General features: G+C 49.9%; 2 protein-coding genes across 2 annotated transcripts; one reads left to right on the top strand and one right to left on the bottom strand.

The window, feature by feature from the left end:
- Positions 1–12,980: 12,980 nt before the first annotated feature.
- On the top strand, positions 12,981–29,114 carry OXTR (oxytocin receptor; the record flags this gene model as incomplete). The annotated part of the gene is made up of 2 exons (XM_081160844.1): positions 12,981–13,902; positions 28,870–29,114. 2 exons carry the CDS (start codon positions 12,981–12,983, stop codon positions 29,112–29,114), a joined length of 1,167 nt encoding a protein of 388 aa, XP_081016970.1.
- Positions 29,115–36,194: 7,080 nt separating this feature from the next.
- CAV3 (caveolin 3) lies at positions 36,195–48,611 on the bottom strand. Its single transcript, XM_081159820.1, has 2 exons — positions 48,352–48,611; positions 36,195–36,941 (listed from the first exon to the last, which is right to left on the bottom strand). Exons 1-2 carry the CDS (start codon positions 48,463–48,465, stop codon positions 36,600–36,602), a joined length of 456 nt encoding a protein of 151 aa, XP_081015946.1. The 5' UTR covers positions 48,466–48,611; the 3' UTR covers positions 36,195–36,599.
- Between the last annotated feature and the right edge of the window lie 20,065 nt (positions 48,612–68,676).

The following is a 68,676-nucleotide window of genomic DNA, read 5'->3' as shown; positions in this document are numbered from 1 at the left end:
TGAAATGAAGAATACATTACAAGGAATCAACAGTAGAGTAGATGAAGCAGACCGTCGAATCAGCGATTTATAATATATGGAAGCAGAAAACAATCAGAACAGCAAAAAGAAAAAAGGTAAAAATGAGAATAGTGTAAGGAGCCTCTGGGACAACTTCAAGTGTACCAACATTTACATCTTGGGGATGCCAGAAGGAGGAGAGATAGAGCAAGAAATTGAAAACCTATTTGATGGAAAACTTCCCTAACCTGGTTAAGGAAATAGACATACAAGTCCAGGAAGTGTAGAGTCCCAAATGAGATGTACCCAAAAAAGCCCACATCAAGACACATCACAGTTAAAATGCAAATGGTTAAAGACAAAGAATCTTAAAAGCAGCAAGAGAAATGCAGTTAGTTACCTTCAAGGGAGCTCCCATAAGACTGTCAGCTGATTTCTCAACAGAAACTTTGCAGGCCAGAAGGGATTGGCAAGAAATATTCAAAGTGATGAAAAGCAAGAACCTACAACCAAGATTACTGTACCCAGAAAAGCTATCATTTAGAATCTGGACAGATAAAGAGCTTCCCAGACAAGAAAAAGCTAAAGGAGTTCATCACCACCAAACCCATATTACATGGAATGTTAAAGGGTCTTATTTAAGAAAAAGAAAAGTATCAAAGATGTGAATAATAAAATGGCAATACGTACATTTCTATTAACAAACACTTTAAATGCAAATGGATTAAACGCTTCAATCAAAAGACATATGATGACTGAATGGATAACAAAACAAGACCCGTCCAGATGCTGTCTTTAAAAGACTCATTTCAGATCAAAATACACAGACTGAAAGTACAGGGATGGAAAAAGATATCTGATGAAAATGGAAACAAGACAAAACAAAAATGCTGAGGCAGCAATGCTTATCCCAGACAAGATAGACTTTAACACAAAGGCTACAACAAGAGACAAAGAAGGTCCCAGCAACTCCACTTCTAGATATTTATGCAAAGAAACGCAAACACTAAATCAAAAAGACATATGCACCCATATGTTTATTGCAGCACTATTTACAACAACAAGATATGGAAGCAACCGAAGGGTCTATCAATAGACAAATGGAAAAAGAAGTGGTGCTTATATACAATGGACTATGACTCAGCTGTAAAACACAATCAAATCTTGCCATCGGCCACAACATGGGTAGACCGAGACGGTGTTACGGTAAGTGAAATAAGTCAGACAGAGTGAGACATGGCAGGTGATTTCACTTATATGTGGACTCTAACAAACAAAACAAACAAGCAGGATAGAAACAGACTCATAGCTACAGGGAACATTTTGAGGGTTGCCAGATGGGAGAGGGGTTGGGGTGCTGGTGAAAATGGTGAAGGGATTGAGAGGTACAAATTGGTATTAACAGAATAGTCATGGGGGTGTGAAGTACAGCATAGGGGATATAAATCAATAATATTGTCATTACTACATATGGTGTCAAATTGGTACTAGATTCATTGAGGTGATTACTTCATAAGTTATATACATAAATGTCTAATCATTAGGTTGTATACCTGAAACTAATATAATATTGAATGTCAACTGTAATTTAAAAAGAAAAAAGTTTTCTGTGTTAACATGGAATTGGTTAATTATTGTTATTTTAAAAAGAATTAATAACTTTCTTAAATCACTCAAAGTTAAAAATTTTAATATAGTGTCAATGAAAATAATTGACATAAACAAAGTTCTTTGGGGTCCTCAGTAATTTTTACAAGTAGAAAGGTGTCCTGAGACTAAAATGTTTGAGAAGAGCTATATTATTACATGCCATTGAGGTTTTTATGGCCATTTGTTATGTAGCAATAGCAAACCCATATGCTGTCCTGTGTGTGTGTGTGTGTGTGTGTGTGTGTGTGTGTGTATGGAATGCTGTCCAGCCATATAAAGGAAGGAGATCTTGCCATTTGCGACAACATGGATGGACCTTGAGTGTAATATGCTAAGTGAAATAAGTCAGAGAAAGACAAATACTGTATGATCTTACTTATATGTGGAATCTAAAACAAATAAACTAAATTCATAGAAAAGAGATCAGATTTGTGGTTACCAGAGGCAGGGGCTGGGGGGCAGGGGATTATACGAAAGTAGTCAAGAGGTACAAACTTCCAGTTATAAGATAAATAGTGGAGATACTCTGTACAGCATAATGACAGTCATTAACACGACTGTATGGTGTATGTGAAAGTTGATAAGAGTAAATCCTAAATGTTCTCATCACAAGGAAAAAAACCATTTGTTTCCTCCCTCCCTCCCTCCCTCCCTCCCTCCCTCCCTCCCTCCCTCCCTCCCTCCCTCCCTCCCCCCCTCCCTCCCTCCTCCCTCCCTTCTTTCCTTATATTGACAGAGATGATGGGTGTTAACCAAATTTACTGTGGTAATAATTTCACAATATATGTAAGTCAAGTCATTATGCTGTACACCTTAAACTTACAAAGTGCTCTATGTTAATTATATCTCAATAAAACTGTAAGAAATAAAACAAACTCTGCCAATACCTTAATCTTGGATATATAGTATCCAGAACTGTGAGAGAACAAATTTCTCTTGTTTAAATTTGAAGATATGTGTGTGTGTGTATCCACCCGTTGGATTATATCATTACCCTGTTCAGACTTTCAGTGGCTTTCTCTTGCACTGAGAATGAAATCCAGACTCTTGCCCTGGCTGATGAGTCCCTAGGAGACCTGGCCTTTGTTGGCCTTCATGACCTCATCTCCCACCACTCTCCCCTCAGGTCACTCTACTCTGGCCACATTGTCCTTCATACGATACCAGATTGCCGCGCCTTTGCATTTGCGGTTATCTCTGCGTAAAAGGTCCTTCTCCCAGCTCTTTCCATACCTTAATCTTTGTTCAGTCGAGTCCTTGCTCAATGTTGCCTCCTGAGATTCGCCTTCCCTGACCACCTCACCTTAAATAGCAGCCCAAGTCTCCTTCAATCTTCTTGCCTTGTTTGTTTTTTCCTTTTCTTTAGGGTCCTTATCTCACCTCCTGCTATTATATTAATGTCCTAAGTGTATATTTCTGTATGATCTGTCTCCCCCACTACAGTGTAAGCTCCGTGAGGGCAGGGACTTCTTCGTCTACCTTACTCATAGCTGAATCTCAAGGGCCGGGAACAGTGCCTGCAACATAGTGGGAGTTGTGTTAACATGTGTTACACAGATGTGTGCTTGGAGTTTAAATCCCTGGGAGTTATCACTAGGCTATAAATCCCTTGTAGCCAGGGTTGTATTTTATTAAACACCCCCGTGTTTATGGAGGAATGGGGATAGTGAGTTCTCTGTGTGTCTCTCACTGGGTTGTTTTGAAGCTCTAACAAGCTAATAGGCCATGGAATGTGCTCTGAGGAGGAACAAAAGCAGGGTGAGTACTGGAGGTTGTTCTGATTTGGCCTTCTTTATAAAGAATATTTGGCTCCCTGCAGACTCTGAATTATGCAGGCTCAGAGGAGCCAGGCTTTGATTCCAGGTTCGATCCCCCTGCCTACAGCCTCACTTGGTTGCCAGTGGTGGCCAAACCCCTCTCTGGATACCCTGGGAATCTGTTAGTGGGGATCTCATATTGCCCGGCTACCGCCAGACAAGACCCGGGGTGCTGTAAACCCCACCTGGGAAGACGAACCAAAGGTAAGGCTGGATGAGACAGCAGCCCTCATGCTACTTCTGTCCCTGGTGGGTGGTCTGTCAGGGAGTGATAGCTCCCCTTCTGTTTGAGTTGACCAGGCCACTTGATAATCTTTTCATTGAGTCTGAACTTCAAGAAGCTTTCAGGAGCAAGAAAGCCGGACAAAGCCTGGGGCAGCTCTGTGTGTATGGGTAGGGTGGGTGTCTACCTTACTTTTCTCAACACTGAAAGCTAGATTAGAATTGGAGTTTAAGCTAAACCTAATTTAGGCTGAAGTTAGCTAATTTAGATGAAACATTCTCCCCAAAGGCAACCTGGTATAGAAGAATGTGACCTGGGTTTGGAACTAGCCCTGGCTGGATTTGAGCCACCCCTCCCCCACCCGCCTTAGGATGCCTGGCAGAAGGGTATTTTGCAACCCATCTTAAATCTCAAGGGCCTGAAACAGTGCCTGCAGCAGGGACCAGGACCCCTGAAAAGCTGTGTCTCCAGCGTGGCTGCCCAGCTCCGCTCAGCCAGAGCTGGCCGAGGGTGCTCAGGACACTTGCAGGACACGCCGACTTCTCCAGCGTGTCGGGGAAAACCCTTCCCACAGCCAAGGCAGAGCAGGAAGCGGAGGGTGGAGATATGCTGGTCTGTCACGAGGCTTTTTGGAAATAGATTCTCTCTCTACACATTGCAAAAATACTCCATATGCACCAGGAAAATCAGAAGGTACAGATAACGAAAATACTTAAGCCACCCACAACCCTACTGTTACTGAGCTCCAGGGGTTTGCCAGTTGGGGCGCTCTATTGGAAAATGAGACATGGCTGTTGCAAGGTAGTTTATTTACTTGCAGTAAGGGAAGGAGACGGGATTCACACCCAAAGCCCTGCCTCCTGTGAAGGGAGGCCTAGCCATTGCTTATGCACACTAAATTACAGGCTGATTTCTTCTTAGTCGGCTCCTTTCATTCTGTTCAGTTCTCCTCAACTCATCCTGTTTACTGCTGTATCTGCAAAATACTATGCTACATTTTAACATTTAGCAAGAGATAACATTTAGAACTGCCCAGACCTTGAGACCCTTGTCCTGTCTAACACTACCACCCAGAGATGACTGCTGATTTGTTTGTAATATCCTTTATAGGCCAGTCTCTCCTCCTTCCCCCCTCTGTCTCCTCCCCTTCCCCATTTTCCCCTCCCCCATCTTCTAATATCTCATATACCCCCCCCCCACCTTTCCATGCCAATTAACACAGATACACCCTATGATTTTTCACCTCTATGCAGCCTTTTACTGGGTGCACACAGTAACAGCCTTGTTCCACTCACCCCTTTCTACTGTTAGCAACACTGCTTGATTAACACCCGTCTACCTCTCTTTGCTTATTTTGCCCGATTGTTTCCTTAAGTTACATCACTTAGAAGGGTTAATCGCTGTGTCAAAAAGGTATCCATGTTTTGAGGCTTTTGATAGATATTATCCAGTTTTCTCTTAAGGAGGCCATTCCAAAATACATTCCCTCCAGTCAGCAATGTTTGAGAGCATCAGATCCCCCCCGAGGTGTTTTCCTTTTTCATTTTCACCAGTCTGATAGGTGAAAAATGATATTTCAACTTGCTGGACTCACTCTTCCTGCAGAGCGTGTTAGCCTTTCCCATATGGCACGTACTCAGTCTTTCTGCTAGTGTTTATTGAGTACCTACTATGTGCTGGAGCCTTGTTGGTACCGAAGATGCTTCATCAGACAGTCTGTTTCGTGCTTGCTGCTTCCCTGTGTGTGATTTGCTGCCCAGACTTAGAGAATGATAGGAAGTGAGAGCTGTGAGGACCTTAGAGAGTGTCTCATTTTAAGATGAAACGAGGCCAGGCAGGCACAGGGGCCTGCCCACGGTCATATAGGGCGTCGCGTTCCTGGTGGAACTGTAACTGAATTCAGGCAGAGACTCTGGTCTCTCTGGTTGTCTTGATTTTCTCACCCAGCTTGGGAGCACCGGTCAGTGGGGTTCAACTCTGGACTCACAGCACTGCCTTTAGGTCTGTGATTCAGGGTCACTCCACTGGGCACCCAATAGGTGCTTAGAAAATTTGTATTGAATGAATGTTTGTGCAGAGCAGAGCACAAGAAATAGTACATTTTGTTAAAGTGTGGTCAGCATCCCAGGAAGAAAAGCAGACTTCTGTTGAAATGTCTTTTTTCTTTCTTTTTTTTTTAAAATAAAAAAGAACAATGAGTGGGCTGTTGGAATTGGTGGAGGAGGAGAGATGGGGCTGCCTGAGGCTTGGGACACTTTTGTATTGAGAGCTGTCAGGTCACTGGAATTTCCCTTCCGTCCTTCTCCGTCCTCCCAGAGATGGACTGATAAAAGTGGGCAGGAGTGGCGGACTGGAGAAGAGAGCTTTGTTTTCTTTGCCTGTCCTGTGTGCCTCTAGACTGACCCCAAGTGATTCCAAGGGACTGTCTCAAGTTATCTTGCTTATCCCCTTTGCTCAGCCCACACCTCTACTTCACCAGAAAGTCTTTCCAGTTTTTACCTCCAGAACCTTTTCAATGCTGCTCAGGCCTTTCATGACACAGGGGTGGCCGGGTCCGTGGACAAACGAGAGTTGTAGTCTGGTTTTACTTCTGATGGTAGTGGGACATTGGGCAAGTCCTTGCCATGTGGACCCGGGTACCACCCTGTTCAGGCTAGCTCCAGTCTCAACAGCCTCTGAACCGATGTGCCTGCTTCCAACCCATGCCCCCCAAACCCCCCCAATGTAAACGTTTATCACTGAGCACAGCTCCCCTTCATTAAAACCCCCAAAGCTTCCTGGCACTGAGAGAGAGGGAGAGCGAGCCAAGTCCCCACCATGGCTACCTGAGTGGGCGGTCTGGTTCCCCCACCTCTCCACATCTGCCTCGTGCTTCATGCAGCCCCGCCAGCCTTCTCTAACCAGCCGCATGGCCGCGGGCAAGCCCCTCCCCATCGGAACCTCAGTTTCCCTGTCTGTGCAATAGACATGAGAATCCCTACCATTCTGCTCGTCTTGAGGGTAACATCCATATTTAAATGCCTCTCCACTCCTCTGGGCCCTACTCCTCCAAAAGAAGTCATGAATTCCAAAGATCCTGATTCTCAATAAACCCTTTCTTCTGCAGAACAGTCTGCTTTTATTCCAAGGTCTGTTAATCCTGAAAAACGCTTTTCTCTAATTATGTCTTAACCTAGGCCAAGGGTGTCAACCAGGGGAGAATGCATTATTTTATGCCAATTCCTTAATAGTTGCGTGGTGACACCCACCGTCATTGGTCATGTTTGTGGAATTAGAAGCATCATGCTTTATCTCTGTCATCAGTCCCCTCGGGAAGAAGGCACGCGGGTATGAATGACACGCATTCTCACAAAGAGCCCTCCTCCTGATTTCACAGAAATATCATTCCGGGAAGCACCGGTCAGCCCCTCGTGATTAATTTGCTGAGGGATGTTCTTGGGCAATCCATCAATCATTTTCTCAACATATTTTTATTGATAGGTATGTGCGATAGGAAAGATGGCAGTAAATGTATAAAGGACTTTGATCTAGGAGACTAATTCTAGGCATTTACAACTGAGTGGGGAGACTGAGCACCTTCATATTACAAGTGAAATCTGCACTCACGTAGCAGTTCAGAAAGTGGGGAGTTCTCAGAGGGCAGGGTGGTCAGAGAGGGCTTCCCCGAAGGGGTAAAGATTTAGAATTCCCATCACACCAGTTAGGGTACAAAGGAGTTACTGTCCTAGCCTGGCACAGTCACACACACACACACACGATTGTCTAACTGAATTGAAAAGACTGGTGAACTCCATCCAGAAAGATTAGTAAGATGGAGGTTGATTGGACAGGAAACTCTCTGCATAGGATGGTCGTGGGGTGAGGACTGTCAGCATGAGAACAGATTCTGTTGCACAGTACTTCACTGTTTGAAAAGCACTGCCCAGGTGCGTTAAGTCTTATTCACTTACACAGCCCCATGAGGTCAGCACTTGTGGAAACTGAGCCACATAGAGACTCCCGGACACACAGTTAGTTAGTATGTGGGAAGCCCCAGATGCTAGAACTTTACTGCTGCAAAGTTCAGAGCACTTTCCAGCATCAAGATACCTTTCACACCCCTCCCTCCCTCCCTCCCTCCCTCCCTCCCTCCCTCCCTCCCTCCCTCCCTCCCTCCCTCCCTCCCTCCCTCCCTCCCTCCCCCTCTCTCTCTCTCTCTCCTCCATGGAACACAGGAATGAAGCACAGGCTGAGCAGTGGCCCCAAATGATACAGGCTAGAAGGACTCAAGAGTTATAAGCTGGCGTCCTAACACAGCCTGGTGTAGCCTCATGACCACCCCAGGCCACCCCACATGCGCTGATGTTCCCACACCTGGACAGCATCTCTACATGTCAGAGGCCGGGGGACAAGTTTGCTGGCAGGAGGATTACTGCTAAAATGTGTCTCAGCCTTCAAGCCCGAGGGTGTCTCTGATGCCCTCCTGACCAGAGGCCCAGCAGAGACTGAGAGATCACATGGGGGCGGGGAGGATATCGGGGTGCTGAGGGGCGGCACAGGGAGGGAGTGAACTGGACGTGTTCACGGCTCATTTCTACTCTGCCTAAAGAGGGTGGTCATCTGGGTTTGGATCCATGTCTATCTGGACCAGAACTGGAAGATACCCAAGCTACTAAAACTCAGGACCCAGTTTCAGGAGGCGAGAGTGGGTCGTGGACAGTCATCCCCTGGGCAGGAAACCTTCCTCAGGTGGCACGGTGCTGCTCTCAAGACGATGAGACTGCCCATGGGGACTTTATTTCCCCTTTCCCTCCACTCCCCACTCCACCCTTCTGTGTTTAATAAATGTCTGCCTTCTCTGCAGTGCCCTGGGTCTTTGAAGTGCATGTGCATACAATAACGGCCCTACCTTCAGGATGCTTGGTCGCTGAGGAAGACTGGGAAATTTATAAAAACAGCAATGCTGAGATGTCCTCTGTGATGGTTAATTTTGTGTTACCTTGGCTGGGCCACAGTGCCCAGGCGTGTTGTCAAACATTATTCTGGGTATTTCTGTGAGGGTGTTCTTGGATGAGAGTAACATTTAAGTCCACGGACTCTGAGTAAAGCAGATTGCCCTCTTCAATGTGGGCCTCATCCGATCCGTGAAGCCCTAAACAGAAGCAAGACTGACCTCTGAGGAAGAAGGAATTTTGAGGCAGACAGTGGTTACCCTGCAGCACTGGCTCCTCTCTGTGTCCTTCCCCTACCAGCCCATCCTGCAAATTTTGGACTTGCCAGCTTCCATAATCATGTGAGCCAATTCCTTAAAATAAATGTCTTTGTAGATATAGAGACAGATAAACAGACCAACACACCTGTATATTATTGGTTCTTTTTCTCTGGAGAACCCTAACACACTCTCCCATGTCACCCCCCTGGTCCCTGACTATAGCATCTCTTGCCTGGACCCCTGTGAGCCTCCTAATGCCAGTGTCTCCTTTCCCGTCTTCCCTGTGGCCACCAGGGGTCTCATGCTAAAGCACACGACTGAGTATGTTCTATTTACAGCCCTTCCTCATGCCTCACCTTTCCTGCCACTGTCTCCCTAACCTCTCCCACCACCTTTGCGATTTTTGTTATATCAGATTGTCTCCTTGCTGAAATCAAAAAGGGATGAAACAACTGAAAAAGAACTCATTTCCTCACCCTGTCATTCAGCACGTATCTCTCAACGTTAAATCCACATCTCGAGTACCATCAGAGAAAGTATTCTATTCCATGTTTTTGGGGAACGTTGGTTTACAGAATAAAATCCATTCTTGGCACAGTCTACAAGGTCCTTCAGCACCAAAAAGTATTTATTAACTAATGGCATCAAATTCTTATCCCAGCTCCATGCAATAGTTGTGCCCCCAAATGCCACATACACCCTGGAACGCCTCTGAGAAGAACACCTTTTCTCTTTGCTTCCTGGAGAACTCATTCTTGGGCTTCAAAATCCAGCTGCCTTTTTTGTGACAGTGTCCCACAAGTGTTCCCGGCATTTTGCCCCAGCCTGTAACCTTTACCATCACACTGCGGATATATGAATGAGTGCCTCCCTGGACAGCGGTCCAGGGGGTGGGAGCATGCCTTATTCCTTGTGGGTGTCCTCAAGGGGACCCTGTAGTAAATAGCACCTCTCTCCCCTGTCTGGCTTTTGCACACACTGAGAAATAAAACAAGAGAGGGACAGGAGTCAAACTATTCACGTTTTTTCCCTGATGAAGGCTAAATGAGAACTTAGCTTTTGCATGAAACCAAATGTTCCCCCTAAGCGTGTCCAGAATTTGGCACAGGACTGGACAGCCTCCCCATGTGGCTGGAAGAGCCCAGCCCTGGAGAAGTGGCCCAGGAAAGCTGTTCACTGCAGGCAGCTGTCTTCCTAGAGAGTGAGGGACAGGCTGGGCTCTGCAGGCCCAGTGTTTTTTCCCCAGAATTTAGCCCTCAGGGTGTTTAGGGAAAACCCTCCTTATCTGGCCGTGGAGTGGGGCAGATGTGTTTTACCTCCTCGAATTAAGCTCTGAAGTGGCATAGGATCATAAACTTCCAGAAAACCAGAGGATGTGATCTCAGAGATTAGCTATCCTGACCAGCCCTCATTTTACTTATGTGGAAATGGAGGCTCCATGGCCACTTAACCCTCACCTGAGGATTAACATGTAATTAGTATGTAATTTGTGTGACAGATGCTATTGATATTGTTAAAAACAAGACAACAGGCCCCCAGTGGAGTGGCTTATGCTAAACCCCACATCGCCAAACTGAGATTTAACTTAATTACAGTTTCACTCTCCCAGAGATGGAATCTTAAACCGGCTAGGAATCACCTGATCAGCACTAATGAGGTAACCTGCCTGATAAACCTTGTCATCCCTTAGAGGAAAGTAACCTTGCAACAGCCAACCCGCTTTTTGCCTAGTATAGCTGCGTTGTTCCCACTCCCTTCCGCGTATAAAAGTCTTTAATTTTGTAAGAGCTCCTCTGAGCTGCTTTCTACCTGCTAGCCTGGGTGCTGCTCGATTCATGAATCATTAAATAAAACCAATACGATCTTTAAAACTTAGTTGAATTTTTTTTAAAAAAACCACTATTTTGACACAAATCCCAAGGGCTAGAAAAAGACAACGCTTGCCTGCTCCTTCACAATGCTGCAGGAATTGAATTCCCAGGCCTCAATCAGCTAGACCCCCAGGACCCCGGCTGCCTGAGGGTCTGCCCCCAGAGAGTCTTGGCACAGGACTATAATTGTAGAATCGGGAAACAGGGTCCTTGGCTAACTCAACCGTATCCACATAATTAAAAGGAGGAGAAGTGAAATGTCGGTAGGAAATACGCATTTAATAAATTTTAAAGAGCTCTGTTCATTTTCAAATCCTCGCTTTTTCCTTCTGCCTGAATTCTTGCCACTGTAAATTACTCCAAAAAACCTGATGTTGGAATAGAAAAGGAGCTAGGAGCCTGAGAAGCGATCTTTAACATTTAACCTTCCTTTGGCACCATCTAGGATTTTAATTTCCAAGCATGGCAAGGAGGCGGAAATGATTTAGGGCCTCGCCTGAGCACAATCACTTTAAAATGAAGATAAAATTTCCCCCCCTTGAGATCTCTCTCTAAAACCACCTAATGAATGATGGCCTTTCCCGGGGCTGATTAGATCAGAAGGCATTTCTAATTCCTCATGAATGGCAATATGAGCAGAAGTATTCCAAAGCAAGGGCTTCCTTTGATCCACACCAGGCTCCTGAAGGAAAGCAAAACAAAAGTGCTGCAATTAACCCCGTGTTGGGGAAAGACCAGTTACATGCTTTTGCAGTGTCCTCACCACCTTCTTAGGGGAAAACACTGCTCTTCAAGCCTCCCAATGCCTGAGAGCCTGGAGCTTCTAACCCAAGAAGGGAAGCGGCCAGCCGGGTTATTTCCGAGCTCCTGCAGTTCCCAGCCGCCCCCAAGAAAAGCTACTTTTTACTGCTCAGCGGCCACCGCCTGGCGAGCGAACCGGGCCCTGCGGGGTCGGCCTCCTGCGCCCCCTGGCGGGTTCCTACGGCGGTGCAGCCCCGGCCGCCCGCTGCAGAAAAGCGGACCCGGGCGGACCTCGCCGCGTGCTGACGCTGTCGGTGCGCACGGCCTCGGCCGCGCTCCCCGCTCGCCGTCTGTCCCCATCCAGGGACCAGGCAGGCTGCGGGAGAGGGGGTTCCAGCTGCAGCTCCCGAGTGTAAGACCTCAGCCTAGTGTCAGACGGTTCCAGCAGTGGCCACCCCAACCTGGGCGGGGAGCGGATGCGTCTTCGGAGCGGTCCGCGGTAGTGCAACTCCGGGAGCCAACTTCAGACCAGCCTGTGGACTCCGCGCAGGTAGCGGGGTCCTGCCCCTCGGTGGATGGGACCCTCTGGGTCCAAGGGGAAGTGGTGAAGTGCCTCGCCCCCCTGGTTCCTGCAGGCGCGCGCGGGGCTCCGAGAGATTGTAAACTGACGGCTCGGGATGCAGAGCCCTTGACTCTCGCGGGGCGCGTCGGAACCCTCGAGGGTGCTGGGTTGGGGAAGCTCCCTTCGGGAGGTGACTGGGCCTGGGAGGATCCCCGCGGGAGGGGTGTTGGGGACAGCAGTTGGGGGTCCTGGGGGTGGGTACTGAGGCAGGATTTCCTCTAAGAGGGACCGCTGGCCGGGGGCTCCACGGACGCAGCCGGGGTGGGCTGGGGATGGTTACGCGTCTTAGAAACGAGGTTGCAGAAGGTCCTGAGCCGGAGTTTTCCAGGCGAGGGCTGCTGGGGGTCTCCGGAGGGAATAACTAGTAAGGTTTACTAGGAAAGGTGACTGGTTTGGGGGTCTCGCGGGAGGCGGCAGTGTTGAGAGCCCTGGGGAAGGTGGGCGTCCTGTCGCGGGGCACAGGGGCTGATGAGGGCTCTCCCCTCTCCTTCGGTCGTAGAGACTGACGACCTCAAGCAGCTGGCGGTCCGCTGGATTCGCGCTCATCTCCAGGGGCTCAGAGGTACCGCAAACGGGGATTTCTGGGGTGGCGGCTGAGCAATCTCGGGGCCGGCACTTGTGCCCCGAGTCTCAGATGATTTGGGGTTCCTGGGAAGGGGACACCTGCGCTGCACGTGCGTCGGGAGAAAAACACGGCGGTCTTTTAAAGGCCCTGGGGGTTGGTTTCAGGGTCCCGCCCAGCAGACCGGTCTGCGGAGTCACCCGCACAGCACCCCGAGCCGCCCCCAGGCCCGCCCGGGCGCCGCGTCGGGCCACGCCCTAAAAGTCACCAAAAGGCCAGGGTCGCACCGTGGGGACCCCGGGCATGGAGTGCGCGCTGGAGGCCAACTGGAGCTCGGAGGCGGTGAACGGGAGCGCGGCGCCGCCAGGGGCGGAGGGCAACCGCACCCACGGGCCCCCGCAGCGCAACGAGGCCCTGGCGCGCGTGGAGGTGGCGGTGCTGTGCCTCATCCTCTTCCTGGCGCTGAGCGGCAACGCGTGCGTGCTGCTGGCGCTGCGCACCACGCGCCACAAGCACTCGCGCCTCTTCTTCTTCATGAAGCACCTGAGCATCGCCGACCTGGTGGTGGCGGTGTTCCAGGTCCTGCCGCAGCTGCTGTGGGACATCACCTTCCGCTTCTACGGGCCCGACCTGCTGTGCCGCCTGGTCAAGTACCTGCAGGTTGTGGGCATGTTCGCCTCCACCTACCTGCTGCTGCTCATGTCGCTCGACCGCTGCCTGGCCATCTGCCAGCCGCTGCGCACCCTGCGCCGGCGCGCGGACCGCCTGGCGGTGCTCGTCACCTGGCTGGGCTGCCTGGTGGCCAGCGCGCCGCAGGCGCACATATTCTCCATCCGCGAGGTGGCCGACGGCGTCTTCGACTGCTGGGCCGGCTTCATCCAGCCCTGGGGACCCAAGGCCTACGTCACGTGGATCACGCTCGCCGTCTACATCGTGCCCGTCGTGGTGCTCACCGCCTGCTACAGCCTCATCTGCTTCAAGATCTGGCAGAACTTCCGCATCAAGACGGCGGCGGAGGGGGCGGCCAAGGGGCCCGCGGGCGCGCTGGCGGGCGGCGGGGACGGCGCGGCCCTGGCTCGCGTCAGCAGCGTCAAGCTCATCTCCAGGGCCAAGATCCGCACGGTCAAGATGACCTTCATCATCGTGCTGGCCTTCATCGTGTGCTGGACGCCGTTCTTCTTCGTGCAGATGTGGAGCGTCTGGGACGCCGACGCGCCCAAGGAAGGTAGCGCGGGGCGGGAGCCGGGGCGCGGCTGGCGGGGGGGCCCTGCTCCGGCGGGGTCTGAGGGCCTGTGGGGAGAGCCCTGCGGAGCTGGGGGCGAGTCCTGCGCGGCTGCACCGCCCGCCGGCTCAGTGACCTGGGGCGTAACTTCCCTGAGCCTCGACTTGCTCTTTTGTAAAATTGCAACAATGTTGGAAGCGCCAGCTCTCGCCCGGCAGCAGGGGAAGGAAAGGAGAAGATGCGCGCGTGCAAGTCCTTAGCTCCGCCCTCGGGCTGCACGTGGGGTGTACGGTTTGTGGCTTCTCATTATCGACAAGGAAACCGAGGTTCAAGTGACCTGAGCTTATGAATTGTTAGTGAGCAGGGGAGGAAACTTTCGAACCTGGGCCCGATCTCACGACCCCTCCACTTTAAGTTCCCGTCGGCCCGAACCCAGGGGGTCTGGTTCGGACAAGGGCAGCCCTGGGAGATGGGCGACTCTGTTGGTCCATCCGAGCCCTGAGAAGGTGCTGGGCTTGTAGCTGTCCCTGGGTGGCTAGGAGCTCCAGGCAGCTGCTGCCTCATTGCCCACAAATGGTAAGAGTAGGAGGGGTAATCAGTGGTGGCAAATAACTCACACCCTCACACCTTTTTGTTTGAGGCCGAGCACATGAAACTGCACTGGGATGCCAGGGACTCCAGTGTTTGTAAGGAGACACTGAGGGGTTTGCTTTCACCCTACCTGCCTTTGAGACAGCGCGAATGTCCCATTTCCTGACATAATCGGACTGCTCCCAGCAGTCTCAAACACAGCCACCCTGTGCAAGCTGAACTCTCCCTTCATTCAGCTGGATGACTTTGCTTTGCTCTCTTCCCAAAACCACAGACCCCTGGCTTTCCCAGTCCTCCCAGGTAGTCTAGCATTTGTTCCTGGGTCATTTGGCATTCATTATTTATTGAGCACCTGCGGTATGTGAGGGTTGCTGGGAGGACTTGGTAAAGCCAGCCTGGCTTCATCCAGCAGCTGCTGGTCGCACCTTACAGTGGGCTTTCAGGGATCTAGAGAGGGGAAGGCACTTGCTCCGGGTCACACAGCAAGTCAGAGGCAGAGCAGCCACTAGAGCTGGGGTTTCCTGCCCACCCTCATTTCTTCCAGTGATAGGTTTCTTATGAGGGGCACAGGACTAGGGAGTTAGGTTGGGCAAAAGCCAGCATTGAGGGTGGGGAGTAAAAAAGATGAGACACCAGGCCATCCCTGTTTCTGGGCAGGCTCCAGCAGAGACTGGGCTCAGGTCTTGAGGAGCACAAACTCCAGCCCTTGAGTTAGTGAGACTGACACTCCCTTAGAGCGGAAACTGGGGAGACCTGGGATCTAGTCCTCCCTCCAGCCCTTACTAGCTGTGGGACTTGAGGTGAGGGGTCCCCGCTTCCCCTTGACGCTTAGTGTCTTAATTTTAGAGCAAGGACATTTCAGCATTCAGTTCGTTCATTCAGCAGATATTCTGATTCCTCTCTTTCTCTCTTTTTTAAAATTTATCTTTATTGTTGAGAGTATTACAGGTGTCCCATTCCCCCCCCCAATTGACCCCCTCCACTTTGCTCCCACCCCCTCCCCAGGCCTTCACCCCGTTATTGACTGTGTTCATGGGTTATGCATATATGCATATAACTTCTTTGGTTAATCTCTTCCCACCCTCCACCCCCTTCTCTCTTCCCTCTGAAATATGATTGTTTGTTGCCTGCTTCAATGTCTCTGGATCTATTTAGTTCGTCAGATTATTTTGTTCATTAGCTTCTTCTTAAAGAAGACCCTTCAACTTTTCCTGTAGTGCTGGTCTGGTGGTGATGAACTCCTTTAGCTTTTTCTTATCTGTGAAGCTCTTTACCTGACCTTCAATTCTAAATGATAGCTCTGCTGGGTAGAGCAGTCTTGGTTGTAGTTACATGTTTTTCATCACTTCGAATATTTCTTGCCACTCCCTTCTGGCCTGCAAGGTTTCTGTTGAGAAATCAGCTGACAGTCGTATGGGTGCTCCCTTGTAGGTAACTAACTGCTTTTCTCTTGCTGCTTTTAAGATTCTCTCTTTGTCTTTAACCTTTGGCATTTTAATTATGATGTGTCTTGCCGTGGGCCTCTTTGGGTTCCTCTTCTTTGGAACCCTCTGTGCTTCCTGGACTTGTAAGTCTATTTCTTTCCCCAGGTGGGGGAAGTTTTCTGTAATTATTTTTTCAAATAGGTTTTCAATTCCTTGGTCTCTTTCTTCCCCTTCTGGCACCCCAATAATACGAATGTTGGGCCTTTTGAAGTTGTCCCAGAGGCTCCTTATACTATCTTCATATTTCTGGATTCTTTTTTCTTTTTGCTCTTCTGGTTGGGTGTTTTTTGTTTCCTCATGTTCCAAATTGCTGATTTGATTCTCAGCATCTTCTACTCTACTGTTGATTCTCTGTAAATTATTCTTCATTTCAGTTCATGTAGCCTTCATTTCAAATTGGTACTTTATTATGTTATCAATTTTCTCAGTTATTTCCCTAATAGTCTACTTAAACATCCTTATAAACAAAATTCGGAACTCTATCTGTTAGCTTGCTTGGATCTATTTCATTTAGTTCCTCTTCTAGAGATTTCTTCTGTTCTTTCCTTTGTGTTCATGGGTTAACATGTTTCTTTGCCTCCACATTTTGGCTGCTTCCAGGTGTCTGTTTCTATGTATTAGGTAGAGCTGCTATGTTTCCTGGAGTTTGTAGAGTGGCTTTGTGTAGTAGGTGCCTTGTAGGGTCCAGTGGCTCAGCCTCCCCAGTCACCTGAGCTGGGCCTTCTAGGTGCTCCCCTGTGTGGGCTGTGTGCACTGTCCTGTTGTAGTTGAGCCTTGGTTGCTGTTGGCGTCACTGGGAGGAACTGAACCCCCAGCCAGTTGGCTGTGAGGATCCGTTGCAATGACAGCCAAAGAGTTGCTGTGCTGGAGATACCCCTATGGAGCAGGATTTACTTCAGTGGGGCTTTGGTGTTCACCAAGTACGCCCCTCGAGTGTGTCACTCGTGGATGTGGTAGGGTTGTAATCCAGCGTGGTCGAGTTTGAGCACCAGGTGCACCGTCTCTGGGGCCTTCTGGGAGGTGCAAAGTCAGCCTGTGCCAGTGCCTTGCCCAGGGCCACCCAGCATGAGCTACACAGCAAACCGTAGCTGGCTGCTACTTGTGTTGGGCTTGGCGATGTCCAGGAGAGGCCAAGCTATGAGCCAATGCAGGCTGCTGCTAGTGCCAGGCCTGGGGCCACTTATCAAGCTGTATGGGGCCCACTGCTGCTTGTTTGAGAGATTTTAGGAAAGTCCTAAGCATGAGGCTTGAGAGGCCACTGCATAGAAAAGCCCCTGGAAATGGCCTGGATGAGCTGCAGGTGGGGAGGGGCGGGGCCTCCGGGAATCACGGGGCGGGGCCAAAGGTGTGAGTCAGGTGCTGGCGATTCAAACATGGCGCCTGCCTGCCGGCTGTGTGTGGGGAGGACTCGCCAAAGGAGCAACGGCCTCTGCCAGCTCTTCTGCCTGGGAGGAAGCCGCCCCTCCACCTCTCACCCCAATTCCAGGCAGGTTAGTTCCTCCCCGAGTGTCACAGGTCCTTTCCGGCTGCTGCCCGGCGCTGGGCTCAGAGGGAGCATCCGAGTGAGTCCGTGCCGGGCCCTTTAGAGGAGCTGCTGGGGCTCCCGCAGCCTCCGCGACCCTCAGCCACAGTCCCCGCCGGTTTCACAGCCCAGAGTTGTGGGGACGTCTCTTCCCAGCCCTGGAGCCCTGGGCTGGGGGCCTGCAGTGGCGCTGGGCCCCCTCTCTCCTCCGGGAAACCCCCACCCCTGAGATGTCCTCCCGGGTTTCAACCGCGGCACCGGGTGTGGGCCCGCAGCTGGGTCTCCGCAATCCAGCCCCATCCTCCCGCGTCCGCGACCCTCCTATCGGTCTCGGTGCTTCTTCAGCTCCCTGGTTGTGGGGCTTCTGTGCAGCCGGATCTCAGGAGGCTCTGAGTGCGGGTGGTTCTGTGTTTTAGCTGTGGTTTTGATGTGGGTGTGGAGGCGGCGGGTTTAGCTGTTCCCTACGCGCCATCTTGTTTCTCCTCTCTGCCCTCGTTGACTCCTCTCTCTTTGTAGCCTCCTTGCCGCTCCCATTTACTTTTCTCCCTGGTGCTTTCTCCCCTTCCCCTCCCCCTCACAGGACTCCGTGTTGTCCATCCCCTCACCTGCTCTCCTCTTTCTCGCTTTTCTCCCGAGAGATCGAGAAGATGCCGTCAGCACGTCATGATTGCTCAGGGAAGTGCGTATCTTTTCTACACTTTAAAAGTTTACCGAGTCGCCCTGGCTGGTGTGGCTCAGGGGTTAGGGCGTCAACCCTCACACGGAAGGGTCACGGGTGGGTTCAATTCCTGATAAAGGGCACCTACCTGGGTTGCGGGTTCGATCCTGACCCGGTCCAGGTGCATGAGGGAGGCAACCAATTGGTGTCTCTCTCACATCGGTGTTTCTCGCGCTCTCTCCCCACCTCTCACCTTCCCTTCCACTCTAAAAAATCAACGGAAGAAATATCCTCAGGTGAGGATTAACCAAAAAATAAAAAATAAAAAAATAGTACACTAAGCAATTCATTTGTCTTGAAAACAAGACATTGGAAAAGAGAAGAGAGCGTGCCCCTAGGTAAAGTGAGGCCCAGAGCCCTTCCGATCCCCTGAGGATATCCTGGGGTGGGCGAGACCTTCAGTAGAGATGGGCTCCTGCTCAGGCTCCAGGAACAGGGAAAGAAGCGGACTTTAGGAACCTCAGGTCTTCTTTCCCTTTGTTCCTTTGCTTTTTCCTAGTTCAGAGGAAAGGGTGGGTCTCACATGAGAAGCCCAGGTCTTCCTGGTCCTCTGGGGCGTTCTGTCCTGGGTGCTCTGACAAGAGTACAAATACAAGGACTTTCTAAGCAGCCCTCCAACAGTAGAACTGGCTACCTGGTAAGGAAATGAGCGTCCCATCACTGGGGGCAACCAAACATCTGTCGGGTATTATACCAGAAGGAAGGTTGAAATGCACAGGAGGCCTGGTTTTAAGTGTTTTCCCATCTGAAAATGAGCTTCCCCAGCCCCTCCCTGTTTCTGTGGGACTTTGGCCCCTCCAGTGTGGCCTGCCCACCTTATAGGGACACTGTGCCCCAGGCGTGTGTGGGCTGGGCACTTGGAGAGGGACCTGTTCTTCAGGTGACCCATTGGTATGGAGAGCAGTGGGAGAGAGTGGGCAGGAGGAGAGAGTAGACAGACCGTTCTTGGCCAGGGAGAGCTCTTAGCTTGGCCCTTCTGGGTATAAATTGCAATTACAGGGATAGTTAATGACCATACTCTTGTCTGATTAAGCAATTGTGAGTTCTTGGCTAGTGCTAATGTTTTCCCTTTGGGTTTCTGCCCCAGGGTGTCTTTGCTTTTTTTTTTTTTAAGGTTTGATTAATAGCAGCAAAAAATAAAAGCCTGCTGGGTGAGGCTTTGCTACATATTTTTTTCCCATTTGATGGATGTCTGAATGGGTTGAGGAGGGAGCAGGGAGGGGGAGCAGGGGTTGTGGGAGGGCCTATGGGAAGAGATCAGCTCTCTGGAGAGACTGGGATGGGCCTGGGTTCAGGGCTGGCCTGTCAGTTGTGTGAGGCGCTGGCCCACCTGATCACCTCACCATCTTGCACTGTCCACTGTTGCAAGCAAAGGCAAGCCCATAGGGCTCACTCCTAGGGGCCGGATGAGGGCTGAACTGTGGTCTGCCAGACCCCATGTGTCAGTCCCCAAGAGCCAGAGCCACTGGATCCCTGGATAGCACTGGGAAGTGATGAGAGTCCCCACGGGGCACGTCTTTGGGTGGTCTGTGAGCTTCTGCCATTCCCATCTGAGCAACAGAGATAACATGTCCCGATGGAACACAGCACCCTCTCTGGGCATCAGTTTCAGTGAGGTGAGGAGTTGCGTTAGTTGATATCAGTACCACCCCTTGTTAAGTACCAGACCCTGTGGCTGGCCCCATCTTTCATCCTAACCCAAACACAGCAGGAAAGGGGGAATTATCTCCATTTTACAGATGAGGACACTGAGGCTCAGGGAGGTATGAGCTGCTCAAGAGCATGTTGAATAAGTGGTGGAGCTGGGATTTGAACCTAGTCACCTCATGCGAGACACTGCCATACTATACTACCCCTGTCCCCAGGCCAGCATTTTCAGGGTGTTCTATTTCCCTCAGCGTCTGGATCTGTTGGGCACTTGTTCAAAAAGCTGATTCCTGCCTGGCCAGTGTAGCTCAGTGGTTGAGCATCGACCTATAAGCCAGGAGATCATGGTTTGATTCCCAGTCAGGGCACATGCCTGGGTTGCGGGCTTGATCCCCAGTCGGGGGCGTGCAGGAGGCAGCCGATCAATGACTCTTATCATTGATGTTTCTATCTCTCTTTTCCTCTCCCTTCCTGTCTTTCTGAAATCAATTAAAAAAATATATATATTTTTAAATAAAGAAGCTGATTCCTGCTTCTGCCCCAGAGCCCTGCACCCTTTCTGTGGCCCAGACACCCCGACTCCTGGGATCTTTCCAGCAACACCCAGCTTCATGGCCCCTAGCTAATGGCTCTGCCCTCTCAGCCCTCTGGGCTCTACACCTGTATCGCTTGACTTCCTCCGCTGTCCACTGATCCCACCATCTCGGCTGCACACCTCCCATGTCAAACTTCCCTTTTCCTTTCCATGACCACTTTCTTGGTTGAGAGCAGAGGTTTTCAACTTTGGCTATTGATATTTTGGGCCAGATAATCTTTGTTTTGAGTGTGGTGTGGGGAGGGGCCGCTGTCCCATGCCCGATAGGATGTTTAGTAGCATCCCTGGCCCTACCCATTAGATGCCACTAGCACTTCCCCTCTCAGTGTGACCATCAAAACTGTCTCCAGACGTTGCCCAATGTCCCCTAAGAGGTTGAGAAGCACTGGTTTAGAGCCTTGTGTAGGCCTGGCCTGACCTAACATTCAGCCGATGAGTGCACCCTCGTCACCTCTCCCTGGCCTCTGGCCAATCGGCCTCCCTGTCCCCTGCCAGGCCTGCCGACTTACCATTTCCCACACGGCCCTTTGCTTGGCACCCATGCTGACACTGTTGTCACCACAGGAGCGCCCACCCCAGTTTCTTCTCTGGAGATCCATCCTTCAGAGCCCAGGTCCAGTGTGTGGGCTGCTTTGTGCACAACTCCAGGGGTGCCATTGACTTCATGGTCTAAGAAGGATGCTCTCAGGGGCTGTCCAGGGACAACCCCAACACAGGACCCGGCAGCCTCTTCCAGTGCCCCTTTCATGAAACTCTGTCTCCCTCAGCTGGGGGGGAGTCCCTTCCTGCTGTGAATATCAATGTGTTCTTTCTACAAACAGCTGCCATATTCATAAACGTGTGACAGTCAGGCCAAGATTGGTCACAGAATTCAGGGTGTACCACAGACCTCTGGGAGGGACAGCCCCAGTTTCTGCCAGGCTGATGTCGGGTTCTTATGTCTCAAGGGGTAGCCAGATAAAGTGGCAGCAATGACCCTGGGCAGTTGACCAAATCTGCCTAGAGCTCAGTTTTCAGGGGTTAAGAATAGAATTTAGGTTGAGGGGAAGGTGGAATGTGCCAGTGACATAGTGCCAGGCATATTGTAAGTGCTCAATAAATGTTTGCTTTTAAAGAAGAGAGAAGTTTCAAGATGGGCCAGGGTCCTGGGGGAAGTCAGTGCAATTGAGGAGGTGGAAATTGTTTTGAGCGCAAGAGCAGTGTTTTAGCAGAGGACTGCAGTGTCAGGTGAGGAATGGTGGCGAGCCCAGTGACGCTGGGAACAAGTGCCCCGAGGTAAAGAGAAACAAAGGCCTCACCTGGGGAAGACAGCTGGAGGGGAGCTGGGGAGGTTCTAGCTCTGGGTTTTGGAAATGACAGGTGGGTAGGAATGGCGTGTAACCAGGTGGCGTGTAATTCAGGGTGTACCACAGACCAGGTGGTCTTCAGTGTCCCAGCCCCTGATTCCTGTGATTCTGATTCCTGGCCACCAAGGGGCAGCCTCTGCCAGAGCCTCCCTTTGTGCTCTGCTGGAAGCTGGTGCTTTCTACCCATTTGGCAGATGCTCCGGTACCATGGGCCTCTGCCCTCCAGGGCCCACGCCTCACACTATAGTGGTCACTCCTGCACATTTAGTTTCTCTTTCTCTCCACCTGACCCTGATATCTGAGTGTGAATTTAATTTTCCTAGAGGGAATTGCATTTGAGTCTAGTCATCTTGTTAGGAGGCCGTCTCCTGTCATCAAGCTGGGAAATTGTCCTTTTGCCTTTCCAGTGTGCTAGTGGAGGTGGCTGATTTATTAGGACTTCTGCCTGCTAATTTCAGCTTCAGTTCAGTTCAGTCCCTTATTGAACTCCTCGAACTTTCCAGTCTTTGCTGGCCAGGGACAGCTACAAATGAGACATGGTCTCTAGTCACAGGTTATAAACATAATGACAGTATGAAGGGATGATGCTGTAAGAGAGATATTTATTTATCAAGTACTGTGAGTGCCCTAACAGGAATTTGTTGATTCTGTCTCTGGGAAAAAAATCAGTAGGGCTTCAGAGAGGAATCAACATTTGGAAAGGGTTTTGAAGGATGAGTAGGGGCCGGCTGTGCAAAGAAGCGGATGTCCATTCCGTGTTGAGATCATTGGATAGTTAGTTTATGTGGGGGATCTTGTTAAAATGCAAATTCTGATTCAGAAAGTCTGGGTGGGGTTTGCATTTGTAACAAGCGTCCGGGTGACGTCTATGCAGTGCCCATGCAGCTAGCCCATTGACTACACATTGAATAGTAAGTCTTTAATATCGTATCTCTTTTACCGAAATGTGCAGTTAGCCTTTACACCTGTGGCCCAGTTGACTGCAGGGCCCTATTGTCCCCACAGGGTAGAGGAGGGCTGATTGTTTGCAAAAAGGCCCCTGCCCTTCTGTTTTCAGAATGTGGTTGTTCCTTAGGTTCAGTCCAGAGAGCCCAGCATGTCCCCTAGGTTTGAGCAGTGATGTAATAGAAGCCCTTGTAACACTCTGAGGCCCCCAAATTTGGCCGTTAATCCTGACCTTATGATACATAGATGGCCACACACTTGTGATTTTTTAGAACAATTCCAATGTTGTCAAATTGTGGGCTTTTCAAAGAAGGCACTCTAATATATATTAGTATTCAGTCTTTATATACGTGTACATTAAAGAAAAAAAAAGGTCTTCCTTAGACCACGACTCCCAAATTCTACACGGCACCTATAGAAATAAGGGACTTAGACCTGACTGGTTCAGGGTAGGTGCGGAGGCCTTGGAACTAGTGATTGGTTTCTGGAGTATGAAAGTTGATGAACTTGATTTGATTCAGATGAGAGATGTCAGATGAGCCATGTGTCTGAATTGTATGTGAAATGCCTCAGGAGCAACACGGCCCAGAGAGGCCTTGGGCAGCTGCGTGTCAGCTGTTCTGGGCTAATTTGGGCCTTCAGTGACAGGAGAAGTGCTGGGAAATTTGAGTGGAGGGAGTGCCGGGATATCCTAACGGGAGTTCTTGGGGCTTGAGTAAAACCAGGCTGGTAGGCGGATTGAAGGCTTGAGCATAGCGTCCTGGAGTGGCCCTCAGCCGCCCACCCCTCCGTGAATCACTGGCCTGAGTGGAAATACAGTGTGGTTTCTGTCCCCTGGGGTATAAAGCTGCCTGGCATGGGATGTCTGCTTTTGGTGCCTGGCTATTTCTGCTCACCTTCCCAGTTTGGAGCCCCACCTTGAAGATCACCTGTGGTCCCCAGTCTTGGGCCAACCAGCCCCTTCCCCAAATGCTGCAACTCCGTGTTTATTTAATAGAGTGTCTGCCTTGTACTTCTCTTTTTCCCACTGGTGTTTGTATACCCTTGAGGGCAGGTCCCGAGGGCTGGCTCAGTGGCTGGCACCCAGTAGAGTAGCATGAAAGGATGCATGGATGTCTCATAATCTACCCCCCCTTCCCCTCTTTCTCCCAGCTTGAGTTTAGGCAGGTGTGAGGGCCAATCCCTGGACCAGTGCCTCCCACTTGCCCTCCCTTCGAGGCAGGAACCACAGAGAGAGCAGTGCGCAGGCACTCAGGGCTGGTCCTGGGGGAAAGGTGTTATTTTTATAGGGGGTCCTTTGGAGAGTTGCTGCCACCTGTCCTTTTGGGTTTCTTAGGTCACTGGCAGAGTAAGATTTTCCAAAATGGACTATCTAAAGTTCTTTTGGTGTCACATAACCCAATCCCAGAGCTCTGAGTTTTTATTTTGTTTTTTTTAATTTTTGAAGTCATGGAAAAAAGGGCAAAGGACAGTTTCTTTAATCAGCTGGGATCAGGAGTCCCCAGACCTTGGGCTTTAAAAAATTATGCAGTTAATCATGTCTCATATCCAATAATAATAATAATAATAATAATAATAATGCTAATTATTTGAATAAACACTTTGCCATTCACAAAGCCCTTTTACACTATTTCCCCCCCGGTTTTCCTTGTGAATGTCCTGTGTCCTATGTCCCACCTTAGACTGCCTCAGATTCTAAGACACAGTCCAGCCTGGGGAGCAGCCTCCCCCATTGTTTCACATGTATTGGCACTAATTCTGTTAATGATAAGAAAAGTAACATTTACTGAGCATGTGTACAGCATCGTAGTAATAATGACAATAGCTAAGGTTTATTAAATGTTTACTGGTGTTGTGTGCCAGGAATCATGGTGAGCACTTGGAATCCTGTCTGATTAAACTTGGCAGTGATTCTGTAAAGAATTTCTTATTCCCGTTTCACAGATGGAGAAACTGAGGTTAAGGGAGGTTAGGTAATTTGTCCAAGAACACACAGTTGCAAAGTGGCAGAGCCAGGACTTGTGCCAGGCCTGGGTAACTTGAAAGCAAAGTTCTCCTCCTGGCAATTTGGGGAGATGTGGGCCGAGCTTGCTCTGAGGGTCTGCCCCTCTCCTTTCTGAGCCTTTTTTTCTACTTTTTTTAAACATTTGCCCCTATCTGTGGGCCTCAAGGATTGGCTAACTTTTTATATAAAAGGCCAAACAGTAAGTATTTTAGGCTGGAGGGTGGGTATAAGGTCTCTAACAGCTACTTACCTTGCCCTTATAGTGCGAAAGCTGCCACAGACAATATGTGAATGAATGGGGGTAATTTTTGGTACAAAAATGAGCTGCAGGCAGGGTTTGACCCTTGGGCTGTAGTTTGCTGGCCCCTGGTCTAGACCCAGAGACACTTCTGCCAGGAAGGATAGTGATCTGATACGAGGCAATGTGTTTCCCCTCCCAGGTACATTTGGATTTTATAAGACCATCCTTGGGGAGTGGGCAGTGCTTGGTTTCTGAGGGATTCTACATCTGTTGCTGGAACAGGGAAGTTGCTTTCTGATTCTGTCCCTCAAATCACACCATGAGGGTTATTGCCTGCCCAGTCTGTGTCTTTGCTTTGGGGCTGAGAGGATTTGCTACCTGGCACCAACCTGACATGTGTGAATGCTAACCTAGTTTTAAGAGGAGTCGGACTTCATTATGTTCAGGTAGGAACATAGGGTGACTTGCTGTGCATCCTTGTGGAAGTCACTTCCCTTCTCTGAGCTTCACTTTCTTTATCTAGGCTGCTTTGAAAACCGCCCTCTTCTCTGTGAGCTTGACAGTAGTTCAGTGGACTCATTGCTGCATTGTCATGCACTCCCTGGAAGCGTCATTGTGAAATGCAAGGACAGGATTTTCCATGCTTTGTTCTGTTCCTCTGCAGTCTGATGAAAGGGCAAAGTTGTGGCCTAAACAAGATACAGTAAGTGCAGAGAGCAGATGAGGTGCAGCCATTCGTCTGCTGGAAACCATCCGTGGCTCCCCACTGCCTGTGGATTAAAGTTCAGGCTCAGCCTGATTCAGCCCTCTTCAGCCTGGCTCTTTCCGGGCTCCTCCCCTGAAGTTTCCCTTACCCAGCTCCGGCAGCCCCTGAATGCTCTCCGACAGTCTCTCTTACCTGTTAAAAGCTCCTGCTGCTTTTTCCCTTTGAAATGTCCTCCATAGTTCCTGTTTTTTTATTCCCAAATAGCTCTCCTTCTTGCTGACGGCTTGAAATTCCGCCAGTGGGGACTCATGTCTTGGGATTAGCATATCTGTCAAATAAAATAAGTGCACATGTGTCCTTAATATTGGCAACTTGGTGTGAGCAGGTTCAGTTTAGGGAGGATCATTGGGTCCCCAGGGGCCAGGCCAGGCACGTAATTCGTGTCTGTGGCCACCAGGTGGGGGCAGAGGTGCTGGCCTGGGCCCCAGCCCCTCTCACCAGGCTGGGCAGCCACTGTGGAATTCATGAACTGCTTACTTTGTTGTTGTTGTTTATGTAAGTTTAAAAAATATATATGGTGAGTAAATTACAAAGATCCAAATGTAAAGAGTGAGGTAAGTAGCTTAAATGAACAACTAAGATAATACCCTTAACTACCCAGCTGGGTGAGCTGGTGCCTTTCTGCCCAGCCTGGGCTTCGTTCTTCGCCGTTTAGAGTCTCATTCACTTGCACCCTTCCCCTGGCGCCTGACAGCCTACTTTCCAATGCCTTTTAAAATTTTGACTTTTATGTGTTGATTTTGCCTCTTTCATTTTATTTATTTAATTATGATGTCAAAGACTTCCTATTCTTAGTCTCGGTGATATTTCACCACAATTTCTAAACCTAAATTCATCTTCTTGCCCGTTCAAATCCAAGCAAATATATTTTTTCATTCTCTTTTATAGAAAGTGAAGAATTCAGTGTCACTGGCTTTTTCCTTTATTCACTATTTCTCTCTCTCTTTTTAAAATTATTTTAGTCTAAGGATTAGATTTCCCTCTTTTGCTTTCTAAACTTTCTCTTTTGCAACATTTATTTATTTAGGTCAGCTGTAGCTTGTTTTGGTTCCAGGTGCACCAAATAGTCAGACCAGTGGTTCTCAAATTTGGGTGTGCATCAAACTCCCCTGGAGGGCTGTTTACAACAAACTCAACCATGTCCCCAGGGGTCTGATTCCATAGGTTTAGGGTGGGGCCTGAGAACCTGCTTTTCTAACAAGTTCTCAGGCGATCTGGGGACTCCACTTTGAGAACCGCTGAATTTGTCTCACAAACAGCCACCCTCCTCCCTTTGGTGCTGGGACACTTTGCAGACCAACAACTCTGCTCTGCGTTGATGGTGGTGTCAACGTGAGACACTTCCAAACCTGTAGAGAATGTTTATGAGTTTATTTGAGTCAAGCTGACTGCAGTTGCTTGGAAGCAAAATCTCAACAGATTGAAAAAATGCTCCAGAAAATGGCAGTTTTGCACCTTATTTTGAACATTAGAATCAAAGGAGGTGGTGGCGTGAGGGGGCAGTGGTTGCATGAAATCCAACGGTGGTAGATTAAGGGAGTGAGAGAAGATAAAGCAGGGAGATCTCTGAGACCGGATTAAAAGCAAAATAGAGAGACACATACTTCTTTTACACTGGTGGGTACAGGATAGTAAGATTTACAACACACAGAGGTGGTATTTAGGGCACAAGAGGACGATGAGGGGTTCCGTGGTCCCTGGTCGGTGGGCGTGCCCGGAGGGGTCTGGAAAAGAGCATCACTCATACTTCAAAGGTGTGTTGTCTTAGATACAAAAAGACAATGCCCAGGCCCACTGGAGGTCAAGATGAACCTTTGTCAAGGATGCTACAGGCCTAGGATGTGACTACCCGCCACGACCGGCTTTTAGTTCGGCATTGCTGTGATCGGACCATCCTGTGTGATTCCTTTCTGTCTCCGAGTTTGTAAGGCCCACCATGCGGGCCGCCCCCGAGCTTGTTAGGTTTAGTATGTGGCCCCTTTCCGTCCACAGAGGCATCTAGATCTCTCAAGTCCAGTGTCCCCATGAAAAATCCTTTCCCGGATTTAGCGTTTGAATTCTAGAGTTACTTTTTGAAAACTTTTTACAGAAAAGACCGAAGACTAGTGGGTTTTCAGTTGCTGCGCTTCTGAGGATGTGGTTGTGAACAGGATCCTTGGGAATACTGTCCTTGAGTTTCTGGAGGTGTTACCTTTCCTCCTCTGTTGGCGGGAGATGTCTGAACTTTGTCCGATTTAAGTCCATTGAAAGAAGCCCGAATTTTTCCCCCTTCTACTTAGAAGTACTTAGGGTTAGGAATTTTTATTCCCTTTGAAGCTTAAATTTGTGACAGGCAATGTCTTGAAGTTGATTGCTGATCATTAATTTTGCCTGAAACTCAATAAATTCTCAGTATAATGGCTTGTACATAAGTGTCTCAGATAATTTTAGTTGTCACTTTTTTTTTTCTTCCTGTAAGTGTCTGTTGTTATGTCAAAGCAGTGCTCTTAGGGGCATCTTCCCAGAGAGCATCCACTGTCTGGCCCCCACGCCTTTGCCTGTGCCATTCCTTCCTCCCTTCTCTGCCTGGAACATTCATGAGCATCCGTCAGGTGTCAGCTCCAATCTGGTTTCTGTGGGGCCGGCTGTGATTCGCTGTTAGAGAGTTGCACCCTTCCTTGGTCTGCCCATTTAGAGATTAGGAAACAGAAATGTGGGGGGAGTTAAAGTCATTTGTCCCTGATGGGGCTAGAATACAAATAAGGTCTGGCAGCTTCCAGACTCTGTGCTCTCGGACCCTGAACAGTAGGCACTCACTCTTCCTGGGTGAGTGGTGACGGAACAGGGGGCCGTGAGGAGGACAGCTCCTGCTGGTGGAAGCACTCAGTGGGGAAGTGTTTGATGAGAGAAAGGACCAGGAGCCTTCCAGGGCCGCTGAGCCTGGGAGGGCTTGGGGGGCAGGCTGAGTGCACAACCACAGCAAGGATGTGGAAGGCAGATTTTGTCTCTTTCGTACTCCGTTTGTGGCCCAGCTCCTGGTACCAGAAAAAGGCTGCTCTCAGGAAACAGTGGTTAATGCTCCAGTCCTTATGCCCTGCTCTCCTTTCTCCCTGCACCCCCACCCCCTGCAGCTTCGGCTTTCATCATCGCCATGCTCCTGGCCAGCCTCAACAGCTGCTGCAACCCCTGGATCTACATGCTCTTCACGGGCCACCTCTTCCACGAGCTCGTGCAGCGCTTCCTCTGCTGCTCCAGCTACCTAAGGGGCTCCCGGCCGGGAGAGACGAGCGTAAGCAAAAAGAGCAACTCATCCACCTTTGTCCTGAGCCAGCACAGCTCCAGCCAGAGGAGCTCCTCGCAGCTGTCCTCCATGTGACCAGCCTGGGCTGGACTGCCTCCTTCCATCGGGCTGTGTGAGGTGGACAGTCCGCCCCTTGGTGGCCGTGTACGTATGTGTATAGGTACCTCTCAGTTTGTACACCTCCACAGCTTGGGCAGCTTGCGTGGGGTAGGGGTTCTGACACGGGACGGGGAAGTGGTGTGTGGAGAACAGGACAGGGTGACTCAGCCACCACACTGTCCTTGGGCCTCCCCTGAGCTCCCACAGGTACACCTGCTACCCTGACCCCACTGCTGCCCTGGCTGCTGGGTGGGTTGTTTATGTTTCTTGGACCTTGTAATTTCACTCTGATACCTTTTTTCTCCTTTATTCTGTGATCTTGTGAAAAGTAGCAAGTATAGGATTGGTGACCAATTGTATGTGGAAGCCTAGTGTCCTGAGCTTGGAGTAAGGAGTGGGAACGGGACCTCAGATGGGGAGGTGGTGCTCTTTCCTCCTGCCCCCAGAGCGTGCTTGCCTTCGAGTGGGTTGATCTAGCATCGCTGGGTACCAGCTTGTCAGAGGGTGGCCCTAGGGACAGGAGATTCCCTTATGAGACGATTTGGCATAAGCAGCCGATTAAAACTTGGCTTAAAAGTGTTCAACAAGCTAACATTTAAGTAGCAAGTGAGAAAGAAAGAAGTAAAGGCATCCAAATTGGAAAAAAAGTGAAACTCTTTGTAGATGACATGATTTTATATACAGAAAATTCTAAGGAAATCATACACATACACACCCCCCGTAAAGCTAATTAATGAGTTCAGCAAAATTTCAGAGTACACGGTCATTATACAAAAATCAGTTGTATTTCTTTTTTTTCTTTTTGGCTGGGTACAGTGAATTTTAACAGTGCATGACAAGGTGGGGTTCCCTAAGCCACTTCCCCTTCTTCAGGGGGTCTGGGATGGAAACTGTGGAGGTCAGGAGATTCTCAGTGTGTTGAGGGATTGACTTGGGGCAAGGAGTCCCCAGCAGCTGAGGGCTTCTCTTCCTCTTGCAGGGGCTGGTGGCCCAGGGGGCTCTTACTCCTTGGAGGCCATGTGGACCATAAGGACCACTACCCTGTTGCTGTAGCTAAATTCATTGTCTTATCAGGAAACGAACTTGACAAAGTGGTCATTGAAGGCAATGCCAGCCCCAGCATTGAAGGTAGAGTGGGTGCCACCTTTAAAGCCTTAGGAGATAACCTGGTCCTCAGTATAGCCCAGGATGCCCTGAGGGGGCCCTCTGATGCCTGCTTCACTACCTTCTGGGTGTCATCGTATTTCTTTATGCTAGCAATGAACAATATGCAATTAAAATTAAGAAATAATTTAATTTATAATAGTATTGGAAAGAATTTAAAATAGAAGTAATTTTAATGAAAGAAGTGTAAGACTTATACCCTGCAAACTACAAAATATTATTGAGTAATTGAAGAAGACTTGAATAAATCAAGAGACATCCTGTGTTCATGGGTCAGAGGCTTAAATATTGTTAAGGTAACAATACTATCCAAATTGGTGTATAGATTTCATGCAGTTCCTCTCAAAATCCTACCTGGCTTCTTTGCACAAATTGATAAGCTGATCCTACAATTCATAGGAAAATGCCAGGGATCCCAAATAGCCAAATAAACCTTGAAAGAGAAGAACAAAGTTGGATCCACACTTCCTGCTTTCAAAACTTACTAGGAAGCCACAGTAATCAGGACCATCTGGAACTGGCTTAAGGACAGGTATACTGACCAATGGAATAGAATAGAGAGTACAGATATAAATACTTACATTTATGGCCAGTTGACTTTTGGCAAGTGTGACAAGAGAATTTAATAGGAAAGATAGTCTTTTCAACAAATGGTGCTGGGACAACTGGCTATCTAAGTGCAAGTGTATGAAGTTGGACCCCTACCTCACACTCTATATAAAAATTAACTCAAAATGCATCAAAGACCTAAATAAGAGCTAAAACTACAAAACTCTTAGAAGAAATCATAGGCGTCAATCTTTGCGACCTTGAATCAGGCAATGGTTTCTTAGATACGACACCCAACGTGCAAAGAAAGGAGCATTAGATAAAGTGGACCTCAAAAACGAGGCACAAAATGTTTATGCTTCAAAGAACACTATCAAGAAAGTGAAAAGGCAGCTCACAGAATGAAAGAAAATATTTGCAAATCTTATACTTGTATCCAGAGTGTATCAAGAACCCTTACAGCTTAACGGGAAAAAGACAAGCCAATTTTAAAAATGGACAAAATATGTATTTGAATTAACAAATGAATAGACATATTTTTTTGAATAGACATATTTTTTATATCTTCTCCAAAGAAGATAATATAACCGGCCAGTAGGCACCTGAAAAGATGCTCAGTATTATTACTCACTAGGAAAATGCAAATCAAAACCACAGTGAAATTCCTCTTCACACCCACTAAGATGGCTATAATCAAAGAGATGGGCAATAGCAGGTGTTGGCAGGGATGTAAAGAGATTGGAATGCTTGTATGTTGCTGTGGTAAGAATGTAAAATAGTGCAGCCACTTTGGAAAGTAATTTGGCAAATCCTCAAAAAGTTAAAACACCAGAAATGCCACTCCTAGGTATTTAGTCACGAGAAATTGAAACATACACACAAAAACTTGTACATAAATGTTCATAGCACCATAATTTATGATAGCCAAATAAAGAAAATAACCCAAATATCTATCACCCAATGAATGGATAGCTATAATGGCATCTAATTCAGAATAAAAAGAAATGAAGTACTGATACACACTATAATATGGATGAACCTTGAAAACATTATGCTAAGTGTCAGAAGCCATTGCAAAAAGCCACATACTATATGATTCCATGTATATGAAATACCCAGAAGAGGCAAACATATAGAAACATCGATTATGGAATAGTGGTGGCCAGGAGCTGGAGGCTGCGGTGAATGGGGAATGACTGCTAATAGATACAAGGTTTCTTTTTTGGGTAATGAAAATATTCTGGGATTAGTGGTGATGGTGCACAATTTTGAGAATATTCTAAGAAACACTGAACTGAACACTTTAAAAGGTAAAAAAGTAAACAGAATTTTTTTTTACCAGCTCAGTTCAGCTTGAAGAATGAATTCCTTGGAATCTCTTAGCTCCCAGCACTTCTGTTTCTTTACTTGACTCACCATTTCGAGGAATCCCAAGGTTTTCTTACTTAGTTTTTCTGTGAGAGATGGTGTTTCCAGTTTGGCCAAAAGGACCAGCAGAGATGAGATACCCACCCTCTCTAGTAGAGGCACAGGGATGTCTTGTGGCTGCCAGTGCTGTGTTTTATTTAGAAGGACAATTCACCGAGGGTCTCAAAGGCTTTACTTAGCTGGTAAACATGTTCTCAAATGTCCTCTAAGCCTTGAGGTAGAACTTGACTGTGTCCAAAAAATACCTTCAAGTTGTTAAATACGTTATAGGGCAGAGGTTTTCTGACTGAGACTGGCCAGCTCAATGGCACTCGGGGGCACTTTAAATGTTTTTTCATTTCCATACTTATTTTTGGACTCACTGTGATACAGTAAGAGCATTTCCCAAAGGCTACTCTCTCTGTACACACTTTCCCTTCTCCCTCCACACTGCAGTATACACACATATGCACGCACACATGCATGCACACAGTATGGTGAGCTAGCAGGGTCTCAGTGTTCAGGGAGAAGAGAGGCAGGCACTTGAAATGCCAGTGTTCAGAGTCAGCATTTAGTTCAAGATCTGCAGCACTAACTGGAGACCAAAGACAGTAAATATCATCTTTGGACCCAGAGGCATTGCACAGTGTTGATGTGACATGCTCTTAGAGTGTCAATACCAGCCAGTCCTTGCTCTTTGGGAAGCTAACAGGATGCTGGTTGGGGGGTCTCAGTGCCCACATATAGGACCACTGGGCACTCTGGTTGCATATGTGGCAGTGGTTGGCATTTGAGCTTCTCTGCTCACCAGCCAGAGGTGCTCCCGTCTCGTGCTCCCAGGGAAGTTGTCATTCTAGGAGCCTACAAAACCATTGGGGATCAAGGAGACTGACCCATAGTAGATTTTTCTGACCGGGGCACAACCTTCCTGAGAACACTGGAGTTGTAAGGTTCTTGGGCACCAGAACCAACTGGGACACTTTCCTAGTTCTGTGAAAGCTCTGGATGGTACCTGGGTCTCACATGGTGCAGGCATCTGGTTTGTAGCAAATCAGTGATCTTTGATTTCAGCAGCGCCCTGGCCATACCCATCTCCAGGCCCATCCTGGAGAATATTTTCACTGTCTCTTAGTCTTTCCCCAACAAGAGCCTGAAAGAAAGAGTGTGGGATCCGGAACGCTGCCTGGAGCTCAGTCGTCTCCTTCCTCCAGCGTACAAACCCGACGCGTGGCTGGAGGTGCCAGAAAATTGGAGCATGCAGATTTTCTTCTGGATTGTTTCATTGTTCTGACAGTCAAAAGTGAAATGTGAATACTTGAAGACTCTGAGCCTTATTTCTTTTGGCCCTGAAAAAAATCTGTCACACAATTTGGTGTCCCTTTGGGGCAAGTCTATGGATTAAGACTGCAGGAGGCTGCCTTTTACGAAGATCCTGGTTTCAAAGTGCTTAACCTTTTTGAATTTAATTGCATTGAAACATCACTTAATGCAAAATGTGAATTCCTTGATTTTGTCCTGCTGTAGTGACTCTCTGTGGTCCCCTTGTATACTGTGCCAAATGGTGAATGGTGTGGCCAGTGATGAGATGCCTGCTTCATTAGCCGCTTTACAAAAGGTGCACTTAATAAACTTGTTTTTTTCATACACTGTTTCCTCTTCTTTCTCCCTCCCAAGAACAGGCACCATATCTGGTGCTTGCAGACTTAAATTCCCTTGTGGGGCTGCAGACCTCTCTGCCCGGTTGTTACAGAGGTGCGTCTGGGCCTTGCAGGGGAGGTGGGCATGGTGAGGGCGGCGGGGTGGTGGTCCTGGTCCCCTTGTTTTTGGGCACAGGTACTCGCATTAATCAGAATTCTGTCAGAAAACACTCTAGGACCCAGAAACAAACCTCTCGTAAGTTGTGGCCACACCCACTGTGTGCCACAGTCTAATAATAGGATTCTGGATTGTCACCTTAAAGGGACCCTAACAAGTGTTTCCTCAAGTGGGATATGGAGGCCACCTGTGAAATCACAAACGGGTTTGTGTGCATCCCTGGAACCACTTCTGGAGCACGTGCTGGAGCTGGGCCCCCAAACCTTCATTTTTGTCAAGGGCCCCTCATTACCTGGGTATAGAATACGAGCGCCCATGGAACTCCACCTCCTTCCTCTGGCCCATTTGCATCAGCACCCCTCTCCCCACCCTGGGGGCCAGTTCTGTGTCCTGCTTCTCAAGGGGATTCCTGCAAGGAACAGAGCTACTGAGACATACGTGCATCTAAGGGTGTGTCCTTTCTCCAGTGCCGTGAACTTCACAGGTAACTGAGCACCTGCCATGCTCTGCCCCCAGTGAAAGAGTGAGCTTGAAAAGTGGAATTGTAGTTAATTAAATCAGGTTTCAGCAAATGCCGAAATGAAACAATCTCTGCATAACCCAAGATTCCAAGGCTGAAACCGACGGCCTAATGATTTCAAGAGGTGTTGGAAGGGTGTCAGTAATATCGGCTCCAGTGTTTTTCAGCGGAGGAGCCTGGGCTTGCTGAGTCCATCTGAGAATGTGCAGACCCAAAGTAGAGCGCGGAGGGGTGTGCTGGGAGTAGAGCGAGGATGCTGGCTAGCTGTGCACCTTTTGGCAAGTCTACTGACCTCTCTGGGCTATAACTTTCTCATCTGGAAAAAACTAAGGGATTGATTATGAAGTGTTTAGGAGCAAAATATACTGTTATCTGCAGCTTATTTAAAAATGCATAGAGGAAGATGAGACTGGTGGGTAGATAGAGATGTGACAAAACAGGAGCGGTAGAATGTTCATTGTGGAGCCTAGATGGTGGGTGTATAGGTGTTCACCACAAACCCTTTCACCTTTTCCTCTGTGCTTGAAAATTTCATAAGATGCTAGAAAGAACAAAAATGGGTAAAATTTTAGAGATGAAATGGGCATTAGAGATCATTTTGTTGATGACACAACTGAGGCCAAAACTGATGACAAAACTAGGAGGAGAGACAGGACTGGAACGAGGCTGCCTGTGCCCTGTCTCCCGATTCATGTGTGGTCCGTTCCACCATGCTGCCCCAGAACCCCTTGGGTTCATGGCCAGCCGCCAATGAGGTGATGCCTCTGAAAACTTGAAAAGTGCTGTGGAACCTTAATTTTATGAGACTTAAGTGGGTATTGCATAAAAAATTCAAATAGGATTAGGGGATACTGGCCTAACCAATTTCTTTTCTGCAGAACTTCTCAGAGCCTTTAATGTGTTAGTGTCTATTGAAAATCTTTAAGAGAAGTATATAGCATTTTCCAAATAAATTTAATCACGGAAACCATCCCCTCCTTTTTTTGAGGACTAAGTTCTGGATAACACAGTTGAAAAAACATTCCTAAAGGATATAAGATTGCTGGGTGGTTGTTTTTGGGTTTTTGGGGGGGAGTGGGAAGGGGAGGAGGTGAGACATGCCCTTTCTGTTGGTTCTTAATTTACATTGTGAGTCCACATGTGCACACATTAGACCTTATGCCCTCATCACATCTCTCAGGACTGAAGGTATCGATGTGGCAACTGACAATGCCAGGGATCAGTGTCTGGAGAGTGACAGAGAAGGTTCTGAGAGGTTTGAACCCACACCCTCACCTCAGTGGTGCCAGGGAGGGTCTCCCCCCCATCCCTTCCAGCCCAGGGGCCATTTTCTTCTGTTATCGACCTGGGTGGGGGCAACAGAAGTCAGTGGTAAATAATCTAAGAAACAGGAGGGGAGTTGGGGCAGAGCAGACAGATACCCAGCTACCAAGAAGAATCCCAATAGAAACCAAACTCTGTTCTGGTGGTTGAATCTGCCCAAGAGAAGGGCCAACCAACTTGTCCCACGTCTGTTTCTCGGGGCAGCAAAGTATATTTTTGGAGCTGATCAGGACATGCATACACCTTACGGACACGCACAGAGCACATCGCTCTCCAAATGCAGCCGAAACCCTTTATTGGAGCCACCCTCCCAACGCCGACAGTCACTGGTGGCTTTCCTGGCGGCCTGTGTGGACAGGTCAGCCTGGGTGGGAACTGAGTGCTGGTTTGTGCTGTTACAGTACACGTGAACGCAAAGACTTGCGGTAGCTGCCTCTTAGCAAATGATCTTCCCGTGCGCCGGTCATGGGGGCGTCATGGTGGGGTGGGGGCAGAGTGAAGGGCCGCTGTGCTTTCGTGGCGGGACTCTCTCTTCTTTCTGGTTTCTCTAAACTCTGTGCTCCCGTCTTGGGGGGAAACAGTCCCTACGGAGAAAGAGCTCGCCAGCAGTCCCGGTGGAGCAGCACCGTGGGGCCAGCCTGGCCTGCCCCCCCTGCCCCGCACGCCCCTCCCTGCCCCCGGCTTCACACTTCCTTCCGCAGCATCACCTTGATGCTGCTGCACATCTGGCCCAGGGCGGCGAAGAGTGGGTTGCAGAAGGTGCGAATGCAGAGTGAGTAGATGTGGCTGATGCACTGGATCTCGATCAGGTAGCTCTTGATGCACGGCACCACTGCCCAGATGTGGCAGAAGGAGATGCAGGCGAACAGGAAGCCCCAGAGCAGGGCCAGCGGGACGCCCAGCAGCGTGGACAGCAGGCGATAGCACCAGTACTTGGAGACAGTGAAGGTGGTGTAGCTCACCTTCCACACGCCGTCGAAGCTGTAGGTGCCCACGGGCTCCGCGATCACGTCCTCGAAATCCACCTGTGGGGGCAGGAAGGGGATCCTCAGGAAGCGGGATCCCACCCGCTTCCCACGCAGGCTGTGTGAGCATCAGAACTCCCTGCAGGGCTCCTGACCCTGCGGGTCCCGAAGGAGACTTGACCCCTCAGCTTACGGGTGGCTGAGCAGGCCTAGGAGCTGAGGGACTTGCTGAAGTCAAAGGAAAGCCGGAGGCAGGCCTGGAGGCATGGCTCTCAAATTCTGTTATTTTATGATCCTAGGGAGTTGGGCAGTCAGTCATGCCCAAGATTTACGGGGTACCTGCTGATAAGATGGTGGACAGGCAAAGGTTCCTGCTGGCCCAGAGCTTATGGCAGGCAGTTTTCCCACAGTGATAAGTGCTTGGGTGAGGGAAGGACAGGGGGCTGCGTGCACCCATAGGAGGACATGAACTCGGCCTGGGGAAAGGGAAGTCTTCCTGGAGGAAGAGGCATCTAGCTAAGCTGATACCCTGAAGGTAGCCACGTAGAGGGAGGAACTGTGGCTGAAAAAAGAGTGTTTGGGACAGAAGGAGCAGTAATTGCTGGGAGCGAGGAGCTAGTGGGACAATGCGTGCTCTCAGAGAGATGCAGGTGCTTCCAGAAGGCTGAGTACAAGCCTAGAAGACTGGAGTGAGGCTGGAGAGGTAGGCAGGACAGGTATCCGTGGATGAGCAGCCTCTGAGGACTTTTGTGAAGGGAGCAACCTCTGGCCGCTGAGGTTGGGGTGGTGGTGAGGATGTATGTGGAGAACAGCTGGGAGCTGCTGCGATAATCTAGGCAGGACCTGGTGGCAGCCTGGTTTGGGGTGATGGCGAGGAGTTGGAGAGAGGTGCACAGGTCTGAGAGCTATTTTAGGATCTGGCAAAGTGAGGGCCACGCCGTTCTGGCTAGTAAGGGAGTCTGGTATCTGAGTGTGGCTGAGCTGGCCTGAAGCACCATGTGGAGAAAGCGAAAATGTTTCCTTGACCTAGTCCTGCAGGGACCTCAGGTTTCCTCCCCCCACTGCTCGCAGCGTCCCTCTTTGCAGCTGGAAGGAACATGGGTGCTCAGAGAACCTGATTCACACATCCTACTGACATGGTGACTAAGGTCCCACTGGGGAAGTGGGAAAGAAATCAGAGGACTTAAAAAAAAAAAAGACGACTTCGGCTAAGTCGCTTAACTAGACTTTCTTGAGTCCTTGCGATGCATTAAGCACTGTTCTAGCTGCTTTTTGTGTGATGTTATTTAGCATTACTAAGCCTTAGCTGCCTTGTCTGTAAAATGGGGGTATGACCATCTTCAGTGTTCTCGGCCATTTTAATAAAAGTTGGTTGAAGCGTGTCCCTGGCCGGGTGGTTCAGTTGGTTGGAGCATCGTCTCGTTTATCAAAAGGCCGCGGGTGCGCTTCCCAGTGAGGGCGCATACCTAAGTTTCGGGGTCGATCCCGGGTCAGGGTGCATATGGGAGGCAACTGGTCAATGTTTCTCTCTCACATCAGTGTTTGTTTCTCTCTCTCTCCCCCACCCCCTTCTTCTATCTCTAAAATCAATAAGCATATCCTCAGGTAACGATAAAAAAAGTGGTTGAATGAATGCAGACTAATCAGGCTAATGGGAGGGGGACCCCCATGGGGGCTGGTGGGGCCTGAGCTCAAACTTTAGTCTTCAGGGTGGACCCCCTCCCCACTTTTGTTGGGAGGAGGGAATCCTCTCCTCTATGTACAATGGTATTATTACGATTAGTTTTCATTATAAAATAACATAGCCACATTACAGAAAATTAAGGGAACAGGAAAAAGGAAATGAGCACTTCCAATTTGTACTTCTCTGGTACTAAAAATATTGTTGCTTTTGTGCCATGCTTTCCAATGTAATTTTTGGGGAGGAGGGAGTGGACATGACCGTGTTGTACATTCAAGGTTGAGTCCTATTTTTCTCACATGACTAGATTCTGGGCTCCTGCACTGTGTCTTAGATCCCTGGATCCCCCCGGGGACAGCTCTGGCTGAGGGCCCACATAGGCAGGCATGTTAACAGGGGGCAAAGTTTAGAGGGTGAGATTTCAGGCTGTAGGCGATGTGGAAAAGCTGACTCGGAGTCAGTAGGGCCTGCGAGGACCTTCCTGTAAACCTCAGCTTCATCTCTCTCTGCCTCAAAAGGCCCCCTGGATGGAAGGGGAAGAATATGAACAGGGTCCTCATCTCATGGGAAGGATGGCACTTCTTCCTGGAGGGCTTCCAGTCGAGGATGGCAGGGTTTGGAGGCAGAGATGGAAAAGTGGTTTGCTGGATATTTGGAAAAGAAAGCCCAAGTTGGTTGGTGAATGTCTCATGGCTTTGAGGAGTGGATGGAAAGTGCTGGCATCTACATCTGGTTTGAATGGGCAAAAATTCAGTTGCTGCTTCTTAGGGGAGCTTTCAAATCCAAGAAGCTGGGGAGTATATGCTCCAGGGACAATTCCAGCCTTGCCCTGGGTATACCTACCATGGCTATTGAGGTTCAGTCAAACTCCTGGGGCCTGGAACCTGCTGATTGAGGTGTTCTGTACTCACTGCCAGCCCCTCCTCCACTGTGGCCAATGGCCCAGCCTATGCCCCATGCCTCTTAGCACGAGGCTGGCCTTTGGAGCATGCTGCAGCTCCAGGGACTTTGCCAGCAGAGGGAGGCATTTGGGCAGAGACGTCCCTCCGTGCCTGAGTCCCAGCCAGCACTCCCTCCTTCCTTCCCTCTCGCACTGAGCACCTGTGGCCTCGCCTGCCTTTCCTCTGGCTGTTCCTTAGGAGGGTGCCTCCCCACTCACAGGCTACCCAGATGCCTCCTCGCCTCAGGTGGGCAGACAGGCCCAGAGGAGGGAGGCAGGGCCCAGACCGAACCCAGGCGTCCTGATTCTAATCTAAGCGCGTCACACTGCCCCAGCCAGGGGCAGACCTAGAGATGCTGGCTGTCAGGAGGGTGACTGCCCCCTCTGAAGTCTGGTCCTTGTCGGCCAGAGACCTGCCCCAAGGCAGCCCCACCTGCCCGTCTTCCCAGCTACCTACCCTGCCCCCGGCAATGAGCAGTGTCCCCAGTCCCTCTGCGGCCCATGCTTTGCTCACCCATCCCAGCACATTGCTCCGCTCAGCACATTTGATTATTGGTGTCTGGCCTCCAAGAGTGGACTAAAGAGCCCTGACTGACACCCCACTGCTAAGGTTTGAGTCCAGCTCTGCTCCCTGTGGCTCCGTGACCTTCAGCAAGTGACTTAGCTTTTCTGTGCCTTATTTTCCTAGACTTCAAAAGTTTGTTGGAGAGTTCAATAAGTTCAAACGTGTCACTACTGAACACTGCCTGGCACAGAACCCGCCTGAACCATTAGCTGTCGGTGGTGGTTGTCGCTTTCTTCAACAGGGAGCGAGAGTACCAACCCTGGGTGTGCAGTTGCTGATCCAATGAATGCCTCTGGCAAATAACCTCTTTGAACTTCACTTTCTCATCCATAGAATGGGTTTACTACTTCTTATAACCTTGTCATGAGGAACAGAAATAATTTTTCATCCATCCCAACAAGTATTTATTCAGCACCCACTCTGTACTGGGCACGCTACCTCTTGGGCGGCGCTTAGCACAATACCTGGCATGTGATAGGTGCTTGGTGATGGTAATTATTTGGTCAATTGCTCTGAAGTTCCTATGAAAATATATTTCAGAAAATCTGTTGATACCCCAGATTATAAGTACAATTCTTCAGCCTATCTAGCCATAACTGTGTATAAGTGTGCATGCGTACCTCAGCCTGTGCTGATAAAACGGATGGGTCCTCTTTTCCCTCAGTTTTTGCTTACGGTAGTAATACTACCCCCAAGGATTTCTCTGTTGTCTTTTTTTAAAAAAATATGTTTTTATTGATTTCAGAGAGAGGGAGGGAGAGATAGAAACATCAGTGATGAGATTCATTGATCGGCTGCCTCCCGCATGCCCCCTACTAGGCATTGAGCCCCAAATCCAGGTACGTGCCCTGACCAGGAATTGAACCATGACCTCCTGGTTCATAGGTTGACGGTCAACCACTGAGCCATGCTGGCCAGGCTCTCTGTTGTGTCTTTTAATAATCTTTCATTTTAGTGCAGAAGCCGTTGGTGCTGACATTTGAATTATTTCCAATAATTGCCTTCGGGACTATGCATGGGGCAATGATCTGTTTTCTGTGAATCAGAAAATGTGCTCTCAGAGGGATGGGCTGTGCTGGGAGGAGGCAGCTGTTCCCTTAACTGGGATTAAGAGTGGAGAGGGCTTTGGTCATAGCGTGCTCATTTGGGGAGGTATTTATAAGACCCAGCTCAGGAGCTCTAGGCAGTCGTGCCAGTGTATCAGAAGCACATGGTGACTTCATTTCTTATTTCGCTTCAGAAGCAAGAGGGGAGATGGCTTTTGGGGGGAGGGTAGTGGGGTGGGGGCTGGGTCAGTATGCAGCTGGAGGGAGTGGCTGGAGGTGGGAGGGGGAGAATGTGGCTGCTCAATCAGTTGGTGCCCTCTTCCCCGGCATATTTATTTTTGGAACAGCTAGAGAGTCAGTTGATTAATCAGAACCAGCCAGCGCAGCCCCCGCAGTCTCTGAGAGGGCAGGGAAGGTGCAGGACGACAGGGCTGGGTGTTGCCGGAGGATGCGGGGGAGGCCAGCAGCCACCTCCTGTCAAAAATACCTCCCCCAGATTCCCACATGACTCAGTCCTTGGGCATCCGGGGCCCTGGACAATTCAGAGAGGGCATTTGTGGTGGGGAAAACAACTCGAGGCAGGAGGGCAGACATTGGGTTCCCTCTGCTTGACCACTGAGTTACTACTGTGTGGTCTTGGGCATGGAGCTTTCTCTCTCTGGGCTTCTGGGATTTTTTGTTTTTGTTTTTAACTCTACAGGTAGAGGATTGGGCCAAGATCCCTTGTGACAAGGAGTTAGTTTTGGAGTCAGAAGACCCAAGGGGGTGGCTTAGATTTGCTGGGTCTTAGTTTTCTCACTCATTACCTTGCTCCTTAAAGGGTGGACCTCAGTCAGTGCCCCCTCCACAGCAAGGCAGGTGCAGAAGTTCAGAGTAAGCATTTAGAAATATTCACAGCAATTTGACCCAGTAATTTTATGTCTATTGACTCTAATAATACTAAAAATTGGAGCTTACATTGTGGTACCTTTTTTAAACTTGATTTCTCTAGTAATTAACTTTTATTAAATGTTGCAAAAGTATTGGTGTATAAACAGATTGGAATAATAGTAATAAAACTGACCCTGACTGAGATAGTTTGAGAAGCACTAGACTATAAAGTAGGAAGCTAAAATGAGGTGATTACAGCAAAACAGCTGAAAAATGGCAAAACGTTGGTTCCTGTGTATTAATTGGTAATAATATGAACAGAATTCTGTACAGTCTATGATAACCATAGCAACACCTACAATTTTGCCCTTGCAGATGTCGGTTTTTGGCCATGTATCATATGTAGTATTTCACCCTGCACGTAAAGGACAAGCAGGGGTGGGGTCCAAGTTGGCCTGGCATCAAATCCTGGCCATCGCAGGACTAGGTACCCCGGTAGGAGCCTAGGCACAGAAAGTAGCACAGGCCAGGTCTGGGGGTGGGAGGAGGGGGTCAGGGATTCCCTGGAGCTTGAGGTCCAGAGCACTCTACACTGGGGATCTAGGGCACCTGGGCTGGATCTTAAAGGGAACTGGGTTCATGTACAGAGTTGTGAAGAGACCAAGATAACAGAGGGCTTCAGGGAGAAAGAATCCTGTCAGAAGAACACCCACCAGATCTCAAGAGCCCTGTCCTTTCCCTCCTGCCCATCTCTTCCCATTGCCTCTCCTGCCCTCTCAGTCTCTGCCTTCAGGAAAGTTGATGCAGGTGAAATAGCCCTGGGTTTGAGTTCTAGGCTTGGCTGTGCACCAGCTTTGGTGGGTGGTTAGCTAGTCTCCAAGATGCCCCCCAATTAGTCATGCTTCTCAGCATTTACATTCTTGCATAGTCTCATCCTATGGAGTCTGGGCTTGCCCTGTGACTTGCTTTAGCCACCTGAATGAGGTAGAAGGGATGCTGTGCCATTTCCAGAAGTAAGCCTTGAGGAGGTCTGACAGCTTTTGCTTTAGGAGCCCTGAGCCACCATATTAGAAGTTCACTTTTATACCCTAATCTATAGACCAGTGGGGTTACAAGCTCATTGCCATACCCTGCTCTAGAGACTGGTGGAGAGGCCATATAAAGGAAGAGGCCAAAAACTACATGGAGATAGAGGCCCAGCCATCCCAGTATCGGGGCTGAGCCCCACCTCCCAGCCATAGCCGCCAAGGTGCCAGGCACACGAGTGAACTACCTTGGGTGTTCCAGCTCAGCACAGGCCCTAGGTAATTGCAGCCCCAGCCACATATGACTGCAGCTGCAGGAGCTGCTGCCAGTGAGACCAGCAGACTGCCCAGCTGAGTCTAGGCAACCTGCAGAACAGTGAGAGATCACCAGGTGGTGGTTGCTTTAGGCTGTGAAGTTTTGGGGTGATTTGTTACACAGCAGTAGATAACTGATACAGTGTGTTTTTAGGGAAAACTGGTGATAACTCTGGACTCCAGGTTTATCTTCTATAGGATAAAGGAGACTTGTTTGCATCTGAAAGTGCAAAACATTCACTAGTTCTGTTGAATAAGAATTTCTGGTGGCAGGTCCCAGAAATTTGCATTTTAACTAACTCCCCAAGAAAGTGGGCCACATTTTGAAGAACTCTAGACAAGTTGATACCCAGAAGTCCCCATAACACTAAGTTATAAATACCTCAGTGTGAGTTGGTCCAAAGTAGCCTTTCCTAGAGGTACTTGACAGAGAAGGAATTGCCCATGTGGAATGACTGGCTGGTTGGGTGACCTTCCATAATCCAACTTCAGCCTGCCCCTCTGCCTTCTCTCCCTCAATTTCTTTTCAGTTGCTTTGTCTTAGTCCCCACAGAGTAGGGAGGAGGTTTTGCCTGTGTGCCAACTCTGCCTCTCTGATGGTCAAGCGCTGGGATCCATTAGCCCTGTCTGCCGTCAACATGCGGGGGGGGGGGCGATGCCCATTCCTCACATGTGCTGACTCTGCCCAACACTCTTCTCAATGATGTGGCCTTTGTTTATTTTGTCTCCCCCTCTGGGAAAGCCTATTCCCCCTTTCCACATTTTAAATTGTTCCAACTTTTGAATGCATCTGGACACCACCTCTGCATGAAGCCGACTCCTGATTTTCCCAGATGAAAGTAATGTCTTCCTCCCTTAACCTCCCAGGACACTTCAGTTGGCACTAACTTATGACACTTAGCAACTTCCCTGTATGCGTGCTAGTTTTGCCTTATCTCGTCTGTTGGGTTGGCTTCTCGAGAGGAAGGAGGAGTAAGGGTCAGTTTGATCTTTCTGTAACAGGGTGTCAGCGGGAGCAGAGGGAGCAGAGCTTGCAGAACTGGAGGCTCCCAGCTCCTCTGGGTGTTTGCAGCAAAGGCTGCTGTTTGTGTGTTTTTTCTGCAGGAAGGCATTTGGTGGCAGGTGAGGGCTGGAGATGGGATGGGATCTAGAATGCAGGGCAGGGAGCATATCTGTCTCCTGCCCCATTTGAAGGGCCGACTTTGCTTAAGGGAAGAGTGCTTGGAGCCAGAACCTAAAGGGCCTATGTGACCCTCTGGGCTCAAGCATCACTGCCACTGCGATAGTGCCTGGGACCCTATGTGTGAGGTGGGGAGAGAGCGTGCTGCTGCTGAGGCCACCCTGAGCCCTCTCAGAAACAACTCAAGAGGACTTTAAGGTGGGGCTGGTGTCCTTCAGGAATGCATGGGGGAGAGGGCTGGGGGCTTTACAAGGTGGCTCTGAAGGGAAAGGCGTCCTCACTGGTGAACTGGAGAGCCCTGGGGACCACGGGCACACACTAACTCCCCAGAGCCTGGCACAGGGTCTTCCTGCTCTTCACCATCTCCTCTGAGCAGCACAGTGCCTGGCACATGGCAGGTGATCAGTAATGATCCGTGGAATCAGTGCTCCATGAATGGTGATGATGGTGGGGGCAAAGGGGATGGGGTGTGGTTGCTTCCCCAGCTCCTCAGCTCTGGTCCCGCAGGAGCCTCCCCTGTGCCCTGGGTCCAATCCTGAACCTTGGAGACCACAGTTCAAGTCTGTTGGGCTGTATAAGGCTCCCCTCTGTCTTTAGAACTTATTTTCCACCCTGGGTTCAAAGGCAGCACCAGGCCTTGCTCAGGAAGTTTGGGGAAGTTTTAACTCTGGGAAGTCCAAATGGAGCGCCTCCCCTCTGCTGAGGGACAAATCCACGGACACATTGGATCTATCCCCTACTCTTCATTTTTGGCTTTTCTGTATGAAATCTCAGCATCTAGTAGAGGGGACAGGTCTCCCTCTTTTCCACTCAGCCTCTATCTATACCAGGGACTCAGGCCCAGAGAGGGAAAGGAGTTTTCCCAGAACCACACAACAAGTTAGTGTCAGGGCTGGGACCAGAACTTGGGTCTCTGTAGCGGGTCTTATTCCAGCATCTTACTGTATCACTCATCCTAGGCCACATGGTGCCTGTTACCACTCGTGAAACCACCCCGGACAGGTACCTTCTGAGCCTTCATCTGAGCCTCTGTCTCCCACACCCCCTGCTCCCTTTGCCTTCCTACCCCGTCCATCTTGCCTTTTCCCCAGTTGATAAAAGATGCCCAGGTGACCCATGCTCTCCTAGCTCCTTCCTTCCTCTCTGGTTCCCTCACAGCCCATTGTGCCATCCTGAAGTCTGAGTGAACCTGTTTGCGGTATTTATCTGACTTCGTTTTAAGATCCCAGTTCTAAATTTCAAAACGTTTTCATTTCTCACTCATTAAAAACAAAAGAAGGAAAAAGTTAAATAACTACCCAAACCATTTGGACATTCCCTGGTCTGGGTAGTTATTTAAGAACACTGACAAGGTTATTTGTGGGGCCTCTTGCTTCGCCCATGAGAGACATTTTTCTGGGGCTCAGCCCCAGGGGAGGTGCGTGAGCAGCTGCATCTGGGCGCCCCCATCCCTCCCTTGGGTTAGAATCTGGGTCTAGAGCCTGGAGTCGGCTCACTCCTGGCTCAGTAGGACCCGAGAGCCTCTCTCTGTTTGTCACCTGTTGTGGGTCTCCTTTGGAAGCCACATTCTCCCTCGGGGTCCTAGTCTCCTTTCCCAGCAGCTGGCCAGGGACCACCAGAGGGGGGCCACGGTGTAAAAGCTGGCACTGGCTCAGTTCCCTTGTCCTGCAGGCTCCTCCAGGCTCCTACTCTGCCCGCAGTTATCACATCCTTGCTTTGTGCCGGGGACTGTGTCAGGCCCTTTCAAACCCCTTGTTTCAGCTAATTCTCACGGTACATTTCTATTGCACAGCGCTGCTCTGGGATTCATTTACCGGGCGGAGGCAAATGATATGCTCATTTTACAGAGGAAACTCAGACTCAGAAAACCTAGATGACTTGTCCAGTGTCATCGTTTTTAGGTTGAAGAGCCTGAATTTGAAATCAGATCCATTAAAGTCAAGTCCAGTATTATTCCCTCTAGACCACAGTGAGCAACCCATGACGAATACTGTCTGCCATTTATATAGTGCTTCTCAGCTTGCAAAATATGCTCCCTAATGTGTCCCTTTGGAGCACTGTTCACACTGTGCTGTAATTATCCTATCTCTACTATTAATGATATACAGATAGATAAATGCAATAATAGCATATTATGAGCTGTTCTGGACAAATGTCCTGAGTGAAGGTGGGGCACAGAAGAGCCAGCTACCAACTGCCTGGAGGAGTTGGGGAAGGCTTCCTGGAGGAGGTGACAGTTGAGTTGGGTCTTGAAGGCTGAGCAGGGCCTTCACCATGTGGAGATGAGGAGGCAGGTGCTCTTGGCATAGGCACAGGAGTGTGTTCTGGTTGGTGTGGTTGGCTCCTGGCATGGGGGCTGGAAGGTGGGAAAAGCAGGTTGGGGCCAAGATTGTGTTGGGCTTTGAAAGCCATGGGGAGAAGATAGACTTTCTCCAGCATGGAAGGTGCCCCACTGAAGGGTGGAAGTACAGGGGTGCTTTAGGATGAGTCCTTGGCCACCCGTGTAATTCAGTGACCATGAGCTTTGGGCCAGTACAACTGACTTGTGGCCCGTACAACTGAAGAATTCTAAAGTTTGTGTAATTTTAATTAAAATATAAAAACTTATACTTGGTTCTAGGATTCGCAAACTTTTAAGAATGTCTGGAACAATTTGGGCAAGTGAATCGATTTGGACATTTCAACTGTACATTTTATGCAATTAAATATAGAACAAGGATTCCTGATAAAAATTTGGAGTCTGAGCTGAGGTGCGCCCTAAGTCTGAGATACACACTGGGCTTTGAAGCTGAAGAAAGACTGGGCAGTAGTTCATTGATAACTGTTTTGAATAGATTACATGTTACAATGATACTATTTTGGGTATACTGGTTAAATAAAAAATAGGAAAATTAATGTCCCTGTTTGCTTTTCCTTTATAAAACCATGGCTGCCAGGAAATGTACAGTTACGTGGGTGCCTGCATACTGAGGGGCGTTATGTTTCTATCGGAAAGTGCTGTCTGAAGTCAGTAGGACCCAGGATGCCCCAGGTACCTGCCCTTCTAACAGCCCTTCCAGTGACCGATGCTGGTGGCCGGGCACCCTGCTTCCAGCAGTCCCGCTGTAGGAAGATCCCTGTGGGTACCGAGCAGGGGGTGTGGGCCTGGAGGGAGCCAGGCCAGGAAAGGGGCCTGGCTCAGGCCGTGGCTGTGGGTGGGGCTGACTCCCTGAAGGCTGCGTGCCCACCCCTCATCTGAGCATTTCCTTTCACGGGCTTGGGTGCCCTCCCAGAGGCCTCTGCCCTGGCCTGGCCACTGGACCAGGGGTCAGGCGGGGAGCTGGCATGAGCACTGGATATGGCCCCCGTACCTGGGAGATGGACATTGGGCAGTGCCATGGGGAGGTGGGGGTGGTGAGTGCCCCTGGGAGGGTAACCAGCCCTGCCAGAAGCCACCCTCCAGGGATTAACCCCGTGCCCACTGTGGAGACCGCAGAAATGACCCCTGGCACGGAAAAGAGCCCAAGCTGGCCACCTAGTCTTCATCCTGGGAGGAGGGCCAGGAGCTAGTGGGAAGAGCTGCAGAGTAGTAAGGACTCTGTGACATGCTCCCCGCCCCGGCCAAAGCCTGGGTCACGCATGTGTGGCTCTAACTCTTTGCTCTTGTTTATATAAAGGTTCTTTGGGGTGGTGGTGGGGGGTTGTTCAGGCTTGTTTTTCTGGGAGAAATTGGAGAAGACAGAGGAACAAGGTCTCTTTTCAGGGAAGCTGATTGTGTGTGGAACAGAGCCCTCCCCATCTAGCACCCCGTGCTCCGCATACCCGACACCCTCTGGGCGGGTGGCACCCGGGCAGGCCCACGAGCCTACCTTCACTATGTCCTCGTTAATGTTCTTGGGGTCTCGGTTCACCAGGTCAATCTCCTTGCAATGAATGTCCTTGACGATCTGGGCCTCCAGGTCTGTATGCTCTTCGGCCATCATCGTGGAGCTGGGGGGCCCGGGGAGGGAAAGACTTGGGGCAGGGACGGCAGCTCAGTGTCCCCAGACTTCTGCCCTGCTGGCTAAATAGGCCCCACCCAGCATGCCAGCTGACAGCTGTCCCACATAACTTCAGCCTGCCTCTGTCTAAAGCCTCTGTGGCAGGTCTCCAAGCTAAAATTAAGACCGGCACTCTGCTGGGTGGCCCGGCACTCCTTAAAGGGGGCTGCTGTGGGTGCTGGGCCTCACGTGAGGAGCAGAGGGCCTGGCATCCCCTGCTGTCACCAGCTTGCAGCTCTGCTGTTGGTGTGAGGTCCTGGAATTTGCCCCACCATGTCACCATGTTAGCGTGTCAGCGTTTGAGCTCTTGGGGTGGGGGTGGGGCCCCAGCTCTGCCTCTTGCTGGCTGTGTGAGGTGGACATACCTCCCCTCTCTGGGCCACCATGTCCCCATCTGTAGAGTGGGGCCCTAATAATAATAATTGGGGCTCCGCTTACCCTTGTGGAGAGGAGGAGACAGGCTCAAGTGTGGGAAAGGGCTTCACAAAGGAACTGAAGCGCCGTCTGGGAGAGCTTCATGTTAGAGTGGTTCATATCTGGCCTGCTATTTGGTGGCCTGGGGCAGGGCTGAGATTTTTCCTACTTCTGGGGGTTTTCCCCTGGACAGGGGGTTGACGGAGTGTGACATGGGGGGGCCCTGGGGTGAGACAGGGAAGGGGACCACTGATGGGGTTGCCCACTCTCCTTTGTCTTCTTGACACCACGCGGAGGATGGGAAGTCCGTGCTTACGCTGCCCTTTGTCCTGTCACTAGTGATAGCTCCCCGGTACTCAGGGGCTGCGGGCGTCACTGGGCTGCTCCTTTCTTAGGTGCCTGCTCACTTTTTCTGTTCTCTTCCAACTCAGCCATCACTCGAAGCCTCCTCAGCATAAGGAATGAGGACTCTGCCTCCTCAGGGGCCAGGGCCTGCACATCCATTCACTCATCCATCCGCCTACTCATTCACTCAGGATTCGCTAGCAGCCGGGGCTAGCAGATCCATCGGCCTCTGTCCTTGCCTCGAGGGACTCATAGTCTAGGGGAACAGACTGTAACCCAGAGTGGCAAGTGCTACAGATCAGTGGCATTTCACAAGAACTTGCTTTAGAAGTCCACAGGAGGCAGTGGCTTACTCTGAGGGTACCAGGGAAGACTTCCTGGAGGAGGTGGCTTTAGAGTTAGGTGTTAAGAACAAGCAGAAGTTCACCCCATAGAACATTTCACACGGGAAGACTTATAGACATCAGAGGACTGGTGTGAACTAGGAAGCTGAGGAGTGCGCAGTAGCTGGAGCATGGGTCGTCTGCGGGGTAGGGCAGGAGATATGGCTCCACTGGGGCTTGGGCTTGAAGAATCCTGAATGTTACACTAAAGAGTATGGGTTTTATCTAGAGGTGCTGGGAAGCCACGGAAGACTTCAGAGCAGCAGAGGGGCTTTATCAGATTTGTGTGTGAGGAACATCACCGGCGACTGGAACGGGGTGAGGTTTGAGGCAGGGGGTCTAATAAAAAAGCTGGAGGCAATAAGGGCTCTATGAGTAACTCCTTGGCTACTTACTAATAATAAAGATGCAAAATCATAGTGGCCTGTACAAAGTAGGGACTTTTTTTCCCTCTCTCACATAGTACAAAGAGGTAGTTCAGAATTTTCAGGTGGCCACTTGATGTCATTAGGCAGCTAGACCTCCGTCTTTCTGTCCTAGTCTCAAAGCCACCTCATAGGCACGAGGTAACTGCTGCTCTTCCAGCCATCATATCTGGGTCTAGACAAGAATAAAGGAAAGGACAGGGAAAGGAAAAGTGCCTGCCCGCTGAGTCAGCTCCAATAGAAAACTTTCCAGAAGTCCCACTCCACAACTTCTGTTTATTTCTCGTTGGTCACCCCTCTTGGCAAAGGGGGCTAGAAATATAGACTTTCAGCCGAGCACATTGTCAGCCCCACAGTGTCACTAGGGACAAATGGTTGGAAACTAGAAAACTCTGTTTCTAAACCTCTTAGGAATTGCCTGCTGTCATTTTTTCATGCCCCAGCCTGGGCCCCCAGGTCCTGAGGATATGTACCTCCTCCGACAAAGCGATTGGGACAAAGGAAGAAAGTTGTTGCTTGTGTTCATGTGGTTTAGGGCAGGGATCTGAGCCTGAGAGTGAGCTTCGTCCAGTGCTGGACCGGCCGTGCGGTGAAAAGCCGGGACAGCAGTAATGTCACGGGGGGGCGGGGGGAGCCGCTGGGAAGAGACTCACCCCTACAGGAGAGGGGTGGTAGCAGATGATAGGAATGATTATGGAAATTGTATTTTTCAAAGACGGCTGCATCTATGCTCTTACAATGGAACTGTCCCTCCTCCCTCCAAGAGACGGGTTTGTTCCTCCCCTTCCATCTGGACAGGGGTTAGATCACTCTGACTCGTAGAACACGGGATAACTGATGCGACGTGACTTTGGGCCAGGCCATAGAGGATGCAGCTTCCTGGCTCGGTCCTAGCAGGGTTCTTGCCCTTGGAACTCAGCTGCCTTATTGTGAAGAAGCCCAAACCAGCCCATGTGGAGGGACCGCAGGAAAGGAACTGAGGCCTCAGCTGTCAGCCTACATCAGACTTCACACATGCTAGTGAATGAGGCTTTGGGTGACTCCAGTCCCGTCTTCAAGTCACCCCTAAACCTTCATGCCTTCCAGTTGCAGCCCAGACATCGTGGGACAGAGACAGGCTGTTTTCTCTGTGCCTTTTTTGAATATATAAACCACAGTGTCCATGAGCATTAGACAGTTTTAAAAAATATCACTATATTTTGGGGTAGCTTGTTTCATGGCTGTAGTAACTGGGACTATGAGTGATAATGGATGTCTGCCGTCTGTTGAGGCTCACTGAGTGCTGGAGTGATGCTAATGCCCCACGGTGTGTGTGAGTTGGCTCATTTGTCATGTGAAACGGTTGCAGCCTTGAGCTGATGGCCAGTGATGAGAGCCAAGGTTGTGGGGCAGCCAGTGTAGATTTTGGATTTCAGAGGAAGGAAATGCTGTGGCCCGAGGAGACCAGGGAGTGCTTTCCGAGGGTGGCAGCACTTCAGCTGGACTAGAAGGATGACTGGAGTCAGAGCGGCAGAGCGCAAAGAGGCCAATACCAGAGGCAGAGCTGTCTCTCATTTTATTATGACAATCCTGTTTCCAAAGGTGATGTGACAAAGAGCACTTAACCCAGGAACCGTCAGTCTTGAGGTCTTTTCTTGGCCCCATCACTGACCGGCTTTGTGACCCTGGCTCAGCTATTTACCTTCTCTGTGCCCAGTGTTCTCACCTGTCAAACGCGGGTGATGAACCTGCCGCAGGCCCGAGCACCCGTGGAGAAAGTGTTAGGAAGAACACAGTGAGAGATGGGGCTTTCAGCTCAGCCCTGGGGTGATGTTCCTGATGTGAGACGCAGTGAAGGGAGGAGAGTGACTTTTCAAAGCCGATTTTGTGCCTGCGGTTTTATGGAGGACTCTGCTTCTTATTTTAAAGGCATTTGTTGCTGTTGTTTGGGAGAGAGAGAAAACTCTTCGAAAATGGGATGTGCAAGAAGACATAAATTTGTGGAGTGTGAAAAGAGGAAATAATAGGAAAGGTGATATAGACCAACTCACTGAGAAAGTTGTAGCCCTTCAATCGGAAGACTCAACCGGCTAGTTTAGAGCTACCATTAACCAGCAAGCTATATCACTTATGAAAAAGTAAGGCCAGGGTGAGTAGTAGAAAAGGAAACTTTTTTGTTTTTCTGAGGAGCTCTAGATCTAGGCAGAGGTCTTCTATTTTCTGTTTACTACTTGGCTTTCAGGATTTACATTTAGAAGACAAATCACAGCATTACAGAACTGGAAGAAACCCATTTTCTGCATTTTACAGTTGAAGAATCTGATGGCCAAAGAGTCTTGGTTGGTGGAGGGAAGAGCTTGGGATTTGGAGAGAGAACTGGGAATAACTGGCCACATGCCAATCAGCTGGTCATTTTCCTCTATGCTTCAGTTTACTCATCTATGTAGTGAGGATAAGAAAGCCATCTCCTCTGACCAGATTTTGGTGCATGATTCCTGCCAGATATTTTGGAGATTTTGGAATGGTTCCCAAAAAGGACAGTGTGATCTCAGGATGCATTAACAGAGATATATCTTATAGAATGATGGAGGTGACTGTTTTACTCAACTCTGCACTGGTCAAACTATATACTTGGAGCCTTGTTTGGACTCCATGGTTTAAGAGGGGTCCTGAGAAACTAGATCCTATTGAAAGAGAGTAAGATGGTGCAGGAGCTTGAAACATCTTATGGAAAACAGAGCAATTTGGGCTGGAAAAGAGAAGATTCAGGGAGTAGGGACAGAAGAACTTTACTTCTGGGCTTCAGGCATGAGATTTATTCTGGATGGTCCCCAGGACTGGTGATTAAATAGAAGTTTTTAGCTTCACTCAACCTAATGCCTGGCTCATAGTAGGCCCTCTTGATAATGATAGTTGATAAGATTACCGTTAAGGGTACCAGAACACTGATTCGGTTTTCCAGAAGTGTAACAGGCTGCTTCAGAATGGAGTGGGCTTCCTGAGGCCAGAATTATTAAGGCAGAGAGTGAAAGTCAGTCTAGGATTGGAAAAGTCAAGGGACAGGCAAACTTTGGTGCCAGATGGTAAATATTTTAGACAGATCTGGCTATATAGTTTACAGGACCCGGTGAAAAAACAAAAATGTGGGGCCCTTGTTAAAAAATGATTAAGAATTTCAAGATGGTGGCAGCAGAGCTTTAAACCAAGCTTGTGGGCATCTTCTAAGCCAGGGGTCCTGTGGGCTGCATGACCATGAGGGTGACCCTGGTTTTAGGCTCTGCGGGCCATGCTTTCTCTGTCACGACGATGCAACTCTATCACTGTAGCACAAAAGCAGCCACAGGCAGTAGGGAAATCAAGGGGCATGGTCGTGTTCCAGTAAAACTTTATTTATGAAAATAAGTGGCTGCCAGGTTTTGGCCCATAGGCTGTAGTTTGCCGACCCTGCTTTAGAGTCATGAGATGGGTCGTCAGAGCCACCCTGGGGTAGAGCCACTCCTGAGTCACGCTTGAGCCAGCACAGCTTTGCTCTCCTGCCTTCTCCCATCTGGGGGAAGAATAGCTTGGCCTTGGTCCCACACTTCAGGGGATACCTTGAACCCTTCCTCTCTTTGGAGTAAGTGAACCCAAGTTGCCCTCTGCTTCTCAAAGATAGTTGCCAAAACGGGAGACTGGCTCTGACGTTGCTCAGATGGAGTCCATTTTGCTGAGAGAGCAGAGATGGACCCATCGCCAGCCTCAAGAACCACAGTGACAGCACTGTTAGACGCTGCAGGGGAGCAGGCTCCTGGGAAGGGAGGGGCTGTGCACGTGCCTGGATGGGAAAAGCACGGACTGTGTTCTTTCAGCATGATCTCTGAGAACAGCAGGAGCTCCTGCGTTCAGCATGGCCTTTTTTTTTTTTTTTTTTAAATATATCTTCATTGATTTCAGAGAGAGGAAGGAAGAGGGAGAGAGAGAGAGAGAAACATCAATGATGAGAGAGTTGTCTTTGATCGGCTGCCTCCTGCACACTCCTGACTGGGGATCGAGCCCGCAACCCAGGCATGTGCCCCGACCGGGAATTGAACCACGATCTCCTGGATCCTAGGTTGATGCTCAACCGCTGAGCCACGCCCGGCCGGGCCAGCATGGTCTTCATTAATTCGTAGAGATCTGGTGTCTGGAAGAGGTCGTGCAGGCTGGATTTCTGCATTTGTCCTCGAGCTGCATGCATGGTGGCCTATCCAGACCCCCACTGATGTCTCAGACATAGGGTGCCCTGGAGGTGGCGTTTCAGTCAGTCAGTGTGAATTCTGCCAAGTTCATAAGGGGCTAAGATGTCCCTGTGTCTGTCTACTTTGTCTCCCTTAGGATCTGTGTCTTGGCTACAGAAAGAATTGGCTCCAAGTTAATGGTGGCGCCCGAGCTGTGGAGCTGAACTGCAGGTGGAGTCCTGGCGATTCTGAGAGTGCCCCTCTTCACAAACAATGCCTGGTTTGAAAACAGATTGAGCTCAGCTCCTCTGTGCCCAGGCAGCTTTCCTGGGGCTGTTTTCCCATTCGACATGCAGCAACTGAGTGCTGGTGTTTTTGCCGGGCTCAGAGGATGGGCAGCAAAGCTGAACAATGCGTTAGTTCAACACATACTTACTGGGTGTGGGCATGTTGCAGATGCTGAAGGTGCAGTGGAGACGACTGGGGCCGTGACTTGGCAGATTGCACAGTTCTGCTGGGGAGGCAGACAAGGAAGGACAGTGACCAACAGAGGGCCCAGCACTATGTCTGAATATGGTAGGTGGGCGGCGAGGATTGGAAGAAAGCCACAGGAGGAGGGGCCAGTGTGGTTCCACCTGGGAGGATTTCACTGCCTTGTGGGAGACGAGAGACACTCCAGCAGCCACAGGCCCTGCAGAGCGTGATGACGTTCCTGTGAGCAGCGGGCGGACGCCACTGCCCTGAGCCAGGCGAGAGCAGCAGGAGGACGTTAGGATCGCTGGTTTTAGCAGGGAAGGAGTTATGGGCCTCCTTCCCTACCCAGATTTTGTAAATGTGGGCAGCTTTCAGGGGTAACATTGTGTGTGGGTTGAACTGTGTCCCCCCTGAAGATGATGAAGTCCTAACTGCCAGTGCCTGCGAATGGGACCTTATTTGGATACAGAGTTTGTACATGATCAAGTGAAGGTGAGCTCCTCAGGGTGGGCCCTCATCCCATATGACTGCGTCCTTACAAAAGGAGGGAAATGGGGGCACAGAGAGGGACACACGCGCAGGGAGGACACCATGTGAAGACTGGAGTTCTGTGCCACAGCCGCGGAAACACCAGAAGCCAAGGAGATGCCTGGGACAGACATTCCCTGGTGCCTCCAGAGGAGCGTGGCCCTGCAAAGGCCTTGATCCCGGACTTGTGGCCTCCAGAACCACAACGGGATACACTTCTGTTATTTGAGACACTGTTTGTGGTACTTTCTTGTGACAGCCCTGTGAAACTAATATACGGTGGAAGGACCCAAACTTCCAACTGTATTAGTTTTCTTTTGCTGCTGTGATGAATGGAAACTTACTGTAAAATAAGACATTTCTGTCTTACACTCCTGGAGTTCAGAAGCCCTAACGTCCAGGTGTCAGCTGGCCAGCAGAATCCATTTCCTGCCTTTCTAGCGTCTAGGGGCCACATATGTTCTTTGGTTCGTGGCCCCTGCCTGTCTCCAAAGTGTATCACTTCAACCTCTGCTCCACATCAGGGCTGTGTTCCAGGCTCTTGCCTCCCCTCTGCTCTCCTGGTACCCCCTAGCCCCACACTTCTGGTCTTCAGGGATCTTTTGCTTTTTGCTTGCTAGCATATGAACACCCGATTCCTTCTGAGCCCATAGCTTCTGGCCCCCAGCTGAGCCAAGCCTACTGGACAGCTAAATGCATCCAGCCCCCTGACACTCCTTGCCACCCTCTCTTTTCACATGAATGCTGTATTTTCAGATGAAAAGCGCATTTGGGACTCCGCCTAACGAGGGACTTTCCAACAGCCAGAGCTCTCGGAGAGTAGAATAGAGTAGGGAACTAAGGCAGCTCACTGGAGAATGCAGAGTCCTGTAGGTTTTAAGAGCATGGGCTTCTGGGCCAAACTGACCTGAGCAGACCTACCAGTCATGAGTTGTATGACCTTGAATGAGTTTTCTGACCTGTAGCATAGGAGTGATACTAATAGAATGACATGAGGACAATGCCAGGGTCTCAAGTTGAAATGCCCTTAAGGGAAGTGAATGAAGTAGGCTGGATGGAAGAAACACAGGGCCTTGGTGACATCTCTCTTTTGATAGGCCTGGAGACAAGAAACACACCCCTTTCCTTTTAGCTGTAGGAAAATGGACAGGTGTCAGCAAACGTTAATGATGGTAGCAAAGGGATGCTCAATCTTAGTGTGGGGAACAATAAGGAGTGGTGGGGACTGTGGAAGACTACAGATCATGTGCCCTAATGCCTCAGAGAGAAGTTGGGTGTTCAAGCTTGGGGATGTTGCTGAATGGCTCAGCCTAAGTGAGGAGGGGTTGGGCAGGCATAGTATGGGGCTGTGTCCTCGGGGGCTGTGAAGAATCTCAGGGCCAAGGCCACACTCCAGATCAGTTATGGCAGTAGCTCTAGGTTAGAACCCAGCATCAGTAATTCTTAAAGTTCCACCTCCCAGAGAGACCCAGTCTTAGAACCAGCAATCTGGCAGTGGCCTGAGGAGGTCGGGGCCGTGGGGCCCCTGGCGATTGGGGCCAGGGAGACTGAGGGAGAGAAGGGATTCCTGGTAGGGATTTGGGGGTGAGTTCCATCTGCTGTGCAGTGTGACTCCTCCCTGTCACCCCTCATCATCTTCATAGAGCTCCACATGTCCCAATATGCCTTTTGTCATGGGGAGGGAGGGCCGAGTTTAGGATTAAAATGACGTGGGCCGAAATAGCTATTATGATTAATAAGTGCAGCTGACTTCCTGAGAACAAAAAGACCAATATTCTTGTGAAATTGCTCAGTTGTGGTTGTTCTTTTATGGGAAACAGCATATCCTTTTCAGAACTCAGACAAGAAGAGTTACAAGATCTATATCTACAATGAAAAAGGAGCTTGACAGATTGGAAATTAGGGAGACAGCCTTTGGTGGTTACCAAGGCTGGTGTCAGGATTAGAATTGCAGGGTTGGCTGCCTAGGGGCTAAAAGGAAATAAAATGTCCCAACCATTCCTAGTTTAAATTGTACCCCAGCTCAAAGGAGACAAAGATAATAGGAGGTGTAGGAAATCACTGTCAGAAGTTTAATAGTGCGTTTTAGGAAAAAAGAGCCCTTGGTCAGCCCAGGAAGAAACACAGGAAGTCTTTGTTTTGCTCAGATATGTGAGGGGATCTCTGTAATATTTCATTTTAATATGCTGCAGGGCCAGCAATAAGTTGTTTTAATTTTTACCAAAGTGCATATTTACGTCTGCCGCCTGTGTGCCTTCGTGTAGGAAGAATTGATTTTACTGGGGGAAATGGGATACCCTTTGGGCAGATCTTGATTTTATCCCCAGTTAGTGGGCCAGGCAAAGATTGGTGCAGTTGGTTGGTTCCCTGGAGCCAAGGAAGCCAGGGCAGAAGGAAGCGGCAGGATGTGGGGAAGGGGCCACGGGGTACTGTGGTTTATAATAACAGAGGCGTTTGGTCTTTGTCTCCATTCCTGCAGCCCCACGCCCCCCGCCTCTCAGGCATGGAGTTCCCCCACCAGTGGCCAGCGCTTTGGTCAGTCAAGCCTAGGTGATGAAACCTCCACACACACCCAGAAGGACAAAGACCTGAGAGCTTCTGGTTGGTGAGCATGTGGCGATTGGGTGAGGGTGGTGGACCCAGAGCGAGGAAGCTCCATTCCCTGCCCCGAACCATGCTCTACGTGCCTCTTCATCTGGCCGTTGCTGAGCTGTATCCTATTATAACAAACTGGCCATCTACTAAGTGAACCGTTTCTCTGAGTTCTGTGAGCCGCTCTAGCAAATGAATGGAACCCAAGGAGGGGGTTGTGGGGACCTCGGATCTATAGCCAGTTGGTCAAAAGCCCAGGTGACAATCTGGATTTGTGATCAGCATCTGAAGTGTGTGTGTGTGTGTGTGTAGGGGGGAGTCTTGTGGGACTGAGCCCCCTTAACCTGTGGGGTCTGAGGCTAACTCCAGGCAGATGGTGTCAGAATTAAGTTGAACTGTAGGACACCCAGCCAGTGTCGCAGGATTGCTTGGTGGTGTGGGGAGAAACACACATTGGAGACAGATGCTAGGCATCTTGCAGTGGAGAGGTGCTGAGGAGAAAGCTCTGGAGATGGAGGCCGAGGGAGGTGGGGGGAGGAAAGCTGGCAAAGCAAGAGAGGAAGGCAGAAGCTTTAAAGGAGAGGGCACGTGGAGGGAACACCAGTGGCTTGTGCGCTGCTCCAGGGAGGGCTCGGTGGTCGGGGCTGGATTTACCTAGAGGGATCTGAAGAGGACAGGCTTTCCTTTTAAAGTCAGGGTACCTGGGGAGTGACTGAGCCTTTCAAGGTTTCTGACAGCATGTTCTGAGGAATTAACTGTACTGGCCCCTTCAGAGACCAACAGAGACTTTAGGAAGAGATTGATTCAGGGGAAATGTAGAAGAACTGGGAACAGGGTGTTCCTTTGACCTCGGCTTTTCGGAGACTAGGCCTGGCACCCACTAGGGGCCCTCGGGGTATTTGTTGAGTGAATAAATTCCCCTGCACAGTGTGGAGGTAATGCCCCATTGGTTCACGTCTGGGAAAAAGATAAGAGTAGAAACGCTCAGCCAGAAAATGCGGTGAACGGAGAATGCTAGAAAAGAGTTGTGCTGGGTTATGCATGCTCCGGGAGCTACCCGGGCCTGGGCGCCTGGCACCCCGGGCTCGCCTCCCGTGGGAACGAGGTGAGGCCTGTGAATGTGCGTCCAGCTCATCCAGTTGCACATCTGCTCCCCCAGGCGGGAGGCGGCCGACAGCCTCTGCGTGCTCTCGGCTTCTGGAAGCCATCAGGAGAGGCGATTGTTGGGCACAAGAGTGACGCACGTCAGAGCTGAGTCAAGAAGCACGGCAGCTTTCAGCTGGATTCCAAGGGCTTTTGAATTGATGTTGAAGGTCCTTATACTTCTGTTAAGCTCAGGAAATCTTGCGATGTGTGTTTTGAGAAGATGACATATAAACTGGGCTGTATAAATTCAGAGTCATCCCGGCTCTGCTGCATACCCAGTGTGACTTCAGCAGGTGACTTAATCTCGCCTGTCCCAGTTTCCTCCTCTGGAAAGTGGGTGATGACGTTTCCTCACTCCTAGGATTGAGTGAGTGAGCACAGGAATTCATGCACAGAAAGCACAGCAGTGCCCAGCACGTGGCGAGAGCTTGTACTGTTGTTGATCAACGATAGTAACATTTTTCAAACAGAGAGAGGGTGACATTCCTTAGTTACAAGTTTGTTGAGTGAGTGGACCCTGTGGGTTGATACCAGACACTGTGCTAGGCGCATTGTATCCACTCTCATTGGATCTCCTGAGGTTCAGAGAGGGAAAGTGCTGGGGGTCAAACAACTGCTTAGTGGTTGTGCTTTGAACTCAGCGAAGCCAAAGCTTTCCCTTGGGCCACAGGGTGGTTCTGAAGGAGAACAGGAAGACCTATGATTTGCAGCCGAAGATGGTCTTTTGGTGGAGGGTGCAGAGATGCTACACAGGGATTCTGGGACCGATGTTGCAAAGGGGGTTGGAGGGTCCTCGTGTGGAGTGTGAGATGGGAGATGCTGGGTCTGATCATGTGAGCAGTCTCTAGACTTTCACCTTAGTGAGTCTGACCATCAGGGGAGTGGCATCCTAGGGTATACTTTGGGGTGCAGCTGGGTGGGAGGTGCTGGAGAGAGGTCCTGGTGGGTGGGAGCAGCCAGCAAGCACTGACTGACAGGAAGGGTTCTACAAACCCCCCCCCCCCCACCCTGTGGAGTAGGGGGAAGGAAGGACTGGGAGCAGTGTGTCCACACTGCCTCCTAGAGGTCCCCCGCAGGATCACAGGCCAGTCACCCAGAGTGGCAGCTGGCTTTGATGACAGGCCCTCTATTGGCACCTGTTTTTTGTTATATAATTTCCCCACTCCCCCAGTGGCTTTCCTTGCATATCCCACATAAGCTCCTTGTGCTGACAGGGTCTTCTTTGGGGGAACCCAAACTGAACGAAACTACCTGGCATCTGCTAGACAGAGGTAGGGATGCCACAGAACATCTTACAATGCACAGGATAGGCCCCCAACAAAGGACTACCTGGCCTGAAAGGCAGTAGTGCCAAGGGTGAGAAACCCTGTTTCAGACAATGCCAGCTGGTCACCCTGGCATGATTATTTGGCAGGAGGGAGTCCCCCCCCCCAGGACAGACCCTCCAGAGCAGACCCAGCCCTGCACACTTACCTGATGGCACACGGCAAGGCCGCTGGGAACAGAGAACAGTTTTTTGTTTTCTTTTTAGGATTTGCCAGCATTTCAAGGTGTTAATGAATCAGCTGGAAGGAACCTCAGAGAAGTAGCATCAGAACAGCTGTCTCGGCTGCCTGATGGCACAGGCGAGGGTGGCCAACTTAGGAAATTACAAGGTGTGGAAAGAAAGCAGCGTGTTCTTGTCTGGGATGGAAACAGAAAGATGGTTCCTAGAGAAGCCACAGCCATAACGCCCCTTCCATCCAGCTGCTCCCGCCCCAGGAGCTCCAGCATCTGCATGTTCATGAACCTAGAGTCCAGGTGGCCGCGCAGGGAACTTGACCACCAGGTCGGGTGTGCAGGGTGCAGGCGGGGCTGGGGTGGGGACAGGATTGGTGGGGGCATTCCGGAGCTGGCTTTGTTTTCTCCCCCACCGGTGCCTTCAGACTGCTCTGCCCCGTCACCCTCCCCTCCCCTCGCATTGACATCCGGGCAGAGCCTCCAGGCTTCGGTTTTCTTTGGGGAATTAGCCTGCTGGGGTGCTGGAGAGATAATACATGGCTGGGTGGTGGGTCCTTGGGTGTGCCCATATGTAAACGTTTCCTGAGCTGGGTCCGTATTAATCAGATCTTCTTAAACCTCTACAGGCATGTGAATCACCCTGTATCCCCTGCTGCCTCTCCCCTCTCCCCAAACTCGCACGCCTGATATTCACACTCCGTTGACACTTGGCATGAGGACTCTGGCTCCCCAGAGTCACACAGCCCATGCGCAGCTCTGGGCCATGCTGGCCTCTGGGACAAGTACCTCCATCCATCATAACAGCACCGGTCAGCTAACGACTAGCATGAAAATCCCAGCTCACCGGGTTGTTAATTTGGCTCCCGCTTCTTCACTCTGCTGACCATTTTAAATTAAAACGAGACAGCCGGTTGTCAATTAAAACCCACTAGAGTGTTAGCTCATGGCTGTCCAAAGGTTTTCTATTACCAGCACCTGGAAGACGCTCTGTAAATATTTGTTGAGCTCATGGGTAAATAGCTTTCTGAGGACATTTTTAACAGAGGATTCTGGAAGATGCTAACGCCCTCCTGAAGGAGTTCATCTCCTGTCCTGGAACCTCGGGCATCCTCACGCCAGCCCCTGCGTCCCGGGGCGGGCCCAGGCTCGCAGCCTCCCCGCCCCGTGCCCAGAGGGCAGCACAGCCACTGCATGAGATCGTTTCATTCCCGCCGTGGTCATAAATGCACAGCAATGCGATCGAGCCCAGTGCATGGGAGATGCCACAAACGACAGTCCCCTGTTCACCCAGTTTCTACGTCAGCTGGCTCTGCCCGCAGGAGCTTCGTGACAGATCCTTAGTCCCCTGGTACCACAGCCTTAAATCCAAAGCCCGTCCCACTAATTCCCAGGTGGAATCCAGATTGCCAGCCTGTCCCTCTGCTCGTTGTTGGCCATGTGTCCCACCCCTATTTCCACACGGCTCTCCATCACTCACCCCCTCAATTTCCACCCTCTCCAAACCATTGACGCTGAGCACTGGCAACTCTCGTGGCTATAATGGAAGTGGGTGCCAGGGTACAGGAGAGGCTCCTTCCCACAGCCCACGGCCTTCCTCCCCTCTGCTCCTTCCTATTCTCTCATTTCACTTCTCTGCCTGGAGCAAAAGGAGGCATTTCTCCTCGGTTTTCATGCAGATGACTTCTCCCTTCTGCCCAAGTATATCTTTAAGCTCAAACACTTATCAAGACTTCCGGACCAGTGGTTCTCAAAGCGTGGTCCTCAGACAAGCAGCATGAGTGTACCCCGGAAGCTTGTCAGACGTGCAAAGTCTTGGTCCCCACCCCAGACCTACCGACTTGGAAACTCTGGGATGGGGCCCAGGGACCTCCAGGTGATTATCATGCTCTAGTTTGGAAACTTCAGGTCTAGACAACCAGTGTTCTTTCCCTTGGGAAGTTTCTGGAGAATCCAGATGTCTCCTTGTCATGAAGGTTTCAAGGGGAATTGGGCCTTTGGGGAGGAGCTCAGCTTCTGCCAGTAGCCTCCCTATTTAGCAACAGAATGTGGGCTTTGGAATTGCCAGTCTGTCTTCTGCCGTCTCTGCCACTTACAGGCTGTGCAACCCTGGGGAGGGTGGTTCACCTCTCTGAGCCTCGGCTTCCTCTCAAATGCTATCTATTCGCCACTCTAGCTTCTTCCACAATTCTTGTGAGTCTCAGAGGAGACCCAAGACCTGCACGTCCTTTATAGACTGTAAACCTGGGGGAGTGTGGGGTCAGTTCATGACCCTCAGGCTTCCTCCCTGCTGGGAGCTCCTGTGTTCTCTCTTTCCTCCAAACAAATCTCTGGGTGCTGAAAGCCTAGGTCTCCTGGGGGAAAGGAATGCAGGGCCTGTTGATAAACTGGGTTTGAAGACTGAATATATGGGGTGTGAGCAGTGCTGGCCAGAAGGCACTCTGCGCATCTGACTTCTGCAGAGGCATGTTTCCTTTCACCTCTGGTGCCCACCCCTGCAGGTCACACCCTCCTAGTACCCGGAGCTGAAGGGAGAAGAGAAGAGCATGGACTGGGCCTGCTCTGTGCACAATTCTTCTCATATAGTATCTCATTCATGTTCCCCAATTGCTGAGACGGAGGGAGGGAGAGAAACACAGCTCCCAATTCCTTGATGAGAAAGCTGAGAACCACCCACGCCCATACCGACTTAATAGCACTTTTCATTATTCTGAGCTCCTTTTATTCTTGCATCCCTGGAATTAAGTTTCCATAACTGTAACTCTCTCCTCTATACAGTTTTCTTTTTGTGTAGACATATCACAAACAAGTTGTTACATAATCCTCACAATTGCCATTTTAAATGGCTCCAAAACATTCCATTAGGAGGGCACATTATAATGTTGAACTCTTTCCATGTCGTGGATATTTAGATTGCTTTTAAGCCTTTTTGGTGCATCATTAAATTATGCTGCTGTGCCAAGATCTCTGAGCATTGGGCTTTCAGATTCTTTTAGAAAAAATCCTATGGAGTGTGATCATTGGGTCATAAGGTATCTATAATTTTATGGCTCAAGAAACACTTCCAAATTACTTTCCAAATTCCTCTGCCATTAGCAGTATTTGAACTTACCAGTTTTCCTACAACTTTGCCATCATTGGGCTTTATCATTATATGAGATTTTTGCTAATTTAATAGTATCCTGCTGGCACATCATGGTTTCTACTTACATTTCTTTGGTAATCGGTGATGCCAAACATTTTCCCCCCATTTTATTTGATGTTTCTTTTCTCTCCTGGGGAAAATGTTTCCTTATGTCTTTTTCATATTTTAATTATTTGTGTCAGCTCTTCATGAAGATACTAACTCCCTGATATGTTTGTGTGCTTATATGTGGTTAATGTTTTTTTCTCCCAGCTCAAGCTCATTTTTAAACTGAGGACTACAGTGACATAACTCTGTGTACCTCTGACTGATGCATACCTCTACCTAATGAACTCATGGTGTGGCCAGAGGCTGAGCACTTGGACTATCGGAAGTTTAATTTGCAATGAAATGATTGGCTTTAGATTCAGTCTGAAGTGCAGGCAGGAACGGACTTCTGAGTGCCTGATGCCCCGAGTCCGGTGCCAGCTAGGCAGTTGGCTTTCTCCAGCCCTTGGCCTGTTTTCCTCCTTTCCTCTTAGTTCGTCCAACTCTTCAGCTGAAGAGGAGCTCATATAGGCACCGCTCAGGTAGACGGCGAGCTTTGCTGCTGCCGTCAGTCACTGCCAAAGAAATGTCCCCGGTCATCTGATTCCCTTCGAGACCTGTCTGGACACTCCCACCGCTTCCCAAGGCAGCCTCTTCATTCCTTGGGCCCTGGGGAAGGCCAGCTCTGTCTGCCTGTCCGGCCAAGGAACCCACCGAGTCAGGCAGGCAACAGCCCTTAGTGGGGGGCATTCAGTCATCACTCCCTGACCTGGGCCTCCCCTCAGTTCATCAGTTTCCTCTTGCACCAGCACAGGATCACCTGGGCACCTCCTTCCTTCGTGAGGTGCTACTAAAGTGGAAGGAGCACTGGGCTTGGAGCCTGTGGCCTGTTTTCGAGTCTGACCTGCCTTACCAGCTATGTAACTGAGAGGGTCACTGGCACCTTCTCTGCACCTCAGCTGCCTCATATCAAGAGTGTGGATTATAACCCAAAGTCATCAGCCCCTCAAGGTGAAGCTGGTTCTATTTGTTAGCTTCGTTTTCAGTGGAGGTGACTCAGTTTCAGAGAGGTGGCTGTGACTGCCTTGCCCCACCATGCCCAGAGAAATTCATAGAGTGTAACCATTCCAGTAACTGACCACCTGCGACTTGATAACTCCCATATCTTCAGTTGCATGTTAGTCAAGGACCTTATCAGAAGCAAGGGGACCTTGTGGGCTCACAGGCCTGAAAGGGATGGGGGGTAGCTTGCAGGACCCAAGGCCTCAGGGACCGGAGCAGGGGTTGGATGCCCCTAGGACACGGCCTCACTCCCCATTCTCAGGTCTCTGCCAGTCTCCCAAAGGCTCCATTTCTTGCTGCTGCTAACAGGGTTTCTCGACAGAGTAGGAATGATGGCTGCCTAGGTCTTAGCTTCAAGTTCTTCCAGGACTAAGAGCCCAAGGCAGGGCCTCGCTCTCCCAGCTCAGAATCGGGAGACCCCAGGGGAGGGCCTGATAGGCCTGGCTTGGGACACGCTAGCTGGGTCTGGGCAATGGGGTTGTGTGACTGGCCAGAGTGGGTTCACATGCTTATTCCTAGCCGTGGAGCCCTGCTGGGGGATTTCCTAACTCCACCAGCAGAGGAGGCTGATTCAGAGCTCTTGCTGGGGAGACGAGCCATTAATATACCCACAGTCCAGCCCCTGCGCCTGTGCCATGTCCTCTGGGAGTCGCAATCGTAGATTCTTGGAAGACTTGCAGAGTGAGGCTTACTTCTGGGAAGGGATTATTATCCTGAATCATCCTCTGTTTATCCCAGTGGAATGAAGAATTCCTGTCTTGGGTTCTTATTAAATTCACTTTGATTTGCCCCAGCAGCAGCGGGAGTTGTATAACTGTTCTATGTAGTGCTTCGTGTGCCTTTAAAAAGTCATCACTGGAAAGAATCATTGCGTCATTGCAGCGTGACCAGCTCCTGGTGCTCCCGAATTCTAGATTCTGTAGCTGAGAAAACTCGCAGGAGCTCACCTAGCCTACCTCCCTGCCGTCAGGCAGATGTGCTTCTTCCTGGGATCCATCGGGACCAGGCTCTTTCTGACCTGTTTTGGAGAACGTGGTGGGCATTCCCCTTTCTTTTTGGCCACTCGGAATGTGAACTTCCTGCATTTTGGAGCATTCTGCCCTTTCTACCTCACCGGCCACAGTTCACCATCCCCATCAGAGGGTGACCAGTCGTCCCAACTGGGACTGAGGGAGGGAGTCCCAGGAGGTGGAACTTGCAGTTTAAAAACTGGAACTGCCCCAGGCAACTCAGGATGAGTTGCTGAAAATGCTAAAAATGCTGGCCACTCTCTCGCCAGCCTCTCTTGCAGCTAAGGTGTAGGGCGCATGACTTGGAGTCCTCCAAGCAGATGCAGCTGCACCTTTGGTTTGGAGGCTGGTGATGGGAGGAGTGAGGCCACACCCAGTTTCCAGTGGCACCCGTTCTTGTGGCAACGCCCCCATCCCACGTGGGAGATGTGGGGTGTAGGAGTAGCCTCTGTGCCCAGTGGCCGCAGCAGCAGCACCTTCGTTGACCCAGTTTTGTGACATAACTTCCAACACTGACCCTGGCTGGGCAAACATAGTTGTCTGACCCTCCTGATGATTCTGTGAGCTACTGAATCACCTTATAGTTTCTTAATTCTCTGCTCAAATCCATTAGTTTGGTTGCTCTCCTTGCGTTTTTTCAGCTCACGTGGAGAACATGCTTCCTTTCTTCCAGTTGAAATCGTTTCCATTCTTTTACCTTTCTGGGTACCCGGAGAAGACAATTGGGCTAGCATCTTTTCTATTAAAAACAAACAAATTAACTAAAATTTGTGTTTACAACTGAAGACAGTCTTTATTCTTCCCTTTTCACCATTCAGATTATATTAATTTTTCCTCATTGCATTAAAACCTTGTTTTATTCTCACCAGTCACTGTGCTTTGTAGATTTCACCTCAACCTTGTCATCTCCACGGGGGTTCAGAGGGTCGGGGAACCTTATCTGTGCTTCCTGTCACTGAGAATATGTCATGGCAGCTGGGAGTAGCCTGCCTTCCTACATTTGACGTTAAGTGTGCAAGACATGTCCCAACTGAGGGTGGGTCACCCTGAGCCAGGTAGTGTCTCAAGGTGGTAATTTTTATTATTATTTTTAAATATTTTGTGAGCTTGTGTCTGCTGACCACACCTCTGGAAACTTGTGTGTTCAGGAGGTCACATCTTGGCTTTGCCCCTTGGACTCTGAGTGGTTCCCCGAGCCTCAGTTTCCCTATTGATAAAATGCCCTTGTCATTGAGCTGTGGGAGGAACCAAATGCAATGGATAATAATAATAATTATTACTATTTTATTATGACAGTATAGTTGTATTGATAACTACGATAGCAACATTATCACTTATAATAACAGTTATTATAGCGTGACGGCTGAGAGCGTGGACCTGGGGGCAGACTTCCAGGTTCAGGCCTTGGCTCTGACATTTACTAGCTGCATGACCTTCAGCAAGTTTTTCAGTTTCCTTCTCTGCAAAAATGGGAATAATAGTCATAGTACCAACCTCTTAGGATCGTTAGGAGGCTTAAATGAGACAATACATAGAACACGCATTTTAACAGTGACGGGCGCATGTGCACATTCAATCGCTCTTGTCGCTATTGCCACCGTCATTCTTACTCCTCTAAAGGTCCCGTTCAGCCGGAGCATGTCGTTCCTCACCATGCCTTATGTCTGTCCTTGGCACGTGGGAGGGTGGCCTTTAGAACAAAGGCCCAGGGCTTCCTCTGATTCTTCCTCCCTTTAGCTGCCAAGTGGGAGACGAGCAGGGTGGGCACACTTTTCAAGCCTGCCTGCTTGTTACTTCTGAAAACGCCCCCATTCTACACTGCACATTCACTTGGAATTTGCTGTGACATTGGGGGAGCAGATGTCATTGTAGCTCTTTTACAGAAGAGGAACGTGAGGCCCAAAGTGACTTTCCCAGGGCCACTCAGCAAGGGTGAGGCAGTGGTGGGATAAGAGCCCAGGCTCCGATGCCGGACCCAGTGCTTTCCGGCAGCACAGGTGGTTCTGCTAAACCACTGTCCCTGCCTTCCGAGACCCTCTCCCATCTCCCCTCCTCATAGAGACCAGCCATCACCCATCAATGGGCCCAGCATTCTGCTCCCATCTCCCCTCCTCATAGAGACCATCCCCTCACCCATCAATGGGCCCAGCATTCTGCTCCCATCTCCCCTCCTCATAGAGACCATCCCCTCACCCATCAATGGGCCCAGCATTCTGCTCCCATCTCCCCTCCTTATAGAGACCATCCCCTCACTCACCAACGGGCCCAGCATTCTGCTCCCATCTCCCCTCCTTATAGAGACCATCTCATCACCCATCAATGGGCCCCCAGCATTCTGCTCCCATCTCCCCTCCTTATAGAGACCATCCCCTCACTCACCAATGGGCCCAGCATTCTGCTCCCATCTCCCCTCCTTATAGAGACCATCCCCTCACTCACCAATGGGCCCAGCATTCTGCTCCCATCTCCCCTCCTTATAGAGACCATCCCATCACTCACCAATGGGCCCAGCATTCTGCTCCCATCTCCCCTCCTTATAGAGACCATCCCATCCCCCATCAATGGGCCCAGCATTCTGCTCCCATCTCCCCTCCTTATAGAGACCATCCCATTGCTCACCAATGGGCCCAGCATTCTGCTCCCATCTCCTCTCCTTATAGAGACCATCCCATCACTCACCAATGGGCCCAGCATTCTGCTCCCATCTCCCCTCCTTATAGAGACCATCCCATCGCTCACCAATTGGCACAGCAGATAATGTTCATTTTTCAGAGCTACCACTCTTAAATTCCTGTTTCTCTTGCACATGGAACTCTTATTTAGAATTAGCTCTAAAATAGGTTTCTGAGATAGTACTCTGTCCCAAGTGCCATGAGAGAATCAAGGGTGGGGATTCCTCCCGCATGTGTGCAGAACTGAAGGGGGTCACGT

Source organism: Miniopterus schreibersii (assembly GCF_964146895.1).
Source record: "Miniopterus schreibersii genome assembly, chromosome: 15".
Taxonomy (NCBI): Eukaryota; Metazoa; Chordata; class Mammalia; order Chiroptera; family Miniopteridae; genus Miniopterus; species Miniopterus schreibersii.
This window is presented reverse-complemented; position numbering and strand designations above follow the sequence as displayed.

What these genes read in the sequence shown, in the direction of transcription:
- CAV3 (XM_081159820.1), bottom strand. Translation starts at nt 48,465, where the DNA reads ATGATGGCCGAAGAGCATACAGACCTGGAGGCCCAGATCGTCAAGGAC. An exon ending in TTAACGAGGACATAGTGAAG is followed by an intron (nt 36,942 to 48,351) that starts GTAGGCTCGTGG and finishes CTGCCCCCACAG; the next exon opens with GTGGATTTCGAGGACGTGAT.